General features: G+C 33.2%; 2 protein-coding genes, 1 long non-coding RNA gene and 1 other non-coding gene across 5 annotated transcripts; 2 read left to right on the top strand and 2 right to left on the bottom strand.

The window, feature by feature from the left end:
• Positions 1 to 20,569: 20,569 nt before the first annotated feature.
• Positions 20,570 to 21,010, bottom strand: LOC120253912. Its single transcript, XR_005534457.1, has 4 exons — positions 20,989 to 21,010; positions 20,856 to 20,918; positions 20,696 to 20,773; positions 20,570 to 20,624 (listed from the first exon to the last, which is right to left on the bottom strand). It is a non-coding gene; the product is annotated as an uncharacterized LOC120253912 (long non-coding RNA).
• Positions 21,011 to 28,911: 7,901 nt separating this feature from the next.
• LOC120253910 lies at positions 28,912 to 30,590 on the top strand. Of its 2 annotated transcripts, none has more exons than XM_039262112.1 (2): positions 28,912 to 29,319; positions 29,512 to 30,590. In XM_039262112.1, exon 2 carries the CDS (start codon positions 29,575 to 29,577, stop codon positions 30,442 to 30,444), a length of 870 nt encoding a protein of 289 aa, XP_039118046.1. In that variant the 5' UTR covers positions 28,912 to 29,319; positions 29,512 to 29,574; the 3' UTR covers positions 30,445 to 30,590. The 2 variants fall into 2 exon arrangements, with proteins under 2 accessions (XP_039118046.1, XP_039118047.1); XM_039262113.1 differs by having other exon boundaries at positions 29,504 to 30,590.
• Positions 30,591 to 34,277: 3,687 nt separating this feature from the next.
• Positions 34,278 to 34,477, top strand: LOC120253913. The gene has a single exon (XR_005534458.1). It is a non-coding gene; the product is annotated as a U2 spliceosomal RNA (small nuclear RNA).
• Positions 34,478 to 44,470: 9,993 nt separating this feature from the next.
• On the bottom strand, positions 44,471 to 48,611 carry LOC120253911. Its single transcript, XM_039262114.1, has 4 exons — positions 47,807 to 48,611; positions 46,975 to 47,421; positions 46,708 to 46,881; positions 44,471 to 44,565 (listed from the first exon to the last, which is right to left on the bottom strand). The coding sequence occupies exons 1-4, from the start codon at positions 48,609 to 48,611 to the stop codon at positions 44,471 to 44,473; spliced, it is 1,521 nt and encodes a 506-aa protein (XP_039118048.1).
• Positions 48,612 to 72,089: the final 23,478 nt, after the last annotated feature.

The raw sequence follows: 72,089 nt of genomic DNA, 5'->3' as shown, positions 1-72,089 counted from the left end.
CATATTCCTAGAATATATGAAGGACATCTGACTCCTCACCATAATCCTATAAATTTAAAACAATAATAATCACCAACAAGATAAATAATGATGAAATAATACATACAAGAAGAAGGATCATACTAATATCCCAAGTTACTGGTATAGTAATAACGGCAAGAAAAGAGACCAAAACTTAAATAATAATGTTACTATATATCATTTAAATTCAAGAAAAAATATTAGTTACACTTACTAATTATATGTAAAAAAAATCTTTAAGAACTAAATCCACCAATGCTTACATCATTAGTCTCCAACGATTCTAACAAAAGAACAAGTGAAATAAATAAACAAATTAATTGGTAAGGAAAATATTGTAAATAAATTAAAATGATACAATACCCATGGTGTCTAGATCTTTAGGATTGTCCAAATTATAGTTTGGATCATCGAGAATTCCAACTCCTATAATAATAGCTAAATATTAACTACAAGATCAACAATAATTTATATACAAATGAAATAATAAATAATATACATGGCGTATATCCTAATAACCAACTTTGCGTACACATCAATCCTTCAATGGTATTTGGCTGAAGACGACTTCGATGAGGGGTCAACATTTTTCCACTCATGCTAAAAGCGGACTCTGAAACAACTGTGGATATAGGAATGGCAAGAATATCTCTCGCAATAGCCTGCAGGGTCGGAAACTTCATTCCATTTACCTTCCACTATACCAAAACATCAAAGTCTGTTTTTAAATCAATCACCACATCATCTTCAAGATAATGATCTAACTTTGTCATCACCATTACTTTAACCTTTTCCCTTTTTTGCCTGAATGCTAAAAACTCTTCCTCATCAAGATTAGCATTAGCTTCTTTTGAAGAAACATTACTCTCTGCAATACTCGTATCTTTAGAAGTATCATAAGCTTTCAACAACTCAAGTAGAATATCTCAAATTTTCTCAACTTTCTCATCATATTCTGATCCAAATATTTTGGAGAAATAAAATTCAATTGTATCAAACTTGTGGCAAGGATCTAAAACTGAAGCAATTGTCATCATTTCATGTACTGCACCCCAATACTTGTCATACTTCTCCATCATCAACATAGGCATTTTACTAATCATAACATCAACATCATCCAAGCACCATTGGTTCAAAGCTATCTTTATTTGACAAACTTTTCTAAAGAACAAATTTGCAGTAGGATATTTTGTGCCAAAAAAGATTTCAGTGGTTGTGTATAACATTTTAAGCTTCTCACATATTTTCTTAGCAAACTCACAATCAGTCTCATTTGGCAAATATTTGTATTGAGATTCACGTTGCCTTAAATAGAAAAAAAACATCCTTATAGACAATAGTAGTTTCTAATATCATATATGTGGAGTTCCATCTCGTTGGGCAATCTAAAATCAAATTTTTGATATTTGAGAACTTCAACTGTTTCACCATTTCTTCTAATTTCTCAACCCTTTTAGGTGTAGCAGACAAATAGAGAACACTATCTCTAATCTTCTCAATCCCATCCTTAATAACATCAAGCCCATGTTTAACAATTATATTCAGAATGTACGCACAACAACACATATGCAAGAAACAACCAGACAACATCAAATGATTTTCTTCCAACTTATTTTTAACCTCAACAATCATAGCATCATTAGTAGAACAATTGTCAACCGTAATAGAAGATAATTTTCGGTCAATATTCCAATCCAACATACATTCAACCAACGCTTGAGCTAACACTTGACTAGTATGAGGACATGGAACATACATAAACCTATTTACAAAAGCAAGTAGCTATATGTGGACATGCCACATAAATTTAACATATTTACAAAATCAAGTAACATTGTAAGTAAAATTGACTCGATAATTAATTAAATAATTAGCAAGTCATACCTCAAAAGTTGACTTTGTAAAATCCACGAGTTATCAATGAAATGTGCGGTAACCACCATGAACCCTTTGTTTTGGTTGCTTGAAGTCTACATGTCAGTTGTTACTGCAATTCTACTCTCATTTTTTTTTCCAAGGAATTTGATTGCCTTTGCTCTTTCAAGCTTATATAGCTTCAAAATGTCACTTTTGATGGAATTGCGCGATGGACACTTGAACAACGTTGTAGAGAACAATAAAACTCTTGAAAAGCATGATGATCAACCATAGAGAGAGGATAATCATAAATTGTGATCATTGAAGCCAACCTATTTCTTGCCATATCTTAATCAAAGGCTTGACTTTTGAGATCTTTAGTCATAACATCTTTTGTCAACATCCTTTGTCTTATGTCCATATTGTGTCTCCTAGTACATGTTCTTGAATGGCGGCGTAAATGATTTGTTCCCATCTTTGCACCGGCCACCAACAACTTCTTACAATGCTTACATCCAGCCTTAATAATCCCATTCACTGTCTTTTTGGAAAAAGTTTACCAAACGTCACTGACTTTTCGAGTCTAGTTTCCATCATTGGTAGTTTGAATGTCAGATTCCTCAATAGGCGCTGCAACTGCACTATGTCTGTGTGGGTTTTCAGCCTCCAATGGTGTATGAGTTGATTCTTGCGATTCAAACTCTACTAGAGCAAGAGGAATATCTTCACTTGTTGACATATTGACAAACTGTACAAAATTTAGGCAAATCAAAATTTTCCTTCTGAATCTCATCAAGACATTAAAAACACTGGTACGAAAACCAAAACATAAACATCTAAACTTTTTCAACCAGTACTAATTCACACATAAGCAAAGCATTCCAAACAAAAATTCTAAAAGAATAGTACGGACACTATGAAGGAAATGAAGTAGAAAAGAGGGCTAAATAGTTACATGATTTGAAAGGGGTAGAGAGGGCTGCACAAATATGGGCGGCGGCGAGGATGAGCGCGGCAGAGAGGGTCGCCTGAGGGGACTCACGGGAGTGAGGGCCGAGAGCGGCGAGAGGTTAGGTATTTCAGATTTTCCATTTTGGGTTGATGTCGGGTCGGAGGACTTAGTTTGTTAGTTTGTTTTTTTGTTTTTGTTTTTTTCTCGTATTTTTGTTTTTTTCTTTTTTTAATTCAAATATTAACTAATTTCAAAAATTTTATTTTAAAAAGATTTTTTTAATTATCAAAAAAATCTAAACAAAAAGATTTTTGATCAAATATTTTTTTACTAATTATTTAATATTCTCTTTAAAATTTAATTTAAAATTAAAATAAGAAATAATTTTTTTCCAGTTAAATTTAAATAATTTTACTATTAAATTTTTTTAAACAAAAGATTTGTTTTTAATCAAATCATTGTTATCAGTTAAATTTAAATAAGAAATAATTTTTCACAACAATTTTTATTAATTTATTTTTTTAACTGATCTCCATTTAAAAAGAAATAAAATAAATTAAATATTGGATAAAAATATTAACATATATTCAATTTTTTTAATGCTAATAGTCAATACTAATGTTTAAAAAAATATTTTCATACATAATTGTTTATTTTAAATTATATAATCACTCAAAAATTATATGTAACAAATTGATTTATATAAGATAACAAGTTGATTGATTTTCATTGCCATCTATTTAAAATTATATATACTAAGACCTGAAAAAACAAATTATAATTTCAAAAATATTTATAAATAAAAAATATTTATAACTTCAAAAATTGATATAAAAATATTGTAGAAATATAAAATTCAATTAATTAATTGTAGATTATTAAAGGGATTTTATTAATTACAAATTATTTAAGAGACGTCTTGCTAAATTACAAATTATTAAACAACATAAAAATATTTGTAATTTAGTTCTAAATTAATTACAAATTATTAAAAAAAAATTCTTGCTAAACTACGAAGGTATTTATAATTTAATGCTAAATTAATTATGATTTATTGAAAAGAGTAATTTATAAATAATATGTAATATGAATCATTTATTATAGTGTTTTTTTAATTAATTTACGAAGGATAAATATTGTTTATGTGTTGTTTTTAATTTATAATAATGAGAGAATTTATAAATAACTTTTAAAAGTTATATTCAATATGTTGTTTTTAAAAGTTTAAGTAACAATATACTTGGTTAACTAACTTAACTTTCAATTTTCAAACATTATTATCAAAATCATCACAATTATATCAGTGCGAATATTATTTTTAACATATGTTAATCTCTCATGTCCCGTGCATAGCTCAGGCATAACTCTAGTAAATTATTATGACATTATTTTTTTCATATTTGTTTTATAATGTTTAATTTTTTAATTTAATTATAATTCTTAATATAATCCAAAATTTAATTTTGACAATATTATGCACTACCAAATATAATGAGAGAATCATCATAATAATGAGAGAATTTATAATAGATTGTTGTTTTGAAAAGTTTGAGTAACAAACTAACACTAAACTTGGTTAAGTTTCAATTTTCAAACATATTATCAAAATCATCACAATTATACCGGTGCGAATATTAATTTTAACATAAGTATATCTCTCTCAGACATAACACTAGTAAATTATTATGATATTATTTTTTTATATTTGTTTTTTTATATTTGTTTTATGATGTTTAATTTTTTTTATTTAATTGTGATTTTTAATACAAATCCAAAATTTAATTTTGATAATATTATGCTCTATTAAATATAAATATAAAAATTAAATAAAAACCAAAACAACATACTAAGAGAAAATTTAAGATATTATTTTAAAATTAATCACCATTGAAAATAGATGTTAGGTAAATTATTAGGTAAATGATTAGCTTGGGCATAACACTAGTAAACTATTATGAAATTATTTTTTATATTTATATTATAATATTTAATTTTTTTTTAATTTAATTACGATTCTTAATATAAATCAAAAAATTAGTTTTGATAATATTAACGAGAAAATCATCATAACGAGCGAATTTATAAATAATTTTTAAAATTTAGATTCAATCTGTTGTTTTTAAAAGTTTTAGTAACAAACTAACAATATACTTAAATAAGTTTTAATCTTCAAAGATATCATCAAAATCATTGCCGGTGCGAATATTATTTTTAACATAAGTTATCTTTCTCAGACATAACACTAGTAAATTATTATGATATTATTTTTATATTTGTTTTATAATGTTTAATTTTTTTTAATTTAATTGTGATTCTTAATATAAATCCAAAATTTAATTTTGATAATATTATGCTCTATTGAGTATAAATATAAAAAATAAATAAAATCCAAAATAATATATTAAAAGAAAATTTAATGTATTATTTTCAAATTAATTACCATGAAAATAAATGTTAGGTAAATTGTTGAGGAAATGCTTAGCTTAATATATATATATATATATATATGAGGGTCATAGGATACGAATACTGGTATTGGTACGGGTACGGGTTTTACCCGTACTCTCTTCACCGAGTAAAGGTATGGGTACGGGTACTGGTACGGGTTTTATCTGTACCCTCTTCAGTGGGTAAAGGTACGGGTAAGGGTACGAGTTAGGTAGAGGCATACCCTTTCCTGTACCCGTTCTCGGTCAAAGAAGGTAATACGGTCAAAGAGGGTGTTACCCGTCGGGTAGGGTACAGATTGCCATCTCTATTCATGGCTTGGTTCTAACCCTGATGTTGTGGTTAGCACCCTTGCTAACCCTGACATCGGGGGTTTAGAAAGCCCTAATGTTGATCAATTTTTTGTGTGATAATTCCCAAATCAAATTTAATAAAGTGTCATCCTTATCACTTTGTTCAACCCAACTACCCCAACAATATGGTTATTTGGGGTTTGTAACCCCAATGTCAAGGTTAGCACCCTAACTCTGATGTTGGGGTTAATAATATTTTTATCATGTAATATATATCAATCATGGTTTTAATTAATATATAATAATATCATGTTTATAAGAATTTTTTTACAAATAAAATAAAAATATATGATTTTTTTCATAAAAATGTATTTTACAAATACTCTTAATAAAATTTAAATAATTAAGTTTTATATAATATTATAAATAAATTTTTCCATAAGATATTCATCAATGAAGAAGGGCAAATTCAAAAAAAAAATAGAGATTAAGAAAAAGAGGAAATGGGGGAAGATGGGAGCATTGAAAGGTATCCGAGAGTTTGAGATTGCTCAGGAAGAAAAAGATACACAATGTCGTGATAAAGAAGTGGGGCAGATTAGGAAGAGAATAGAAGGTGCCCACTTACAAGTGAGCAGCGAAGGAAACCAAACAAAATGATGTAAATCTTATTAAATCAAGAATATATATATATAACTTTTTTTAAAAAAAAAAATTTGTTATGATTATATTTAAATATAATTTTTTTAAATTAAGGACATTAAATATAATTTATTTTTGTTATTGGGGATTTCCCACGGGGAGTGGTGCCAATAGAGTATTCCCTACCCCTCCCTTCCCCGCTAGGCGGGGAAGCCATTCCCAGCCCCTTGGGGAGGCTATTTCAGGGAATCCCCGCCTCATCAGGACAGGCCCCCCGTGGGAAGCAGGGATTCCCAATCCCACTTGCATCCTTAGTTAAAACCGATGGACCTTATCGTGTTGTCAATTTCACATAGCCAACCTCGCAGATGCAACTTCAGATGAGTAGATTTCACCATACTCTGAAAGCCACACTCTATCAATCCTCGAATCCTAAATTATAATTGTCATATATCTTCACTAGATATAATTTTAAAGCCATTGAGATTCTTAAATCAAGCTCCAAATCAATCGATCTTGTGTTTTTACTTGTCAATTCAGCATATCTATTGATTAATATTGATTTACTGAGGTTTGATTCGAGCTATTTTGGTACGGTTTTCATATGCTTAAGATTTAATCATTTCTGCTAGTTTGAATTGCATTTGCATTGTTAAAGATTTTGATTTCTAATATTTGATTTAGAGTCTCATATTTATATTTGAGTATACTATGCTTAGCCAGTATTGCTTTTTCTTAGTTATGGTGCTCTCTTGTACTTCCATCTGACTTTGGTTTTCATGATTTTCTTTTCTTATTTGGAGTTTTAGATGTGCTGCCCATAGGATGCAACTCCATTCATTAAGACATAGATGATGTGATTATTCTACTATGCATAAAGGTTTGAGTTTTCATCTTGACGCCTTTATACTCTTAAGATCTTTTATGCAATTAGTGTCATAGGAATTATTAGTTGATTTCATTTGATAAGTTTCAGATTTTTGTTATTAAAATAGCAGAAATTTCTCTTCAATTTCAGGTCTTATATGTAGAATTTAGAGTAGAGTAAAAAAAGAAATTTGTGGAGTTTAACGTTAGCGAAGTACCTACAAAATTTCATATTTTATACATCTGTAGTTTGTGAGATATTTCCCTATTAGTGTAGCTGTGTCAAATGGTGTTTTAGTGCAGAACTTGAAGATTGATTGGCATTTTCCATGGTCTTAGAGATTGAACCTGGCAAAGTGTAAAATAAGAAAATGTCTCATTATCAAATTACCTAATATTTAGTTAAATATCATTACTTTTGGAGATGTACATTGAGAGATATGCATGTATAAAAGGGATATGTTTGAATTACAAGTCTGCAAAAATAGCTTGAGATTCAGATAAATGCTATACATTCTATAGTACTCTAAACATTGTAAAATTTGGATATGTTATAGCCTTAAATTTCTACTATTCTTAGAAGCTTGAATTTTGTGATTTGGGAAAGAATAAACAAAGTTATATTAGGTTAAATCCTCAACGGGTCATAAGGGTTAATGACTCTTACTTGAGTTATACATATGTTATATATATATATATATATATATATATATATTCTAGTGAGTTTCCTCTGATAATGCACAGAGTGCTTGATTGTCTAAGTAGGGAGAATTTATCAATATAGTTTAGGTGTTTAAGAATCTAGTGTTATGCACAACGTTATGATACTATTGCACCTATGGTGTTGGGTTCTTTATGTACTATTGCACTTCACTGTCTATTTGTTCTAATTCACCATTTAGTCATGAGACTATTGCAAGCTTTAGAAGTTAAGTTAGGTTAGTTTAGCACATCCTTTCAATTTTCTTGCTTATGTTGAAGAGTTACTTGATATACTTGCAATTTTACTCTATGTTATAGGTTATTCCAAGTTTGACTTGTCTCTTCGAGCATCCTTGGATATAAGTTAGGTAAGTAATACCGCATATAAATTATGGTATGCATATACATATAAACTTTAGATTTTTTACAGTTTCAAATTATTTATCTGATTATTTTACTTAAATATTTATTTCAATAAATTATGTATTGGTTCTTTATTCATTTAATCATTTTTAAAATTTTCAGTCTTGTAAAAAAATTATTTATTTATTCAATGAATTGTTAAGCCTATTAGTTATTTTGGAATAATTGGATTATTTTTACTAAAAAATGGGATAATACAAAATCATTTTAGTATTCTTGATTTGATGAAGACTTGGAAAATTTTGGTTCATATTTTGAAATATATCTATGACTTTTGATACATTTGACTTATGAAATTTAAATACATAGCTATTTTTTATACAATCGGTGTCAAACAAGAATTATGTCATGGGGGATCAACACTAACCATGTTAACATGCATCTCTGTAAAATTTGAAACTATAGTTTCACACCGTTCTATTAGTGAACAATAATGGCTGCTGATCATTTAGCTTGGGTCACTGAGGATAAACAAATTACCTCTGAAATTCTGACTTAGTTCGCCAAGTATAAAAAAATGATTTCTAATTGTTAGTGCAACCGCACTATTTATTGGCATGATTTGACACCTAGACCAAGTGACGTGGTAACTAAGGTGACAAAGCATAATTGATAATGTGGCAAGCATTGTGACATGGCAAGGAGACTTGAAGTGCAAGGCAAACATCTTGAAGATCTTGGTGGAGCTATTTTTAGTATGTCTACAACATGGGGCCAAATATCTTGAAGATCATGGTGAAGCTATCTTAAAGATCTTGGTGGAGTTATTTTTGACAATGCATTACAACTTGAAGACAAGATCATATCAAGACCATATTTAGGTGATTTGATTGAAGACTAAATATGGTGGAGCTTAATTAAAGAAAGATCTATTCATGGTGTGAATGAAGGAGATATGATTTAAAGAATCCTTGATGATTGAATTGATTGATTGAAGATCTATTGAAGGCAAGATTTGAGGACCAAACTTGGGTGAATTGAAGATCAAGTTTGGAGAATCTTTGAAGACCAAATTTAGGTGGATTGAAGACCAAGTTTGGCAAGTTTCATTGAAGACGCACAAGGACGTGCGCCCCTTGCGAGGGGACTGCGTGATGAGGAACTGAGGAGGTAGGCTAGTTGCCGAGAGTCGGGATCGGGAGATTTGGGTCGCATCGACTCGGACTAAGCATGACCGGGAGGTTGATGGGTCTTGAGGTCGTCCGCAACGTAACGTAACTCGATCAAGTCGATAGCAGTGGGCCATGTTGCAACTTATGTTACAACAGGAGTTGCAACAGCTAATTTCAGAAGGTTTTTAAATTAGTAGCTGCAGAGATTCTAAAAGAGGTATGTGCTATATTTGGGACGTTTAGGCGTGTCACGCCCCGACCCGCGGGCCCACGGGACGCGACAATCGCCGCAGCAATCCCGAGGAGGGATACCCCGCCACTCAACCCTCAGGATGCCGCAAGGCTAATCAACACACCTAGAATTCAACAATATACATATCGCAGATATAGAACAGAAAGAAACAATGTTACACAACGACAGTAACAACAACAACAACAACAACAACAACAACAACAACAATAGGATACAGAAAATATAGAGGTTCACAAAATACACAGGGAAACAACCCTAACAACGAGAGGGAAATGGTAATACAGTAAGTTTAAGAGTATTTAAATACTAAACCATGCAACAAGTTTTTCTACACACTAGTGGATCCATAGGTCTTATAACATGTTCCATGACAACAACAACATACATGAACCCGAAGGAAATACAACGAGATGATAGAATAGTAGTAAATGCCCAGTACGCTGCCACACGGTCACACCTACTACCTGCAACGGTCTGGGAGGAAGAAAGAGGGATGAGTAACTCAAGTTACTCAGTGAGGGGAGGTTAGCACAACCTTAGCAGAAAAAAATACACCAACAGCAAAAAATAATAATAATGAATCATCAAAATAAATGCTTTACCAAAGTGATACAAGTTTAGAAACATTATTACATATAATAGAAGCCTTCAAGAGAATTAAAAAAACATAATAATACCAAGAAAACTCTTTTTTTACCCCAACTAGGGTTTACAACACAAAAAAATCATAAAGCATGGTTTTTAAATACAAGTAAAACAACAAAAATATCATGGGTTTTGAAATAAATAAACACAATACCCAACACTCACCCAACATAACATGGTCTAGAAAAACTCTCTAAACCTTCGCTGTGGCCATGGCTAGAGTTCGAGCCGCCAAGGTACTCATGCCCTTGACGTTGACCCATCAGTTCACCGGTTGGTGACTCGGCTACCCGATGAATATCCGATCCGGGGCTCTACACTCCCACCCTGAACCGGCCCTCGAGTAATCAGCCGGTCGACACGCCACCTCAAAAGGTCGGGCCGTGAAGACCGCCTACTACAGTAGGATATCACCAAAACAATCACCACAATAAAATACAACTCCACTCGGAGTACAATATCCATCCATGATCATAAATCAAGAATACCTCGGCCATTTGCACGAGGACAAGATAAACACATAAGCAAAGCCCAAACTTTTAACACAAAAAATAATTTGCAAGTCCCAACGCAAGCAACAACATGGAAATCCTTTTCCTTTCAACAATCCAAAAATTTGCTTTCAAGCCTAGGATTTCACCAAATCAAAGATTTCCATAACAAAACTCAAGTTTCAAACAAAAATAAAGATTTCACAAACTCATGGATACATATATCAATCACAATTTCCACGATAACAAAAACAAAAAGCCAAAAGAGACATCCAAGATTTGCCTCAACAATAATTATCATTCACCAAATTACCATACAAGTATAAATCAATAAAACTTACTTAAAACATGAAATGCATATATATATATATATATATATATATATATATATATAGCTATTGGCATTCTTCTAATAAAGCTATGCTAAATAATTCCACTCACAGGATCGGCAATTTATCTTCCTCGCAAGCTACTCCTCGGCTAAGTCTTTGCCTCGAGCCAAGACTTCTTCTCCTTGCCAAAGCATAACAAAACACCACAAAAATTAGCAAAAACAAACAAACAAGAAAAACCCTAAGTTTTCTAACAAACCACCCTAATTCGATCCTAAGATTAGCTCAAAACTAGGTTTAAAGGTTACCAATGAATTCCTAGGGGTTTTAGCTTCAATCTAATCCAAAGAAATCAAAGAAACAACTAAATATTCCCGGTGCTACAGTAAATTCGAACTTGCTACAGTAAAACCGAGCCCTATACTATGGTTTTCTCCCAATTTACAACTCTAAATCACAAATTTTCTTCTACAACATTCTCACACAAGATCAACAATTCAATGGCTTCAATTTAAACCTATAAACATGCAAATCCATGGAGAAATTCTAGGTTTTGAAAAAAACTAAAAACAAGGAAAAATACAAGACTAAATACGGTATAAAAACCATAAATCTATGCTTACCAAGCTCAATGGTGAAGGAGGAAGAGATAGGATGCTTGGTTCGCGGAAAAACTTCGCCGGAAAAAAAATAAGAAAATGGGAAGGTTCGGCCAAGACAAGGAAAGAGAAGAGAAGAAGAAAAGAAGAAGAAGAAATGTTTTAAGGGAAAATTTTCGGGCTGCTACTGATAGAACGGGCTCTACGATGTACCGAGCCTCTATCAAACCAGAGCTTCTACAGGGAACAAGTCGCAATGGAACCCGGTTGCTACGAGGATCAGTGCCTACATGAATGGGCTGAAAATCTATAGAAATGGGCTATAGTAATCTACAGTAAACACTGAGTATAACAAGGCGTCTATATAAGCTACCTTGCTCGTAGATTGTAGGTGTGACTCTTGGGTGACTCTTTGAGGAGAGTGTGTGAGCACTAGACAATCTAGAGAGGGTAGTGATCTTTATTGTTGAGAGTGTGAGTGACAAGTGTTTGTACTCATTTATTTTTACCTCTTTTAGTGGATTGTTTATCTCCGGGCTTGGCCCCCCAGACGTAGGCGAGTGGACGCCGAACTGGGTTACCAACGTTGTGTGTCTCCTTGTGTTTGTTTGTGTGCTCTTTCTTTATTGGTTTGTGTGAAACTTCTATGAGTGCTTAAGTGTTACTTAATACCCACAAACCACACCGGAGGAACTAACACTAATATCTTGCTAAGTTTTGGTTCGTTTTCTTTGTTAAGCTTCTGGGTTTAAAATACTGTATTTCTTTTATAAATTTTATACTTTGGTTTATTATATATAATTTAGTGACCAAAATCCTGTAACATGGTATAATCCCAACTATTTTTAGTGGTTTGCATACTGAGTTGTAGAGCTTATTAAATATTTTTCCCTCTCACATCAAGAGCAAGGTTGTTTGAAGGGTAGCTCAACAACGAATGTAAAGTTTTAGAATTCTTAGTTTAGTTTGATTAAGTTATTACCTTTTGCTCTTTTGTAAACTGTGAATTTCATTCTATTTTGCTTGAATGATTTGTAATTTTGAGTCTAGTTATTTTGTTATTAAGATATGTTATTTTTGTCAATATTGTGTGAATTAAAATAGGTTCTTGCATGTCTACTGGATTTTCCACTCCTAAATATGCGGCCATTTGTTAGCCCGCCAGGTTCGAGGCATGACACCTACTCACAAATAGGCTAGTTTAGGACCTCACTACCTATCTTAGCTTGTTTTTACTCCCCAAATTCAGAATATTCCTCTACCCTCCCTCTTGTCTTATCACTTCTCAATACCATGTTCTCTCTCCCTAGTTCCAACCCTTACACGGCCTTCTTGTTAATTAATTACCTCAAAATTTATCTATTTATATACCAATTACTCACTTTGGTGATGAACACTAGAGAGGGGCACGGGCCGACTTTTGGCCCGGCCCTGCGAAACTCGCCGGGTCGGCAACTCATAACTGGCCCGTACTGTAGCGGGTCCGGTTACGGGTTGGGTTTTTCCAACCCGGCGACCCACCGGGTTGACCGGCCGAGTCACCCAGGTCCAACCCGGTGGGTTGACAATTTTTTTTTTATTTTTTTAGCAAAAATTTTATTAAAATTCCCAATCTTTAGAGGATTCGAACCGGCAGCCTTTCCTTGAGAAAGATATGCTTTAACCAACTCATCCAAGATTTGATGTTGACTTGTTATAATCATATATATATAACTAGTGAACATTAATTAATTAAAAAATATTTTTTGTATTTTGTCCATGCAATAAAGTAAATATAACTTAAAATCTTATAATTGATATCAGTAAATATTGAGCATCATCATGTTATTATATTATTATCTTTGTAATGTTATCTCTAAAATCTTCAACTATAATCCTATTTGGTTTCTATAATTAGGTGGTTAAACCATAATTATGTATAATTCCTTCTACTACAATTTTATGTATTTCTTTTAATATAACCTCCAAAATCCTAAACATATTATTAAGTTAAAATCATAATACTCAATCTTGATTAATAAATAATTAAATTAAAATTTTAACATATCAATAAAATTTTTTTCCTACAACATAGTTTATAAAAATAAAATTTTTAACTATAAATTTTTATTAATCTTCATATTAAAAATATATTTTAATAAAAAAATTTACATTAGGATAAAAATATTAATTATAAGATTATATTAACAATTGTCATATTATAACATAATCATTAATATTTTAAATTTTGTTAGATTTATCATTTCTATATTTAGCTATTTTATAATATTAAAAACAAAATTAATGATTATCTAAGATATTTAAATTTAATCCCCCCATCAACTAATATCCTGTTTTAAAAACATTATTAAAAGACTATATAATAAGTTTTTAATAAAATAAATTAATAACTACAAAAGGTTTTAATTATTTTAATTTATTTGAAATTATGATAAGTATTTTAAAAATTTTAAAACTTTAATTTAATTTATGGCAAAAACATATATATACATAAATATAATAGTTGGCAAGGTTTGAACCCATGGCCTCATAACACCAACACACTTATATCAACATCACTCTACAATCCATCAATTTATCTTGAGTTGATATTATTTCTTTACTAAAAGATATAAATAATAGATATATTTTATACTACTTACAATTAGTCCCACATCGGCTAGGATAAGAAAATGACCATATGAATTGCCTATAAAAACAATGGCAACTATCTCAAATGTTTTTGTGAATTTTGTCACATATTTTTTATTTTAAATATTATTTTACAATTTTATTTAAACAAATAAAATAATTAATTAATTAATTAAGAACCCGTGGTCGGCCCGTAAATCGCCGTGAGTTCGGTCCCAAGACGCCGATTTTTGAGGGCGACGATAAGTGCTTGAGTGAGACATATTTTTTTATATATGTTTTTACATGCATTGAGCATCATTTTCTTGTGGTTTATGTCTCATATTGTGTATTTGGTGTTCTTTTTATGCATATAGGTTGTGAATGCTTGAAGAGTAAAAAGGAAGCAAAGATAGAGTTTATAAAAGACACAATGTTGGGGAGTTCTTGTTCAATTCGAGGATCAAGACACGAGAGCGGTTCATAAAGCGTGGAGATGTGTGCCAACTCAAGAAGATTCAAGTCGATTCATTATTTGGAAGGGCACACAGGCGACTACATCTTCATATTCCTTCTCTTTGTGAAGATTGCAAGACCTCTCAAAGATACGTCGATGAAGAAAAGTTTTATAGCCTACTGCATGGAGCGTGTCCTGGGACATGTGGCCTTAAGAGAAGAGTGTTCGGATCGCGTTTTGTGAAAAATCTTGTAGCAATTTCACACGTAAAAATTACTCGTCGGGTGCGTGAGCTGTAGCAAAATTCATTGCTCACGCGACGGGTATGGAAATTCCGCGGCCCGCGTGGAAATTCTTGCGACCGCAGCGGCGTGGAAAATCCACACGCGGCGTGAGGGGCACGTGACGAGCGCGATCTAAGGCCTATAAATAGCCGTTTTGCCCTATTCTTTCTCATCTTTTGTGCGGCTCTTGAGGGGTGAGGGCGAGCTAGGGGTTTGGAGAGGGTGCAGGTCACCTCCAGGTGACCCGTAACCCGCCGAGGTTAGGGCTGGGTCAACCCGGCCGGTGAGTCGGACTAAAATGACCGAGCGCCGATTCTGGGTCGGCCAAAGGTTGACATGGACCCGCTGGGTTGGGCCCGACGGACCTGGTTAAACGGCCCATGCCCCCCTCTAGTGAACACTAATAGTTGTGGTGCTACTAACTACTCAAGGCAACTTCTTCGAGAATAATTGTCTAGGGAGATCTTTACACCATCCTCATGGTGATGGTGCCATTTTATGAAGCCATGATCTAGGTCTACAGCTCTATCCGATGGTGGTGTGTTCTTCTTGTGATGCACATGGGTTAGTAGGTGATACAAATGTTGGTGCCAGGAGAAGTAACCGCAAGAGTCAAGGTGTCAAGGGAGCCAATTCATAGATTTCGTGATGGATTATGATTTCAGTATTAAGTAATTCGCAAGTAATGTAGTGAATTAATAGTTATGTAATTGGTTGTAATTACTGGAGAGAAAGAAGGGTCCATTAGAGGGTTGTTATGGATTATATGAATGTCCTGGCATATAAGATGTTTGTGAAAATGCCAGCACAACAAGTTGTTACAATCATGATGGTGATTCGCTATATAAACTGAATCATTGAGTAAATGAAATCAAGGAATATTTGCTCATTCTTGTCCCCTCCTTTCCTCTTCTTCTTCTTCTCCTTCTTCTTCTTCTCCTTCTTCTTCTTCTTTTCTTCTTCTCTTCTCTTCTTGAACCTCTCTTCCCTTGGTACTGCATCATCTTGCATGACAAATACTCCAACATCAACCTCTTTGTCACCATCTTCATTGTTCCTTCTCTCCTTCAATTTCATCTCCACCAATAACCCTTACACCCATAAATCTTCACTTTGTCACAGCCGATAGCTTTCAAAAGCTCATTGTCCTCACCATCCTGGCCATCTGAGCTAGTCTTGCAACCTCTCTCAACATTGATTGAGCCATCACCATCTTCTCCCTCTCCACTCTTCTCAACACTCTTGTTATGGAAACCCCTCTCCTGATCGCCATGTATGGCAGCTTTTTCAGCTTCCTCATGGTCCAAGTTATCATCCACTAGTGCATCATCTAATATATTATGCTTGAATTGAGAGCTTGGACTTAGAAGTTCAAGCTTTAATCATGCTCGTGCCTGCAACTAATTCTGATTGAGTCAAGCTGAAACACTTCAAAGCTTCACTCGATTCGGTTCGATTACTCCCCTAATGGCAGTATCACAAATTCACAAATCCAAGCCCATTTAAAAATCTCTACCCCAAACCATTATCATAAACCCGCTAAACTTATAAATTAATCATATGACTTTATAAACTTGGTGCTGATTTACGACACATAATTAGAATCATAAGCTTGGCAAATTTTAATATATTGATCCTCAAAATGTTTTAAAATATTATAAATTACTTAATATTTGCAATTATATAAACAAAATTACATCCTCCATTATATTTATATAATTCAAATTATCAAATATAATAAATATGAACTTGTAAAATGTACTAGTCATGACCACAAAACAAAATCATCAGCACATCACTTCATGGCATTTAGAAAGTAATAAATATTATTTACTAATTAATTCAACCATGATATCAAAACAAATATTGCAAAAAGATAAACTAAATTCAGAAAATTATAAAAAAAAAAATTGAGAGATTAAAAATATATGAAATTTAAAGACTTCAAAATTCATGAAACCATAAGATGAGAAAAGAAAGAGAATTTTTTTCTCGAGTTGAATATAAGAAATCTTCATAAGATTTGAATATATGAAATGATAATATAAATTAATAAAAGACAAGTGCTTAAATTAAGATAACGTAGCAAAAGAAACATTCAAATGATAATATTAGTTAATTAAATATTCCCTATATATATAGTTGTATATATAAACACACACAGATAGATGTGTATAAATGGTTCAGATTTGGAGGCTTAAGGGTCAAATTCCAATCTATCCCAAATCAGCTCAGATTTTAGGGCTGGTTTGAGTTGATTTTAAAAAAAAGTATTTTTTTTTTAAATTTATAGAAGCATTTTTTTTTAAAAATGCTTTTTAGAGTAAGTTAATCGTTTTTCAATATTTTATTTTTGGATAAGCTAATGCGGAAGTACTTTTATATGTGAAGTTGTTTGGATGTGAATGATTAAAAGGGCTTTTATAAATGACAAATTACTAAAATGAGCATGTATTGAGTATTGATTGAGTTACTATTATACTTTGTTATTAATAATGATAATGAAAACACTAATGATAATCTATACATCTATACATATATTTAAAGTAGATGTATAATATGGCTTGAGAGCATTTCAAAGAATAATTATGATTTTTTTAAATAGTATTGCACTTAAATATTTGTTTTGCGATAATTATAAAAATAAGTAATATAAAGGTTTAATTACTTTCATTAATTTTACATTAAATACTCCATAAAACCTTTTTAAAACCAATTATAGTGATTGAAAAAAATATTTTGTTTTTGTGATAAATGTATGCCTATAGGGAGTTATCAAATCATAATTTTTTTAGTCAATTTGCAAGTCATATATAATTGAAAACGACCATTTATCTTATATTATATCTAAGCAAATTAGATAAAGATATCAAAAATATAGACTATTACATAATGAAAAATATTGAAATTCTAGAAACTAAATATATTTCTTCCCGAAACTAGATGTATTTCTAAAATATGATCCTTAATTTTATTGTTTTTTTAATGAGCTCTAAAAAGAGGTTGTGATATCTATTATTGTGCAATTAATTTTTACCCTTTAATTTATATTCTATAATACTTCTTCTCACGGGTATTGTTCCATTTTGGATTTGCTTTTTATTTATTTTCTCTTAAAAAACTTTTGTGTATGATGTTATAATTTGATTAATTAAAATATTTTTATTTCAAATTATATCTATATGTAATATTGCCTTTACAACCATCAAAATTGTTACTAAAAAGCTGAAGCAAGGGAATTGTTAAAAAAACTAATGTAGATGTATAATCAGCTCCCAAGTGTTGCAAGGAGGAAATTTAAACAATTTTTTTATTACATTTAAGTTTTTATTTATATTATTTATGATATTAATAATTGAAAAAATTTAATTGTATTTTTTTATTTATGTATTAAATTTCTATAAGACTTTTTGAAATCCAAAGGTATACTGAGAGTTTTCATTGCGAAATTGTTTAATTATATCAATTATATATATATATATATATATATATATATATATATATATATATATGATAATACCTCAAAAACCCTTCACAAAATTTTAAAAACTCCAACGCAAAGCGGGGAAGAATGCCTAGTAATAATAATAGGGTAATTTTCTCAGTTGAGTACTAACGTTTATTCTTATTTCAATTTGAGCACTAACATTCAGTTTGTATCTAAATGGGCACTAACTTTCAATTTGATTGCACCGATGAGCCATTTGGGGTTTTCCGATGAAGGTTAGCTGATGTGGCCGCCGGACTGCTTGCGTGACCACTAATAATCCACGTCATTTGCACCCGTGGAAGATGCCATGTCAGCAAGGTCAACAGCTGGTCTTTAATATGGCCACGTAGGATGCCACGTAGGATAGTTTTCTTTTTTCCCCTTTTCTTCTCCCCTTTCTCCCCCGATCGCCGTTGCCCTAGAATCCAATTTTCTCTCTTCGGGTCGAGCTTGAGATTGAGAACTCACATCTGGTCTTGATGATTTTTTACCATGGAGGTCCTGGAAGAAATGTCAGATGGCCTTGTTGATGTTTTTTTTCGTCTCTAGTTTTTTTCTTTTTGGTGTTTGGGGAGGGGGGTTTCTTAAGAAAGTATACGTCAATTTATTTTTCTTTCTTCTTTGTTTCATTTGTGCTTTGCTGATAAAGGTGATTGATTATTTGATAGTAGAATATGGAGGCTTTTGTAAATCAGAAAGAAGGTATACTGCATATGAATATGAATACTTTTTCCAGTGATTTCATCTTTAATACCTTTTCTATCAATCCAATATGCCCTGGTAATCAAACATAATTATCCAATGTGCCCAGATAATCAAACAGAATTTAATATTTATTTAAATGATCATAATACAAAAACACTTGGTTGAATTTTAGACATAATTATACATTAATACAAAAATACTGCAATCAACCACATTTGTTGAATTATACACAGAATTAAGCCACATTTGTTGAATTATACACACAAAAATCATCAAACTTGGGGAATTTTGCACACAATTATGCATTAATACAAAATACAGCAAAATGAAAATGATACAAGAATACACTTTGAGGTGTTTAATATAGCTAAAAAATACAATCTTGCATCAGCCACACCATACAATATAGCAAAGCTACAGACACAAGTTTGTTGAATTATACACACAAAAATCATCAAACTTGGCAAATTTTGCACACAATTGTTCATTAATACAAAATACAGCAAAATGAAATGGTACAAGAATACACTTTGAGGTGTTTAATATAGTTAAAAAATATAATCCTGCATCAGCCACACCATACAATATAGCAAAGCTACAGACATATCCCATTAACAAAACTCATGCAATGCATTCATTTTTTCCTGTTCATTGATACAAAGTAGCATATATATTTTAACTGCTGTACATAACACATACATCCATAATTGGTTAAAACCCACAGTTGTTTTTTTTTATCAACATTATCTTCTACTCTTTCCAGAATACAAAAAGAAAAGAGAGAAAACCCCAAAATGGTTAACAACATCACTCAAGATATCTTGCCAGGTGCAGATGCAGTAGAAGCTCCCAGACCAGGAGGTTTCCATATTCTCCTTTTTTTTCCCACTTCCCCTTCTTTCTCTCTGGCCTCCAAGGGCTTATCATTCATTCTTGGCCTCAACATAGGGCTTCTAAAGGGTGTAGGGGCCTTCCTTGCTGTAATTTTATTTTTAGCTATTCCCACAACCCTTTTCTCTTGTTCTTTGTCCTTGTCAACTGATTTTTGGCTAACTCCAGTTGGGATTTGTTTTTTCCCTCCTCTTATCACAAGTTTTTCTCTGTCCCCCCTCCTTTCTAGTAATGAGCTGTGCAGCTCTTGGTAAGATGTGTTAGTAACCTGCAAGGATGACAAAGTTATTTTCATAACTGGGATAGATTAATGCCTATGAATGCCATGCCTTATTTTACTAAACAAAATTAATTTAACCTGTGATGAGTTGTGCATACTCTGTTGAGATGTCTCAATCACCTGCTGTGTTATAAAAACTTGTTTTGATGAGCAAGTGATACATATATGTGAAAGTTAAAAGTTGTTGAATATAATGAATCTCACCTGTGATGAGCTATGTACACCTTGCTGAGATGTGCTAGACAAACCTTCATGAGATACATTAAGCACCTGTAATGATTCAAACAAATTGTTTACAAAATTCCATACCTGTAAAAAATTCTAAATATAATTAAACTCACCTGTGATGGAATATCTGCTTCAGGTTGCTGATATGCTCCATGTTCTGTATTAACTTGGAATGACCTTAATTGATCAACCTTGCATTATGAATTAATATCTAATTTAGGTTATAAGTTGGAACAAATTAAATAAACCAAAAACCTATAACTAAATGCACACCTGTTGATAATGTTCCTCTAGGACAAGAGGGTCAATTACATCCATAGGGTTATTTTCAGCATCCTGCGAAATTAGGGCATTAATCCAGGAATGTTCTAATATTAATTCCTGGATTATAAACTAATGCATTTACCTCAATGTTTTTAGCTGTCCCACGAGGGTCAGATGTACTCACTGGTCTTTCATTCCCCCTGTTACCCTGTCATACATCCATGGTTGAGTATCATGCTTTCTAAATATTAAATTCAAAGTTGCCAATATACACACAAATACATACCTTTGATCCATGAAACCTCTTGTTGTGGCCTGTAGCACCACATATGCTGCAAGTAATTTTAAAACCCTTTCTAGAGACTTTCCCTTTCTTGAATCCAACTTCTTCATCTACATCTCTTCTCCTGAGCATTGTTCTCCTTCCTTTGTGTTTGTGGACAGGCTCAGGGGGGTTCATAGAGGCAACCATCACTACTAGGCCAGCATTCCCTGCCTTGTGTAGGGTACAAAATGTGTTTGTATGTCTCTAAAAATGTGGTGACTCTATAACACTCATCTACATAATTCTTAGGTCTGTCTTGGTTATAGTATATGGCTGAAATTGAGTGACAACATGGCAGCCCAGTTAATTGCCACTTTCTGCATGTGCATGTTCTGTCATTGATGTCAACCACAAATTGCCCATTAGGGCCAGTAACCTGATATTGGCTTCCCCCCGACCATGTTGTATAATATGACTAGCTTATTACTTTTGCTTTCTCTAATTTTTTTATGATCTTGTGGCAGTGCAATATTTCACATTTTGACATAGCATCTCTCTTTTTTTGTATCTTAGTCATTAACATTGTTCTAATGATTTCATTCATTGTGATTATCCCTTTTGTCCTGGCTGTAAGTATTATACTGTTGAAGCATTCACACAAATTATTCAAGAGCATGTCACACTTAAACTGGGTTTTGAAGTGTGACCTTGTCCAATGGTGAGGGTCTATTTTTTTAAGGTATTCACATGATTCTACAGATATGATGTTGAGGACATCTAACTCATTCTTAAAAGCAGGTATGTAAGAAGCTCTAACACACTTCCACAGTTGGTCTTTAAGGGTTTTTCCTTTGAAATTTTTTCTAAAATTGGTGAGTATATGTCTAACACAAAATCTGTGCTCACTATCGGGGAATAATTCTTCTATTGCAGGTAATAAACCCTAAAAGCCCATATGATGGATATAAAAAACATAAAAAAAATAAAAATAAAAGATAAACAACAACAAAAACAAAGAAGATAAGAAACAAAGAATTAGCAATGCATCTTAATAATTAAAGCACTATACAAACATATGATTTGCATTTACCTTTTGCCTGTCATTCATAAAGGCCCAAGATTGACTGTTGTTGATTTCTAAATCTCCACCAAGCAGCTCCAAGAACCAACTCCAGTTCTCACGGTTCTCTTTTTCCACTCTTGCCCATGCTATGGGATAGATGCAATCATTTGCATCTATCCCTACATCAGATAGGAGTTGCCCTCCAAATAATCCTTTGAGAAAGCATCCATCTAAGGAGATGATTTGTCGGCAGCCAGCCAAGAACCCTGCCTTCAAGAGCCAAACATACATACATACCTTGAAATGTACCTTCAGTGCACTTGAACTTTATAGTTAATCCTGGATGTGTGCGCAATAGTTCAAGTCTGTAGTCATACAAGCTTTTTATCTGACTTATTTCATCACCATCTAGCAAACTATAAGAATTAGAAAGAAGGAAATACAATAAGTATAAGTTAAAACATAATATTGGCAGTACATTTAAACAAAGCATTATACTAATTATACCCTTACCTTCTTGCAATACCCCTGGCCCTCCAAGCCTTGAGTCTGCTAATGTCTACCTCTTCATTAGTTTTTACTGCTTGAATTATCCCAGCAATAGACCAAGAAGGATCAGCCCTGAATTGCTCTATGTAGTTATGTGCAATCCATTTTGCGTTAACATGCCTTATCTTATGATCCCTAGCACATTCATGTTTGAATATTCCTGATTTGATTTGAATTGTGTTTTTGTCTTTAATCATAGGTGCAGCCCATATACAGAAGGGACAACCTTTCTTGCATATTGTCTTGCACCTCTTACTATTACTTGGCTTAAAATTCATAACAACCCTGTGTTTAATGGCATAGTTTCGGACAGCCTCCCTGAATTGCTTGAAACTTCTAAACTTCATGCCAACCTCGAAATGAGGATCTCTCATGTCATATTCCTCAATAAATTCTGCATATTTAGGTCTACTTAGAACAACCATTTCATCATCAGTGGAAGAACATGAATGTAGCTCACCTGAAGAATCATAATCACTCTCAATTTCATCCCCATCTCTACCATTGACTTCTACCCTACTATCTACTTCCCTTTTTTTTTCTACTGGCCTCATGTGCATCACCACCGCCCTCAACTTCTTCATCATATTCACTGCTAAAATTATATTCTGAATCATATAGCCCACTGTCTTGATCCATTTCTTCTTGGTCTTGCTCTTGGTTTTGAACATCATTCTGTGTAGCTCCCTTTTCTTCTACAACAGCATCATCACCCTCAAAACCATGACACTTTTCCAATAAGTTTAGCTTTGTATCTTCTCCTAAGGATCCATCACTGTCCACATTGTTGTTCTGTATATGTTCTTCTAAGCCACCATCCTTGCCAGGTAAATTGTTCTGTGTATCTTCATGTACATGTCCATCAGTTTCCAGCATGTTGTTCTGCCCATCTTCATTTAAGGAACCATCTTTTGCTAAAGTTGAATTCAACACCCTGGTAACCTTAGCATAAACATTTATCTCTCTACAAAGATTAGCAGTTTGGGCCATTGCCAAAGCATTTGCGTCGTCTTTTATTTCTCTCATCCCCATCCTTTCACTCATAACATCTAGCCACCAGAATGTACAGCCTTGCACAACTAAATTTAGTTCCTTTGCCATGGCCATGATTTCCAACCTAGACATCTTGTTGGCACAACAATAGTCAACATATCCACTCGAATCTCACGTCACTCCACTTCATTACATCACCAAGTGTGTAGTGGAGCGATGTTAGAAGTAGTCAGACTTGGGTGCTTGGATCAAATTAACACACTCAATTTTAGGTAACTCGATTAAACATGATACAACTATAACTAGAAATTCTAAACTTAAACAGAGATGATGCTCAATATGCTTACATAAAGGAACTAACTGTTCCTTGTCGCAATTAAATTTGGTCCATGTTGCATTGTTCTTTCATAATAAAATGTAACTAGATTATATTAATACATTGGATTAACTAAAATCATATGTTATTTCAGATTACCATGTAACTAAATCATATGCCATTTCAAATAAACATGTAACTTCATCTCCATTTTTACATTGATTTAATTCTCACAGACATCATTTAACTGCAAACACTAACCAACCATACCAAACAAATTGTAACATTCATAATGTCTAGATAAAATTTTTCTTTCATACATGAAAAGAACAAAAAGAACAACAAGATGAGAACAAGATAACATATTAAATTAAATTTATCTTCATACATTGTTGAGGCCCATATACATGTTATTTACTCAAAATAAATCTTTACACTTGCATGTCATTTCAGATTAAAATGCAACTAGATCAAATTTTTGAATTGATTTCATTTTTAACACATCATTTGACTGCAAAAACTACCAAACATAACAAACAAATCCTCACTTCCATCATGTGGCTATAAAATGTAGCCAAACACACAACATTTTCTCACATGCACCATCTTCAATAAAAAAATTCCCCAAATTAAAATAAAACATATTGACATACATGAAAAACAAATGAAGTAGCATGACAGAGAAAAGGTAACAAATTCATAGCCAATCACACCCACATATATCAAAAAAATTAATCACAGAATGATATGGTGGACAAGAATTGTTCTTGTAAATCATATTCCATATACTCGAGACAACATCAAACACACAAAGCATTGACACTCACATTGAAACCCAATAATGGTTTTTACAATTGAAAGTTTGAAAAAAAGTAAATAAAAATAGCTTACGATAGGTCGGGTCGCTCTGCATCCAGGGGGTCTTATGGCCCAATCAACATCCATGCTCTATTTCTCTCCCACTTGGACCGGTAACCACGATTCTATCTCCCAATCTAGAGGTGCAGGACAACTGAAATGTCTTTTCTGGAGTGGAGAACTCCAAAGGAAGCAAGATTTGAAGAATTTCTCCCTGTGTTCTCAGTCTTGACCAAGAGAAAAATTGGATTCTAGGGCAACGGCAATCGGGGGAGAAAGGGGAGAAGAAAAGGGCAAAAAAGAAAACTATCCTACGTGGCCATATTAAAGGGCAGCTGTTGACCTTGCTGACATGGCATCTTCCACGGGTGCAAATGACGTGGATTATTAGTGGCCACGCAAGCAGTCCGGCGGCCACATCAGCTAACCTTCATCAGAAAACCCCAAATGGCTCATCGGTGCAATCAAATTGAAAGTTAGTGCCCATTTAGATACAAATTGAATGTTAGTGCTCAAATTGAAATAAGAGTAAATGTTAGTACTCAACTGAGAAAATTACCCAATAATAATAACTTATGTAACAAGATAATAGTAATAATAATAATAATAATAATAATAATAATAATAATAATAATAATAATAATTTATTTTAAATATTTATTTTGTAATATAATTGTTTAAAATATATTATTTAATTATTTTATTAATAACAACCACTTTTTTTAATTTAATTTAATAAACTATTTATTAAATATAAAATATTTATTTTTTAAAAATATTTTTTGACACATAAAAAAATCAAAAAATAAAAAGAAAATCTAAGTGAGGGGTTATTGTTGTAACCTCGGCATCAGGGTTAGTAACTCAGATGGCGGGGTTACTATCTTCCATAAAAATGTATTATTTAATTATTTTATTAATTAGAATGTAATAATGTAATAATAATAATAATAATTAATAATACTAATAATAATAATAATAATAATAACAATAACAATAATAATAATACTAATACTAAACTCATAATAATAATTAACAATAATTAATACTAATACTAATACTAATTAATTTAAAAAATAATAATAATAATAATAACAATCCAAAAAAGCCCTAAAAGGAAGCTGTTTTTCAATTTCTGCTTTTATAGAAACCAATCCAAACATGTTTTTTTTTGTTCATAAAAATGTTTATCTTATAAAAAAAACACTTTGATCTTAAAAAAAAATCAATCCAAACACTCACTTAGTTTTAAATTCCAAATCAGTAGCAAACTCTAATAGGGCTTTGTAAACATGTCATATCAAAGTTTGGGTAGACTGCTACCAATTGAAAGCAAAAATTCGAGACTCTTAGAGAAAGAACTATTTCTACAGTAAAATTTTTGGTTTTTTTTACTCTTGGTAGAGTTTTGGTTTCAGTTTCAATTCCCAATCTCCTCCCGTGAAGATGTTATGTCCAGAGTGTGATATCTTGAGGATATGCTATTGTTATATATAAATCATCACACCAAAGAGAATGGAATAAAAAGGTGCCAAAATGGACCATGGCAGTAGGGGACAATGAAAATCAAAGTTGGCACAAAAGTTCCCCAAATGCTATGGAGCTATTTGCGGGAAGCTTTCCTTTTGATTTTTGAACTTTTGGAAATAGATAGCATTAGATTTGAGCAGGAAGATTTTATGCTTTATTTGAGGGAATCTTTACTTCAGATTCGTCATTTGGACAAGGACTTCAGACACTTAAAATGGTGTTAAGCTTTTCAGAACTTTTTTCATTAAGAAGGAAATAGAAAAAGGGATAAAGGTTTTTAAAAAAAAAAGGAGCAAGATTGGGTTGCCCACTCAAGGTAATATATCACTTTTTAATTTGAGTCACAATTGATTTGATGAATTTATTAAAATTTAACTCTTTAGGTAATGATGAAACAGTTAAAAGATTTAAGTGGGTTAGAGACTGTCATTGATTATAACTAAATCTTCATATGGGTTATTGAATCCATGTTATTTTTATTTTTTTATTTTTGATAAATGTGAATGAGCCACAAATTCAAATTTTAATTTTTAAATTGGAAAGGATATAAAATATTAATGCTTTTTCTTATCAAGTGATTTTATTTTTAGTTGTTGAATTAGATGAAAATATTTGTTTCATTATTTTATTTCATATTATTTTAGGTGATAATTAATTTTTATAGAAATAAAGTTAATCCCCAAGTCTGAATTTGTTAGTTTAAATTGAATTAACTTATGGAAACAAATGGTTCTAAAATTAATTTTATTTAACCATGTTTTTAAATTCAATATTTTAAATTGGCGATGGTACACACCTAATGCTCTTGATTTTTCACATGTTATTAAAAATAATTATAAATTTTATATGAGTATATACAAAATATACTAACTTATCATTACCAAACAAAGATTTTAAGATTAATGCATATCTTAACAAATGTTATTTATTGCTTTAAAACAGCTGCAGCTTATGAGATTGTCAACAATGGATACTTTTTAGTGGATGAAGTCATTAGAGCAAACATTTAAAATTCAAAAAAGAAAAAAGAAAGGAATAAATATTAAAAGACAATTAAAGATTAAATCAACATGATCATGGTGATGTCTATTGTCCTCTCTAACATTCAACTTGTAATATCTATTTAAATTATTAAAAAAATAAATATAAATAACATATCTGTAAACATAGCAAAATTTTAATAATATTATTATTTCCATTTGTGTTTGTCTGCTTTATCTTTTCTTAGCTAATATTGAAAGAATTAAAATTGTTTTGATTCTTACTTTCCTACTTCCCAATCAACATAGTGAAATATATGGTGTTGTCTGTAAAATATTAAATGCAATATGTTTTTATCTTAACAAATGTGATAAACCCAAGCCAAAAATTGCTCCCCTCTGTAAAACACAATATTAAGCTAGAATTAAACCTAGGGATGGCAACGGGTTGGGTCAGGTCGAATATGGGTTTTACCATACCCATATCCGTACCCATTACCCTGTTAGTATACCTGAAGCCGAATCTGAATCCGATAGGTTTTAAAAACTCCAACCCTACACCCGCACCCGACGAGTAATCGGATACCCGCGGGTATACCCCGTCTTGACCCCATATTAAAAAAATTAATAAAAAATATATTTTTTATAAAAAATAACTTAAAAGTAATTATAATATTTTTATAAAATAAAATAAATTTATTATAAAATTACAAGACTAAGAGGAAAAATAAAAAACCCTAAATTGTTAAGTTGTAGAACTTATTAGTATATATATATTATATAAATATTTTAGTAATTTTAATTTCGTACCCACACCGCACCCGTTTCATACAAGTCGGGTTTTACCGGAACCCGACCTGAAACCCGGTCAAATCAGGTTTTATTTGTCAAACTCGGATCGGGTAAGATCAGATTTGGGTATTATTGCTATCCCTAGTTAAACCGTCTTAAATAAATCAAGATGCCAAATAATATTATGGTATAATACCTTAGTTGGTCCCTGTACTTTTCTCTCTCTTCCCTTTTGGTCCCTCTACTCAGAAATGCTCCCGATTAGTCCCTTTACTTTTGAAAATATGCTCACTTAGTTAAAAATGCTCCCAACTAGTCCCTCTACTTTTAGAAATGTGCCCACTTAGTCCCTCTAAGTGGGCACATTTTTTAAAATATAGGGACTGGTTGGGAGCATTTTTAACTAAGTGGGCACATTTTCAAAAGTAGAGAAACTAGTCGGGAGTATTTTTGAGTAGAAGGACCAAAAAAGAAAATAGAAAAAAATACATGGACTATTTTGGTAATTATATCTAATATTATTGATTGTTTGATCCATTCTAAATCAACAGCAGCTTGCCAGTTGGTGGGTGCAGTTAGCCCAACCCACAAATACATTCTTTCCGATTCATCCCACATGATTGATTGAGTAGGTGCCCCCACTCCCAATTACCATGTTGTCATCTATATAGATGTAGGGCTCCCTCCCAAGCTCCATTTTCAGTAAAAGAAAACCCTAATCTATCTCTTTTCACCACGGAAGTGTTTGAACCTCTTTGTGAAAAAAGAATAATAATAATTAAAAAAAATGTTTTTCTTGGAGCAGGCCTCCCTTTGTATGCTAAAAAACTGTAGAGAGAAGTTTTAGATGAGATTCCATCTTGCCTTCTCTTTATGCACATCATCAATTTTCTCATCTTTTCTTCCTCCAACAATTTTATAGTGTGACAGTGAGAATTGTGCCATTTCTTTTTTGTCTTTCTTTCACTTTTTTTTTCTCACTATCTACAACAAACAACATTCCCCTAGCACATTGTTTTGTTGGGCACACCAAACTGGTCCCAGAATTCATTTCCTAGGCCACCAAAGTTGTTGTGTGTTGAATTTGGGAGGATGGGAAGTGGTTTCAGAGTTCTTGTTGCAATCAGGTACTAAAGATTCATCTTATTTAGATGTGTTTGTATTGTTTATCTTTGTTTAGATTTGTGTTTTTGTTTGATTCTTTCTTTTCTATGTTTTGATTTTAATGGTTCTTGCTTTTCCGCTTCCTTTTGATTGGGAAAATAAAGAAGTGTTGTTTTCTTGCTCCATTTTGAGATGTATTGGATTTAGTTTTGCAGGTTGAGTGTGGTGATGATGATGGTTGTTGTGTAGATAAGGAATGAAAAGATTCAATCTTTTTGATGAAAATGAGGGACTTCCCTTCTTGTTTTGGTGAGAGTGGTGTTCAAATCGCCGATTCTTCGTCCAGCTCTAGCAGAGCTTCTCAGAATCTAGTGACATGCCTTTACAGGACTAAGGTCCATGGTTGTTCTTGCACCATTACTGTCACATGGAGCAGGAGTTTGATGGGTCAGGGCTTGAGCATTTCCATTGATGATGATGCTAACCAGTCTCTTTGCAGGGTGGACATTAAACCATGGCTTTTTTCTAAAATGAAAGGCTCCAAGGGTTTGGAGGCTGACAAGAGCAAGGTATACATTGTCTGGGATATCTCTGCTGCAAAGTTCGGCTCTGGCCCAGAGCCATTGGAAGGTTTCTTTGTAGCTGTGGTCATTGATCATGAGATGGTTCTTCTTCTTGGTGATTTGTCTAAAGAAGCATACAGAAAGACAAATGCTGTCCCTTCTACCTCGAATACCATGTTCATATCAAAGAGAGAGCACATCTATGGCAAGAAAGTGTATTGCGCAAAGGCTCAGTTCTGTGACAACGGCCATGTTCATGACATCGTGATTGAGTGTGATGCTGTGGGGCTCAAAGATCCTTCATTGGAAATTCGTATTGACAGGAAGAGGGTGATGCAAGTGAAACATCTGGCCTGGAAGTTTAGGGGTAATCAGACCATTCTTGTTGACGGGCTTCCTGTGGAGGTATTTTGGGATGTTCACAATTGGCTCTTTGGATCACCAGTCGGGAATGCTGTCTTCATGTTTCAGACTTGTCTCATGCCTGAGAAGTCTTTGCCATGGACCTGCCCTCAGGTATCAAGGGATTCCCAACTGTCCGGAATTGGTTTCTCATTAATTTTGTATGCTTGGAGGAATGAATAAATGTATTCCTAGGGAAAACTTTTAGCCTTTTATGTTCTCTTTCAAGTGCTAACAGTAATATTTTAGTAAGTTATGCGATTTCAAGTTCAAATTTGTTATTTGACTCCCATATTTTTAATTCAATAGATTGAGAACAAGTTGAGGTCTTTTAGTGTTGTTTTTTTATATTCAGTTTTCATGTTGTTTGTTTAATCTTAGGTCAGAGATGCTGTATTGTGATCAGCACTTATACACTGAAAAACTGGTTGCAGGTTTGCATAAAGCTTCCTGGTAAATAATTATATGTTGTTAATTAAATCAGATGGGTTTGGATGGCATTATGTAAATGATTATGATTGCCTGTTACTGATTATGTTCATCCATATTTTATCAACTACACCTTGATTTGGATTCTTCTTGATCTTTTGTCTTATTATTCATGTTTTGTTTCGACGGGAATTTGAAACCACTTACAAGGAGATCGTTGAGTATATAATACTTGGGAAAAAAAATTATTAGATTGTATTATCTCATTCTTGAAATGATCGAGCTAGCTTTTATATTTGATGTATGTTTGGCAAAATCTTTCAAATGGGAACAGTTGGTGGAATGAGAGCATCTGTTGTTACTTATTAGCGTTAATCGAGGGCTTTTGCTGATTATTTGCATTGTTTGATCTTTCCTTTATTTCATTCTGAACATGAAGGTCTAATTATTTGAGCATATAGTTTACCTTAATGTAAAGCTTTTCTTTTTCTCAACTGATGTCTTTCAGCACAAGAACTAAGATACTATTTAGCATTATCTGTTGAACTCATCTATGTTCAATGGTGCATTGGTGCATAGGATGTTACTAAGGCTATTACTGCATTTTTACAGCTCCTGCTCTGCATCTAAAAAACAGTGGTCTGTGCTATTTGATAGTGAAAATGGTTGAGGATCTCAAAGATTTAGTTTTCCTCTTGTAAGTAGAAAAATGAGAAACAAGTTTTGAGCCTTTGGTGTTGGTGAGGCATGTTGTGCTTATAGTTAAAGTTTTAAACCACATAAGGTGCTTCTGTAAGGTTTGCATTGTTCCTTCTTTTATGTGAAAATAGATTATCAGCAGCATCCAAATGCACAATGCAGCGAATCAATTCAATTACAGAGAACGGAAGGCACCTCTGTTAATGAACAGCATCGATCAAATCTGTTGAAGAACAAACTGAAAAAGCAACAGTTGAACTCAACAGGAACTGACTGCCACTGCAAACAATAGAAGTGAACAGAGATGCTGTCTTCTGTGGAGCGAGTCCTGAGCAATTCACTCACTGTGTTCACCAAGGAAGAAGCATGCAGGTAAGAAACAGCACTCATAACTTAAAAATTCATCTTTGCCATTATTGTGTTGAAGCAATTCGCTAACTGTTCACCAAGTTGACGAGACTTAGGTAGAACCAAGATGATATTGAAAAATGCAGGAAAATTTTCTTGTTTGGTAAAATATAATTCAGTCAATATGAATAATAATATGCTTGCCAACGACCTACGGATCTATTGGTACACGGGTCGCCGATAGAGCTCTCACCGAGTGGTGAGAGTTCGATTCTCACCGAGCGACATTTCCTGGGAGTTGTGAATAGTGGTATGTGCACGAGTGGTTCTAGCTCACGTGAGACGGCCTCGTCCCCCACTGCTCCACCGAGTCTCAGTGCACGCTTCCCGGGGATCTCAGTGGGTTCGCCCCGCTTCTCTTCCCAAAAATAATATGCTTATGTTTGGGTAATCTTATTGTGTTACTCTGTAATGCCAAAAGCCATGAGTAATACAGTTAATGGAGTTCCCTTAGTTGCTAAATTATCTTAAGATCGCAAAGTATTTCTAAAACAAGTTAAATTACACAGGCTTCAGCTTACTCAGTTTCAACTTCCACCAAGGATGAAGCAAATAAGCGGCATTTAGAAACAGATCAGATTAATGTGATTCTGCTGTCCTTCAAACTGACTCCAAAAAGTGTAATGTCATTATCCTCTTTTTGGTTGATATATATATTTTTTTATCAAAATGCATGATTATTTACCAAGTTTGAAGCCATTAGACAAGGGGTGTGAATGAGTCTGAATCATTGGTTCTTTGTGATTTATACAATGCTCCTAGTTAAACAAAATTAGGCACTCTCTTAGTGTCATGTGAGCTTCAAGTAAAAGTTAAGTTCTCTCCGAATCTTGTTACTAGATTTCATGATTGCAGGTTTTTGTATAAATGCTCTTTAGGGAATGTTTGGTTTAGACATTTTCAGATATTTCATTGAACAATATAGTTAATATTCATAAGCTTCACATTAATCAATTCGGTTTTCTATTTATAGTTGCCATTATAATTTTATGTGCATGATACTTTCTATGATTATCTCAGTTTGAATCATTAGTTATTCATAAGTCTCAATCTTGCCAGGTATGAACTGTGTTGATCACTTGCGAGTATGTAGCTGGCATTCCAATAAGTTGATTAGATTACTTAACAAATAAAATCATGGCAGACATTGAGTTTACACAATAATTTTGATGCTTGAGTTTAACATCATGATGCTTCTTTGCCTTACGAGCTGTTCTTCGGACGTCTTTGGGCTTCAGTGGTGTGCACCACTGTTTTACATTTTTACAGAACCACAAATGAGCAGAAGCTAGGCACATACGTGATAAAATTCTCAGTCTGCACTTTATTGTCATTTTAAATATCCACTTGTGACAGTTTCTATCAAGACTCTATTGAGTAAAATTTAATGATTTTTTATCTGAATGCAACTTGTTGATGTTCTAATTTTGTATCTGCTAAATAAGATCATTCAATAACATAAAAACTACATTGTCTCCAAATTGGTAATCGGAATAACACAAAATCAAGATTTGTCTGTGTTAAAAAATTTCAGTATATGTTTCTCAGTTATTCATTATTTTGATGCCTTCATCATGTTCCACCTGTTACTATGTTTTGATAATTTAGAGCTGTATATGTGGAAGTTCATATCTATACTGAATTTTGCTAATTGCTGTATGTTAATTGAATTTCTGCAGATATTCATTTTATGTGTTGTATGTGTTACATGTCTTGATCATAACATATATAAATATATTTAAATCAATTGTGAAATAAAATAAGATATTTATAAATCAACCATCATAAATAAATGTCTTTTTCAACTACTTTAAGCAATAGGAAATATGAGCCGTAGATTTGAAAGATGTTGGATCCACTGAACGTTAGGTATTTTGTGAGGTCAGTGTTGAAGAGCTGGGTTTTTGTCTTGCCTTCCTTTGGTTGAATCTCTCATGAGTGCCATTCAAAGGAAGGTTGTACCTATAGATATATATATATATATATATATATGCCTTTCTTTGGAGTTTTTTTTTTGGTGTAAATATATAATAATAAATACCTTAATAATATATCCATTGTTGTTCCTCCATTGTTACCACAACCTTGCTCTTTTGCATTTGATTAAACACTCATTAGTTATTTTTACTTCACTGTAATTACTGTATTACACAATGAACAACTATAATTTGTTTTTTTTAATTTGTTGAAAAATTCACTTAAGATATACCTCAATAATAAATATTTGATGATTAAAATTACACTAAATTTAAATTAATATTAACATACTTGAAAATACTAACCAATAAATTTAATTATATTATTACTAAAATTTGAATATATATATATATATATATTGGGCTGACTGGCCCATGGATCATCCTAATTCCTACAAGCCCAAATCTAAAACCTGCTTTCATTATAGTCCCACATCGGTTACTGACAACGAACAATGAGAGAATGACCACTATAAAACCATGGCCTTGATTACATTACAACTCATACCTTTCTCGGCCTTTTGGCTAAGATCAAGTGTAGTATCTGTTCTTATCAGTTTAATATCTGATACGTGGGCCATCGGCCCACTATGATATTAAATTAATTTCTTGTTTCGGGGAGGGCCCACGTACACTAGCTTGCTAGTGGGGCTCTCACGCGTCGCCCATGTGTTGCACTACCGCACGGGCCCGGCGCACCCCTTACCAAATTTAAGTAAAATGTTTGTATGTGTTTTTAGCGTTGAGTTATTTCATATTATTATTTGGATGATAAAAAAAAAAATGAAAATTTTGTCTAGCTGGACTTAGATGGCATCAAACGGGAATCGGCTGCAACCAACCCGGAACACAATAAAGCCATTTTATGATTTCGATTCTATTTTAATTGTTCTAATAAAAATACAATGATATATATATATTATTTTTTTGATATGTTTTAGATTAATCAGAACTGAATTAATTAAGATTAAACTGAACCGTATTGAAACCGAACCTTGGGGGGAAGATGGGCGGATGAAGGGTTTAAAATAATTTCTGTTTTGTTCAATGGAGTGGTGAGGAGAGTAGTATGTTTACAGATTTTTATTTTTATATTATTGTATATTATTATTATTAAATTAGAAATTGTTCATATAATCTATTATCTCTTCAACTTTCTCACTTGATTAAAAATATCCTTAGACCATATTCTCAAAAAAGTCATTTATCTTTCTGGACACCTTCTGACAGTTTACTTTCTAGTATTTTTGAATGAAATGTTTTTTAGCAATTTAAACAAAAATACAAAATAATAAATAAGAAATCAAGATATTAAACATCAAAAACACATTAAAAAAATGTTACATAAACTTATGTAGTTACACATAAATACATAAATGTTAAATAAACACAAACACATATTTCGTAAGCGGGGTAAAATTAGATTTTTAAATTAAAAATATGATAGCATGAGTTGTAGGTACTGAAAATAAACAAATTAAAAAAAGATGGAATGCCTTGAAAATTGAAATATCAAAGGACTCTAGAAGATATTTGAAAAGTTACAAGAACTAAAAAATAATTTTACTTTAAAAAATAAATACCATGATTGTTCATTTTTTGTATTTATGTATTTTTATATTTTTGCATAATAATAATAATAATAATAATAATAATAATAATAAGGCAAAATTACTTTTTACCCTCTAGAAATTTCAAAACTTCACAAATAGTCTTTGTAAGTTATGAATACCCGGGAGAGTCCTTTCGTTATTGTTTGACTTTTTTTTTGCCCATGTAGGTCACTCGAACTGGGTCCATGTTGTGAATTTCCATCGTTGCCCTTGAAAATGATGGGAAAAAAACCCACCCAATCACATCATGTCCATCCTTTCTGCATTTATTTTTTTCTTAAACAAACTTTGGAAAATTTCTATCACCTTGGAGCTTGGAGTTTTTCAATTCATCCAAATTTTGTGTGTTGAAGTTCTGCCGGTTGCCCGATAAGGTGACAATATCTTCCTTGTCCCTCACCTTGATCACTCTACGAGGGAGAGTAATAATTTATTTTTATGTAGGTTTACTATAGAGAGTTTTTGTGCTATTACTAGATACAAAGGAAAAGGACGAGTGCTAGTGTTCACGGCGCTGACTTCTTAGGGAGTCAGTGTTAGCGGAGATAAGTAAGTGATGGGTATTGATGTTTCCCGTGTTAGGGTGAAGTTTATCACACCCGATGCACATAAAACGATTTGTCCAATAGAAAATGAGGTTGACTTCCAACGCATGTGTCATGTGTATGCCAACTTCAAATGCGCTGTAGTCTATCCCGTAGTTGAGACTTCTTCTATTGGCAATGATTTCTTCTCGTTGTAATGTTTTTCTCCTTTATGATTACATAGTTGTATAAAGTCAATTATTGATTAATTATCCCAGTTTTTGCTTAAAATTATATTTTTTTTCGCTTAATTATTCTAGTTTCTGATTAAAGCTTATGTTTTTGTTTAATTATCCATGTCCCTGTTTCCTCTTAAATTTATAACATTTTAAAACTTATAACTTCAAATGCGCTTAAATTTAAAATGTTTCCGTTTAAATTTATAAAGTCTATATTTAAAATGTTATGTTTCGGCTTAAAATTATTGAGTTTCCACTTAAAATTTATTCTCATTGTAAAGTTTTTTTGATTTTAGCAGGTATTCAGATTCTGCGAGCGTATCCGTTCCACCTTAGGGTAACCCTGATGGTGTAGCAGGCCTTCCTTCTTCGTTAGATTAGTCTAAAGTTTTAGCGTTGGATATCAGACAACGGTTTCAAGGGCCTGACAATTTCAGGGACACATTTCGAAATTTTGCAATCAAGTGAAATTTTGACTTCAAATTCATAAAAGAATGAAAAACACCGGGGTGACTGTAAAATACGCTGCCATTGGTTGTCAATGACACCTCATGCATTAAAAGAATATAATAAAAATACTTTCAGAATCAAAACAATGCACCTGTACAGGGCCATCGAAATTCAGAAAGACATGTTATGGGAACATGGCGTCCACATTCCATACAAGAAAGCTTGTTTTGGTAAAGTGTATGCCCGGGTGAGCCTCAATGGCAGCGAGGTCTCCAGCTATGATTTGTTGCTTTGGTACGTAGATAAGGTAGTTGAGACAAACCCTAGCAGCATTGCGATCGTAGAAAGAGACGGTGAGCTTTTTAAATGTGCATTCTTTTCTTTCCGTGCCTGTATCATGGGATTCAATAGGAGTTGCAGACCGCTGTTGTTTCTCAATGGTACCCACCTTCTTGAAAATATCGGGCTACTCTGTTGCATGGGTGGCACAGACAATAATTGAAACAATGGTTTTTCCCACGTGGCTTTCGGTATTGTCGACAACGAGACTGATGACAATTGGATGTGGTTCATCTCCATATTAGGTGATGCTTTATATGATGACGGAGATTATGAAGAAATTATAACATTTATGTCGGACAGGTCTAAGGGCCTTGTGAACGCCATTGCAAGGGTCTTCTCTTCTTCCCCACATGCATACTGCTTTCGACAGTTGGATGTCAATTTCATGAAAGATAATGTTAGACTTAAGAAGGCATTGAAGGAGGAGTGTTGGTCCATATACTTTCGTATTGTATATGCATCCACGGCTAAAGAATTTGATAATTTCGATGAATAAACTGTAGGCCACATCACCCGATGCCTATCACTATTGCTTCATAAATCAGATATGTCACATTAGTCAAATTATTTGTTCAAAGGTGATCTTTAGGGTGAGATATATTCAAATGTCGCAGAGTTATTCAATGAGTAGATCAAAGAAGCTTGGCATTTACCAGTAACTAAAATGGTTAAATCCATACGATATTTGAATGTTGATTTTCATTTAACGCTTAAGTGTGTTTTGTTATCATTTAAACTTAATTGATTCTGTTTAAATTTTAGGGATCTTTGCTTAAGTGTGTTTTGTTATCATTTAAAATTGTCTGTTTTCCATTTAAATTTTGGTGTCTTAGCTTAACAATGACTTATAATGTTTAATTATACGTGTTCTACGCTATCCAGGTTCAAGCTGATGCGCATGTTATACACTCACCGTGAATAAGTGAACAAATGGAAGACCTACTTATGCCCTGACATACATAAGAAGATAGAGGAACTTGTTGCATAAATCTGGAATCTTCATGTTGGTCATTATGTCGATGACTGTTATGAAGTGATTGACCAGTGCAGCAAATATGTGGGTCTATCAGGTAAAATTTGTTCATGTCGCAGGTGGCAAGTTTATAATATCCCGTGCAAACATGCTTGCGCTGTAATAATGCAGACAGACACAAACATTCATCGATTTATTAGTGGCTACTTCACTGTCGACAATTACAAGTTGACGTATCAGGAAGCTATTTTCCCCATACCCAACCATGACAAACGTATGGATGACAATCGAGAACTACGTTTGGGCAGCCGTGAATAAGTGAACAAATTGAAGACCTACTTATGTCCCTAACATACATAAGAAGGCAGAGGAGCTTGTTGCGGAAATCTGGAATCTTCATGTTGGTCATTATATCGATGACTGTTATGAAGTGATTGACCAAGTGTAGCAACTCCATGGATCTATCGGGTAAAACTTTGTTCATGTCTCAGGTGGCAAGTTTATAATATCCCGTGCAAACACGCTTGCGCCGCAATAATACAGACTAGACACAAACATTCATCGATTTATTAGCGGCTACTTCACTGTCAACAATTACAAGTTGGCGTATCAGGAAGCTATTTTCCCCACAACCAACCATGAAAAGCCTATGGATGACAATCGAGAACTACGTTTGCGTCAGCCTGTCACGAGAAGGTAACCTGGGTGTCCTAGATGGAAGAGGATCGAGTCACAAGTGCTCGAGGTCCGTGATATATGTTGCAGTCGCTGCCACGTATCCGGTCATAATTGCAGATCTTGCAATGATACTGTCGTCGACTAAGCATGGAGGACAACTTGTATTAGTTACACATGTTCGTTACAAACTATCGCATAATATTGTACGTTTTGCTTGTTATTTATGAAAATCATTTTTGTAAATAATCACAAATTTAAAAGGAAACGATGATATTTAAAGAGAAACACTGATACTTGAACAGAAATAATGATATTTAAACATTAACACTGAAAGTTAAACATAAACATTGATACTTAAACAGAAAAATCAATTAATAAAAAAGAAACAATGATATTTACATTACAAATTAAACTTGGCCGTCCTAGGCGGAAGTGGACCGAGTTGTAAGCGTATGAGATCAGTGATATTTAAAAAAAAATTTAAATAAACATACACCACAAGAAATCATACTTTTAGGGACGGTTTTGAAGGTAGTTAGCGGCGGTTATAACTGCCGCTAACTACAACTGGTGGCAGTTATAAACCCGCCGCCTATACCAGCATCGGCAGAGCAATTAACGGCCGTTTTAGTAAACGGCCGCAATAACCGCCGCTAAATGCATTTGTCATTTCTCGGGGTTAAATAAATGGCCGCCAAATCATAATGAAGACAGACAATGGAAATCGTGGCGGTTTTATAGAATGGCCTCGAAATGGAAATAGTTGAGGCAGTTTTATAACCGCCACCAAATGAATTAATATCAATTTATTTTGTATTGGCGGCGGTTAAATCCTAAACCGCCGTGAACTTTGATATTTTTTAGAAAAAAATTATATTTTTTTATTTAATTTTCTTTTTTTACAATTACATATATATGAATCTGTAAAGCATGTTGTACATTGAACTCATTCAATTAATATTTAGAAATAATAAACATTTATTGATAACTCATGAATAATTAAGTAAAAGTCAAATTTACAAATTTGTTCTCATCATCTAAACGGAAAATATATTAATTAGTATACATCCTTGTTTTACACCATATATATATATTCACCTCAGCATCACAGACATCCTCCTCCTCAATGTCTAATGGGATATCACCATGACCATATGGATAGGAATTTGTCAACTACATATCAACATTTCTTGAGTCTGTGTCTGCATTCACATCTCCTGAAATAGTAGACAAAAGAATGATCATCATGGTAAGAAAGTACAGAAAGACCAAAAACAATTGAAGCTTTCATGAAGTGTGCACTAACCACAGGGAAGCTCAGGCCTTTCATTTTGGGTTGATGAGCCAGAAGCAGACGCAAGGACGCTCGTGAGAACTATGACCTGTGTTGGCATGGAGAATCATAAGTAAAACTCGTAGGCAAACATTAAATAATGTAAACCAACACATGGAGCATGCCAAATGATAAAAGAAGCAATACAACAAAGCATCTTTGTCATGGATAGAGTTAAGATGTCTGGCCATTTCAGTAAACTCCTCATGCACAAACTTTTATTTGACATGGGTGAAATAACTTTGGTCAGATTAGCAGTGTCCTAACAAAACTAAATTCTTAATTATAATGACAAGCACCTCGTTGCATGTGATACTCATAATTATTCTCAGAACCGAGTGGGGGAATTCTCTAGAACTTGGTGCATACCCACTAGAATTGGTTCTAGAGCCTTGTAGAAAAGTCGGAGCCATAGAAAAAAATAAGAAAAATCAGAAGAAACAGATCACAGTAAATTTCATAACACAGAATGCAATCAATGGTTGCAAACCATGGTTATTCACAAAAATCTTATCAAAGCACCAAAATCATGTAATGTCCAAACCACGGTTATTCACAAAAATCTAATCATCATAGATAGATTTTGGCTTGTTTGCACCACCGAGCCATAAAATAAAAAGATGGACTCACTTGGGAACAATTTCCACGTTTCAGGTCCAAGCCACGGTTTTCCAATCTTGATGATAAAAATTGAACACATTCATGATCAAAAATAAATAAATAAATAAATAAATAAATAAGGAACACAACTTGTTCTGGAATTCAGTAAAACATAAGATGCTTACTTTTGACTTGGGAAATTGATGGGTTCCGGAACTTTCCCTAAAACAGTGAATTTTCCTCGTACAATACCATATCCGAAAAAAATCGAAAGAAAAGTTTGCATTTTAGCAGTTGGAATTGGTTTGTCACTAGTCGTGGTTGAGTCAAATTAATTTTCCTCATACAGTGTACAGACATGCACAATAATATATAATAGTAGGAGGACAAGTAGTAATAATAAATAACATCAACAAACAAACAACAACAACAACATCAAAGAAAAAAGAAAATGGTGATGCAAGAGTCAAAACCTTCGGTCTCCTGTCAATATACTTGAAGCCATAATCTTAATGATGTCAAACAGAGAGTTCCCAGTGATCCCAAATAGCTTCAATGCCATGAAGCCCAGACATCCAATAATTTCAAACATATAATCATTAGAAAAACTTGAACTTGATCAGAGATAAAGCAAAAGGTAATATTTAACATAAAAAAACAAGTCTATGCAGTCACTATCAGATAGAATTAGAAACATGAACAAGATTCACTAGAAAAAAAAATATATAATACAACATTTATTGAATGAATATGAGTAACTGTAAGACACTAGCATCTTAAATCACATGTAAAGGTATAGAGAGCTTTCAGTGGGCATATTTCTAATTCAAAATCATGGGCATTCACACTTCAAAAAATCGGAGATAGCAATAAATAATGATCATTAAAAATCAATAAATAAAACCCAATAGTTCAAATTCAACCACAAAAACTACATGAAAGCTTTCACTGGCATACAAAATTTATTGGCAAATAACCAAAAGCATGGTTAAATCAGTAAAAATTATCAAATTGTACAAATATAACCATTTCCTACATGAATTCAACTATATATATAAATTTAACACTCCACAGATGAATTGCTGCATTTTTGTTACTCATCTTCCATTGCATGAATAACAGATCCATTAAATCATTAGAAGAAAAGAAATAATACCTTTTTGTGAGAGAATAGTATCAGTACTAGGTTGAGCCTTGGATTTATAAACTAGGGGCAACATCTCGAGACAACAGAAAAATTAATTATCTTACAAACTGAAGCACCATTCAGTAACTAGATAACATCATAGCATTATGGTTTCCATACAATTACAAGGCTGAAAAGTTGTTGAATTGGCTTTGCATGGATGAATATCAAAAGGGGCTGGTTATCATGTTTTTGTTCAGCAACACCATCTAATTTAGATAGCACACCAATTACAACATCTTCAAAAATTGCAACAACAATTAGCAACTATATATGCACATAGCATTAAAAATCTAACTAGTATTATCTATACCTTTGCATGTCTTGAAAGTATTTGTTTCTATAGTGAATCGATGAGTTTGCAAAGCTTGCTCCTCCTTTGCTTTTGATAATAAATTTTTGTTGATAATTGCAACCTGTTCGGACATACTTATTGTTATCAGGGATTAACTAGACTGTCTAGACAAGGCACAACAATGTTTAACAAGCAGTAGTATGTTTCTTCAGTTTAGACAACATGCAGAATTATATACCAAAAAAGAATTAAGTTAATAATGCAAATGAATTATATATACCTGATTCCTGTATTCCTGCCAAAAGTTAGGGCTTCATACCCAAGCACCATAAGAAGAAAGGATTGCAAATGTAATTCTTACCAACATTTAACCTAAATACTAGTTTCACTTCTCACAATAATAGAAAAGAAAAAAAGAATGAAGGAAAAAAAATATCAAATGCAAACAAAAACTTTTTAAGCCGCAAAATGTGAAACCAAGTTTGTTTTGCCAAATGCATTGGCCGGCCTTAAAATGTTGTAACAAAATTCATAAAAGTACCATATGACTCCTCATGTTAAGGCACTAATCATGCCTAGACTTAACCATAACAACAAAGAACCTAACCAACTTTTTTGATAGGCGATAATATTGTCTCCTGATGGTAGCCTGCAAAATTCAATGATGGTTATAGTTAACTAACTGCAAACTTCAACAAAACACCAATAAGAATTGGGTTTTCAGATTCAATTTCCCTTCAATCCAAACAAAAGCAAATGAAAGACAATATGAACAAGAAGAACCACGCGAAGATATAAACAATGGAGCTAAGGGTCAATCAAGAACTCACCGAATTGTAAGCAAGATCAAATCTCTCTTCGGTGGAGCCAAAACTGAATTCATATGATGGATTATTAAAACTATGAACTAAATTTACACCAAAAAGTGTGTAATTTTATTCTAAGTACAAACAGTTAATTAGATCAATTTTATACTTCAAATTGAAAAATAGAGTATCAAGGACTTGGTTAACTTACCCTGCGATGAACGTACAATCACATCTGTCTTATATAGAATCATCTAAATTTTGTATGCCATTAGCCGTGTGACTACCCTGCGATGAACGTCTTCCAATAATTGGCAACCCCACATTTTCATATTGCAAAGCAATTTCAATATCAAATATGAAGAATAGACTAAATTCCTATAATTGTAACCATCAACACTAACCTAATCAACACAATTGTACCCAACAATAACTATAACAACAAAAATTCAAACAAAACCTGATTAGTTGCTATGTTTTGATTTTGGTTTGCCAATTGTTGGGTAAGAATTGATATTTGTTGCTGAAATCGTTGTTCGTTTTCTTGCACTTGTTGCCTTAATAGATTCACAGTTTCCTTGAGCTCAATGATTTCAGCTTGTGAGCCCCCACTAACATCATTTCTCCTACTCGAGCTAGAAGATGATCCATACACTTGAGTTGGGACAACCCCAAGTCCCATACCTCAAACATACCCTGGGTGTTCTTTCCTAAAAACACTAGTAAATGCTTCATTTTCAGTTGATCCTTGAGTCTAAGTAATGAGATCTTCCTATAAATAAAATAATAGAGTTTTTCATAAACACACGTCATAAAATCATGAAACACATCATACGTATCAGTAATAAACTTACATGACTATGCCTTGCTTCTTCATTTACAAAAGACCCATCGGATGTTGTATGGCTTGCCTGAAATAATTCAGCTCTGGTAATAGACCGACCCAGTTGCTTTTCCTACCAAAAATTAAATTTTTTTAAAATGTAAGTAATGTTGTGACATGATTAATAAACATAATTAAAACTAATCAAAAGAAGAAAGTAATAACCATCTCGTTTTCCAGTCGGGCAATTGACTTAGAACCTAATGTGTGAGGCATTGTTTGGTGGGTACGATTTATAGTATTTTGTTCTGCTTTTGCCTGTAAAGTGTAATTTCACAATTAAAAGTGAAACAATAATGCAACTACCAATTTTTTTTAATTGGATATCACCTTCATGTCAGGCCGAGCTCTATAATCCATAAAAGCAACCCATTGCTCCAAAGGGATCTCTGGAGGTTTCCTTGCTATGTTGGCTTCATGCGGAACATTGGGATCACATTTCATCAAGTTATATAAGTTGTATCGATTGTCTCGCCATTTTTTGGCTAAGCTTTTGAAAATGTATCGCGTATGTCCATCATCATTGACCTCCAATTTTATCTACATATAAATAAATACATTAATACAAAACTATCAAATGTAGCAAAAAATATAACCATAACATGGCAATCATAAATAACACTAGATACCTTTATAATATTGTTCCACACTTGATCTTTATAGCACTCTGGAATCTTTTGCCACTTTTCATATCCGATAGTAAAATTCTGACAATTGCTTGCAATGTGGCCTAGAAATTGCGCGAGCATACCCCCGATAAATCAACAGGTTGATTTCAAGAATTCCATTCCACAACAACTTTTTCTCTTGGAGGAAGAGAGTATATGCCAATTGCTCGCATTTTTTGACGCTTCACTTCCCCATTGCTATCTGCCATTTACAGAAAATGAAACCACATCTTATATATGTGATTATTGTTTATAGCATTTAAAAACCTATAACTTTGATAACATTCAATATATAAGAATCAAATAAATTATATATATACATGTATATAGATTAATCACCTTTAATTTTCACATCCCATGTTCTTGTACTCCCTTTATAAGCCCTCACAAGTTGAGGTTCATCTCTTTCAATTGTTGTTTGGTGCACAGGACCATCTTCTTGAATTTGTGCATTAATCTGAGGACCATCTTGTTCAACTTGTGCATTAATCTATGGTGTTGACATAGATGTACATGGGCCTATAGAATGATTTCGGTCCACTGTTGAATGACTTGTCGTAATGTGTCTTTTTGTCCTCGGCATACTGCAAATAACTAACATAATCAATTAGTGTCAAATAATGAGTTACATAACATGTAAGAGGAAAATAAAATATAAGAATAAGTACAGAGACAAGCTAATAATTACCAATTAGTGTCAAAAAATTATTTAAATATTGTTTTCAGCTTCATAATGTTATCCAATATTTGAGGATTGCAAATTCTGAAGATCATCTACATCATCTCGACTCAAAGCTAAATGTATATCTTCATCAGGAAATAAGTTTTCAAGATTTTGTGACGGATAAGCTTCAATATTGGCCATGGTGTCTAAATCATCCTCGCCCATATCGTACAAATCTCTAGGTTTCAGATGTATTGGTATGCACCACCCTTTTTCCCTTTTGATCATCAACATAGAATACCATATGTGCCTCAGAAGCTTTAATGTACGGCTCATCATCTTCATTCACCCCAGTATGTATAGGTATTGCAAAATTGATTGAGGTAAAACCTAATGTATCAGTTTTTAAACCTCTAGGGTGAGTTGTGTTGGCCCCCTCACACTTGAAAAAAGTCATCATAAACATTCCATTGTAATTAAGATCAATGATGTCAACTAATTTTCCATAATATGGCACACCTCCATACCGCATGTTAACATCACTATAGCTTGAGTAACTCCTTGTTCCAAATCTGCCGAAAACACCACTATTCTGTGTGTTTAATCCTCTATCACATTCCAAAGTACGAAATTTGTACCCATTGACATTGAATGCTGTGTTTTCTTTTGCTTGTTTAATTGGCCCCTACGCAAGAGCTATGAGCAAACTCTCGTCTGTATCTAGGAGCACCTCACGATCTCGATTGATTTAAAGACAAATGTGCATTAATTTAGACAAATTTGCATTAATTTTATGTATATATAGAGATAATACTTACTTGATTTGCAAACCATTGATTAAACTCCCTATGAACCATCTTATCTACCTCGATAGGATTTCTACTTCGGCTTCATAATTGTCGTCTTGCAACAGTCCTGAATTGTCTATCATGTTCAAAGTAGTATTTTAATAACAATGTCCACTTCACTAATTCACACATGCACAAGTAATAATACTCACTGAACGTAAGAATCAATTGCGGGGCAATTTATTAACACATGCCAATGCGCTTGTAGCTGCTCAATGGATGATAATGTAAACCACGTAAAACCACCAATTGATTTCCCAACATATGGAAATAATTCCGCAATTCGAGCATTTGGGTACTGGGGAATGACAGGTTCATCATCAACTCGCCTGAGTCATTTCCATATTGTCTCAATATTATCTATATATCGCGAACAAAATGTAATAATTTCTTCTGCAATATAACACTCTGCAATAGATCCCTCTGGACGTGCTTTGTTGCGCACATATGACTTTAAACGTCCCAAGTACCTAAGACATCATGTGACTTATAGTTATATAACACAGATTTCTTGTTATTATTAATTATAAATAAAGTTATTAATAATTAGGTTACCTTTCTATCGGATACATCCAACGGTAATAGTCCGGCCCTCCAAGTTTTGCTTCATCAACCAAATGAACAATCAGATGTATCATCAATGTGAAAAATGAGGGAGGAAGAGGGAGGGGACTTTTCAACATGCCAACAATTTTTAAATTATGGGGACTTTTCAACATGCCAACAATTTTTAAATTATTAATATCAATGCACCGAGGAATGTTGCTTGCATAGCCATCTGGCACACTAATATTCTTTAGAGTGCTTAAAAATAGCTTCTGCCCTTGCTTACTCATTGTATAGACAGTTGGAGCAAACTTCAGATTTTCATCTGGCCATAAGTCATGTTTGCAGCCAATATCTTTTAGATCCTTGCGAGCATTGAGATGATCTTTTGAGCGAGAACTGTCATTCAACAATGTAAAAAGAACATTATCACACACATTCTTCTCTATATGCATGACATCTAAATTGTGACTCAATAAATTTCATTCACAATATGGAAGCTCAAAGAAAATGCTTTTCTTCCTCCATTGTTGTTGCTCATCTGTAGAGGTACTTGCACCACGTCTTCTTTTCCCCCTTACAAGACTACCCATTGGCCGGCCGAATGTGACATCAATGTCCTTAACTTGCTCAAAAATTTCTTCACCTGATAATAACTTAGGAGGAGTGCGTAACTCTTGTTCTCCATTAAATCTGATCCTGTTTAGTCTAAATTTATGACCACCATCAAGAAAGCGTCGATGGCCCATGAAACACCATTTCCTGCTATGAGGCAAGTGACAAGGATCAGATGCATAATTGCAATGTATAAAAGCACGTCTAGTATAGACATTCCACCCAGATAAATTGCCCAAACTAGGGTAGTTACTAATTGCCCACATCAAAGCAGCATGCATTTTGAACATTTCATGTGCATATGAATCGTATGTATCAACACCATTGTACCACAACTCTTTTAACTCCCGTATTAGAGGTTGTAAGTAGACATCTATATCATTTCCTGCCATATGTTTACCAAGAATTATTGTTGAAATGATAAAAGATGATTTTTTCATACACACCCACGGTGGCATATTTTATGGAATGAGAACAACCGGCCAAATGCTATAACTTTGACTAATATCTCCATGGGGATTAAATCAATCCGTAGCTAATGCAAGATGCACATTCCGAGGGTCTGCTGTGAATAAACTATTTGTTGAATCAAATCTTTTCCATGCTTCAAAATCTCTTGGATGTCTCAGTAGCCCATCATTATTGCCATCCAAACTGTGCCATCTCATATCCTTCGCTTTTTTTTGAAGACAAGAATAATCATTGTAAACGAGGTCTTAGTGGAAAATATCTGACAACTTTTGCAGGAATCTTCCTTCTATCTCTATTACCTTTGGATAACACATCTGAGCCATCCTTCCTTTCCTTCCACCTAGAAGTATTAGAAATTTTGCAATTTTGTCTCCCTTCATCTTCTGTGTTACCCCAATAAAGCATGCAATTATTTGGGCATGCATGTATTTTATCATAGTTCAATCCAAGCTTTGTGATGGTTTTCTTTGCATCATAAAAAGAGCTTAGAATTTTTATATGGGGAAATGTATCACGTAGCAACTCTAATATCATTGTCATGGCCTTATCACTCATCCCACATAGACACTTGATGTGGTACAATTTCAATATGAATGATAGCTTTGAATAATTTTCACACCCTTCATAAAGAGGTTGTTGACCATCATTTGATAACTCATAAAACTCATCTGTTGCATTCCTAGTTTGGTTCACATTTAGTATTTCTTCATATATTTGTCTGACCCCTTCATTTACTGTGTGGAAGCCTTCATCTGAAATAGGTTCATGTACTCCAAAAGCATCATTTACCATATCCCTGATTGGGTCTTCAGCAAAAGCATTTCTTTGTGAATCAACTGCGATGTTGCTTGGAACACTAGTTGTTTCTTGAGGGTGGGACTCTCCGTGAAGATACCAAATTGTATACCCTTTTGGAAATTGCTTGCAAATTAGATGATCGTATATCTCGGCACGATTTTGACCTTTACTAAATCTACACTTAGGACATGGACATAGTATCATATCATTAACTGAACCATGATAGAAAGCAAATTCAATTAAGTTCTTAACACCTTGGTCATACGCGAGTGAGTTTCGTGACATTGTATTCCAAGATTTGTCCATGCTTATTAATAACTGTGTCTAAAAATAAACCACAAAATATTCATTTATTAATATAAACTACTCATACCTCGACAAATGTATTAATAAATACAATAAATTAACACTTACCAATATTTCTAGTGTTATATTATTAAATATTGCTATTCTTCAAGGTTAATTTTTATTGTTTGTGTTTAGGATTTGTATGTCTATTCATGTTTAAATTTAATTTCATATGTTTTAAATTGCTAAAATCTTTCAATTATTGGGATTAGAGCATAGCATTCTATTGGAAAATTCATTCCCAAGTGAATATTTTATTCCTATTAATTGAATGATTCTATAAATCTAAATTTTAGTCCTCACATAAAACTAAATTAAAGTTGGTTGTTCTTCTATATATATATATATATATTATAGTGCTAACACTATACAGTTTTTCATTCTTACCTAGATATTGCAATAAGAACTGAGAGCTTGTTTTTTTTGTTTCAAGAATTTGCAGGCAAACTAGTGAAATATTGTAACTTGTCAATCAAGAATCTAAAGATGTCATGTAACATAAAAACCCAACATTATGATTAAACATCACAGTTATTAAATAAGCACTATAGTTTGGAAACATAGATGTTCATCTAGTGTGATTTAAAAACTTTGAGCAAGCTGTATATTAAACAAAAACACATTATATAATATCTAATCTAAAGTAACCTTATTGTTCCACTTGTTAAGACCATGGAAGGTAACTTATTGTTTATTGTTTAAGTTAAATCCACACCATTCACCTACAACCACAACATATTCCTTATGCTTACTATTACCATGCTTCTAATGTTTACTCTAAGCCAATCAAAGCATCAAAGACACTAATCCATCTACTCAACACGGCAAAACAAGCTTGTCTTTTTAATAATGGTTAAATAAATCACAAGATTATTTCAAATATCATGTTATGTCACACATTGTTAAGTATCATTAACTGAAAACTATGAAGCTACTGAATAACTAGGGATACTGGTCACTTTTGGAGTAAAACATTCACTGACTTTTTTCAAGTATCCTGATATATATATATATATATATATACGTATGTATATATATATTGTTGTTTAGAATCATTCATATATAACAGAATACCCAAAACGTTATCCAAATGTACTAGAAGAGCTCAAGGTACTACACTACTCTCATCTTATGTTTAATCTATGGTTTGCTAAGACAAACAACCATTGACATAGAATTGGAAGGCATATATATATATATATATATATATCTGAATGTTTGTAGAAAATCATTGTTAAGTTTGATCTAAAATGCTTAAATTGTTTATATTAACCAGGTTTTACAATTTCGAAAGAATGGAAAATCCACTAATGGAGATGGCTGGTGAGTATCATGATATAAAAACATGAAACAAAGTCAAACTTTTTAGTAATCAAGATGTGATTTATCACAAATGCAAGATAGAAATCTTGAGCTTAATCAGTACTTTGGTTTTGGTGGCAATGCTTGGTTATATATAGGATAAATTATTCTTACAAGCATCTAATATAACAACAAACATTCAAAGCGAGTATTGCATCGAGAAGGAGAATTCTTTCAAGAGATTGAGAAGAAGCGAGCGACTTACTTGGGGATTGAGGTGCTTGCTCCGTCGAAGGGGGGATGGATTTGGACAGGCAGGTGATGAAGGCTAGTGGTCCAATCCCCAGTCATCGTTAACTACCATAAAAAGAACAATTTGAATCAAACCATTAAAAAAAAATACTAAAAGAACAATTGAATCAAGTAATCAGAACAACTTATCGTGGAGATGAGATGAAAGCCGAGAAAGATGAAACAAGAGGCTTCACACCACCGTGGAGATGAGAGAAAGGCCGAGATGGGAGAAAAGCTCAGATTGATGGTTCATACAATGGATCAATGGCGTCAAGGGATTGATGGCAACAACGGAGAGAAAAGGGAAGGTGCTCGATCGATGGCAGCAACGAATCGATGGCAGCAACAGAAAGAAAAGGGAAAAGGGTCGGGGTTCAGTGGAGAAAAACCTAACACCTGGATAAATAAAAAGAGATGCTTGATCTGTTTAGAGAAAAGCATTCACGCCATTTGGTACACAACTGCCGCCAATTGCATAGCCGTCTCGCCTATTTGCGTACAACTACCACCAATACTACAAAAAAAATGCCACAATGTGTAACCATCGGGGCCGTTTATTGAACTACCATATAAACCGCCACAATGTGTAACCATGGTGGCCGTTTTGATAAAACCACCGGGAAATGAGTGCCACAAAAAGACTATTTTCTTGTAGTGATAAATTTAAATAGAAACGACTATATTTACGTGCTAATCGTAAATCTTCAAGCAAAGACAACGATGTTTAAGCATTATTTTAAATTTCAAAGTCATATGTTCAACCAAAATATTGATAGTTAAACAAAGACATCCAAGCATAAAGACAAGCATAATGTATTAAACGGAGACTATGATATTTACATTACAAATGAAATAAATTAGTGGAAAAAGAATAAATTAGCATGAGAGTACATTACAAACAGGCTTAATGTTTTTGCCCCCAGTTGATGTATCGGCTTTCTCACTAATACCGGCTATGCTTCCTTCCATAAGTATGCGTGCGGCATACTTTAGTCTTAAATAAGGGACGTCAGTATGTGGTAGCCGTAGCTTTTCATTGTCAAGTATTTGTTCAATAAACTGCATGACATGTACAGTACAATCGACACTTCCTCATTTTTGTCTTGGAGTGTCAATATGGTAAATTAGGAGTATGAGGTCATCTCCGTCTTGCAGAATTCCATCTCGACACAATTGTCCAATAGTTTCTGCTGTCAAGAAATACAAATTGAAGTTAGAATTCTAATTAAGAAACTACGATGTGTGTGCTCTATTTAGCATGTAATTTACCATGTCGATGGTGTCTCTATTATACTTCTCACTCTCGCATGAACAATAATGCCGATACTCTTGCTTTTCGTTGTCTAGAACAAGAACATGGAAGTGGACATTAAGGATTATTAGTAGAACAATGATATCAACATCATGCAATTTACGAGCGTCATCTCGGATTATAGTGAGAGTCATCTCAGATGCGTCTTCTTGTTTGGACATAAATAGAGCCAGCGGCCACATGATGGAAGCACACTTCTTATATGGATATGATACTTTCTTTAGTGACTTCTGAATTATGCACACAAATGCGTCCATGACATCGTCTATGACCATATCCTTCCCTTCCAGCATCGTGAATAGGCTGGCTTGTGTTGTGTTAACACAATCATTCTTCCAGACGACAGTCCTGATGTTAAATAGTAACACATATATTTAAATGACAATATAAATACTTAATTGAAAACTACATATATTTAAATGAAAACGTAGATATTTAAATGGAAACTAATACTGTTAAATAGGAACACATATATATAAATGATTACATAAATATTTAAGCGGAAACTACTTCTCTTAAATCGTAACACATATATTTAAATTATAACATAAATACTTCATACTTTATGAGTTTATCCAGGAATTCAGGAAGATCCTTATTATCTCCTACTCGAAATTTGTCAAAAGCGCGTGTATCTTGCGTATCTTTTCTTCTTAGGGAAGTAAATTTTTCCGTATATAGTCATACTGTTGGTTGGCAAGGACTGTACTTTCCATGTTAGTAATCGTTGTTTCTTCTTTGACTTTTCCTTGCCCTTCGTTAGCAGCATCCTTTGGTTTTGAGTTATCACCAGAGAGTTCATCACCAGGAATAGCTGAGACGTCTTCGACTTTCGATAACGGTCCTTTAGGTGATGTTGTTGATGGTTGTTGGTGTTATGTGCCTAGTGCATAAGTTGTTTCCTGTTGGTCCAACAATGGTTTACCGGTAATAGTTGCTGCTTCGTGTTATTGTGGGATTGTCTTCCTTCGATGCGGCACTGTCGTCTACCAAATCCACTGAGATAGGGATTTCATTGGCAAAAGATTCAATGATCTTGTCAACATCGGCCGTGATGACATCATCATCCACTGTAGGTGGAGCTACTATTGGGGCAATTTCCTCAGACGCTGCCCTTGTATCTGGATGATCAACCGTGGGTGGTGCTATTGTTGTTTCAACATCAGCCGGTGGAGGAAGAGATATTATCGATTTTGTTCTCGTCGCCTGCCTCTTCCAATGAGGGCGTCTTCGGATGGCCATCCCAATTACGTTGTCGTCTGCAAACACCGAGGCTACGTTGATAGCATCAGGGCTATACCTAGTAGTGTCGGTGCTGGGTAGTTCTTTTGTTTGTAGGGACGTGGTATGCGACTGTGAACATCATTTCAACACCTCGACACAAGCAACAAGCCGGGGGAACTCTTTTGTCAGTATTTTACATGCCTGAAACAGCCGTGCGGTGACATTGTCGGCTGTAGCCCTCGGGGGGTAGGGGGCTTGTCTGACGCCAAGAAGTGCATGTGTGGGTTGCGCTCGGAGAAGGGGATCGGCGTCGAACACGCCTTGAAGAGGTTAGCCTCTCATCTTTCGTTTGAGGCAGTGGTTCGGGAGCAATATCAACTCCATGGCGGGTGGCCTGAACAAAGACTTCTTTATCCGTATTCACGGCGATCAGTTCAGGAAACTAACATTTGTAAATATCACAATCTCAGTAAAACCGCTCAATTTAAACAATAACCAATGTTGTTAAACACTAAAAGAATATTTTTAAACTGTAACCAGTAAACTTAAACAATAACCAACATTATTAAACACTAAACAATTTTTTAAAAAGAAAATACTACTATTAAACAATAACAAATTGACTTATAAAGAAACAAAGTTTTCTACACAAAAATATCATTCCAGACAATTGTTAATGTAAAATGTGAAATTGTAACACATATTGTTAATTATTTATTACCTCCTTTCCTTCTATAGATGATAACATGGGTCTTATCAATGCTTGCTTCTGATAACTAGTTTCACTATAACACAGTATCCTTGGGTCTTGCAAAAACGTAGCTTCTTGACGGTGCAGGTGAGCTCATAAAACCATGTGTTCAGTGAGACCGCACAACCTTTAAGGTACCCTATGTTGGTCTTTTTCCCAAGGCATCTTGCTTGCACTTGAGCTGCCGTTTGTGGAACGTCCTCCATAAGCCACATGTGCATCGCTTGCACCCATGCATATCGTCCCATGCCAGGTAGGTCATCTACGTAATCAGCGAGCCAATTTGTAACCAAGCATAAGATGTTTAGGAAAAGGATAGTACTCATAAGGTACATCATAAGGAGTTTTACAAATTTTCTTCTTCTCGCCTCTGCCAAACAATTTGGTCAAGTGTTTTCTTGATGGAGTCTTTGTGTCTTTCGTAGGTTTTTGACAAATACTTGTCTTCAAAAGATAAGTGTGTTTTCTTCTTCTAAAATACGACTGTGTCTCCATCACATTGTAGACCATCAATGAGAGCCACATCTTCAGGCCTGAAACTTAGTAGGCTTGCCCCGATCCTGAATTTATTGGTGTAGTCATCATACCTTTGCAATAGAGAATCAAGAAGGGACCTATCTTGGAATACATGTTTCCAGTTTCAGTGAGTGCTGTAAACGGTGTCCTTCGGATGATCTCCCAGTGTCGTCTACTCATGTGAACTTTTAATTCACCCATAGTTTCCACTACCGGTGTCAATTAGCATCGTCTCATTAACTAGGTTGACTGCCATAATCACATGCCTACGACAATAGCAATACATTAAGCAGTATTCAAAACTCTTAAATGGAAAGCTATGCTTTAAATAGAAAATTGACAACTTAAATGTAAAACTCATTTCTTAAACTTATACTATAAAACACTCCATAATGCAACCATATCAAATTAAAGAGGAAAACATATATTATAAACACTACACACCATAATGAAAAATACACACATGTGAGATTGCATAACAATAGAAAAATCTATTCAGAATTCTTAAACGTAAAGCTATGTTTTTAAATGGAAAACTCAATTCTTAAATGGAAACCTCATTTTTTACACTGATACTATTAAAGAGTACATTAATGCAACCATATCAAATTAAAGGGGGAATATACATTATAAATATTACACAACGCAATGAGATTGCAAAACAATCAAAAAAATCTCCTTCAGCAAAATATTCTCGCTTTTTATCGTATACACAGACAAAAACGAAAAACAAAACAAAACCCTAGCCGAAAAATCTATTGGCAAACTACAAGATCATCCAATAATCACACCATAAAACAAAAAAATCTCTCTTTCTAACTGAATACTTTACAAATCAAACTGGGAAAAAACCTGTAGAATGCAAAAACAAAAGTAAACTGCACAACATCTTCAACGACGTCCACCTCGCCTCAATATCTTAGAGCACAAACTAATAAAATACCAAAGAGATGAGCTGGAGTTCTCCTTCGAGACAGTGGTCCGGTTTTATAGAAGATGTCCAGTAATGACAACTTTGGAAAGGAAAAAGCTAAAGAGGTGAAGAAAAAAATAACCGGCGCCAGTAATGGTGTTCTCTCGGGGAATACCCAAGAAAAAAGAAACCGCTTTATCTCATAGCGGAAAAATCATTGCAGCCAAGGGTGTTATGGTCAAACCATGTCTCACTTGCCACAACTTCCCATGCAAACAACAATATTTTCATCCAAAAAATTCAAAAATAACTTTATCAATCATCGTTACATGCTTGGGGGGTTTTAAAATTATTGTATTAAAAATGGTCTTTTTATGGATACTCAAATTTAGGGTGCATATTGCAAACTTAGGGGGTGTTTTTGGTAATTTTTTATTATCATAATAATAATAATAATAATAATAATAATTATTATTATTATTATTATTATTATTAATTTTAAACCAATATGTAAATTAAAAGTAAAAGACTACAAAGTAAACATATGAATTAAAATTAGTTTTATATTTTAAAATATAAAATTAAATAAAAAAATTAAAAATGTTGATTTGGCCAAAACTTCATTCTATCAAAAGCATTTTTTATCAAAAAAAAAAAAATTTCATTCTTCAAAAGACCCAGTCTGGAGGAATGGGACATGAGGGGTTTGAAGGGGTGTTCCACCCGCTCCAAACTTATAACTCCCCAACCAAATACACTTCATCTCCAAAAACTCCCAACCAAACAAAGGGTGAGACTATGGTTTTGCTCTTGTTCTATAATTTATAAAATCATTACTACCGGTTTTGAATAGAAATCGAACCTTAGTCAAGTCTAATTTTACATCATCAAATATAAGTTTAATTTGAATAGTTTTGGTTGTTTAAAAGAAATTTTTTTTAATGTATAATTTAATATAAAATTAATCTAAAATAATTTTCTTTTTCTGCATATGAATTGTTGGGTAAGATGCAAAGAAAAATATATAAAACAAAAGGTTGATGTTAATATAATAACTAATACTTTTAAGAGTATTCAACAAAATCTTATTGTCTAATAAAATTACTCGTTTTTTTTACATAAAACTAATTTTAAAAATTTAACAATTACTCCCTAACATAGTTGAATTATATACATTTTAATGAATTTAATTTTAGGCTAGAAATCACTAACCCTCAATTTGGTTTCCGAAATGGGGATTGGAAATGGGGGATGAGAGATGGGGATGGAGATGGGAATCAAAATTGTGTTTGGTAAGAGATAATAGGAGTGAGATGTGGAAAGAGTAAAGAAATCTTTTTTTGTAAAATTACTTTTATACCCCTAAATTTAAACAAGTGGAATTATATAAGTGTGTGCAATGTTAATGATAAATTTATTCACTTATAAAATAATTTTGGAAAGATTATTAATTAAAAAACTTTGATTAATTAATGAGCAATAATGATAATTAACTACTAATGATAATTAAATTTAAATGATAACTATGCGGTTTAATTATTATAATTAAATCAATTGGGTAATGTGGCTATGATTATATTTTCTGTTAAAAGTTTATTTTAACTACTATACAATTTTGATCAATGTAATTAAATTATATATTTTAGAGAATATTTCTACTCATTAAATAACCTATGCTTGAAAATTATCAAGCAATAGATAAAGTAAACAAGTTGTTTTACAAAACACAATATAATAAGTAAATAAGCAATATCACACGAACCAACATAACTAGTTTTTTTTTTCCAAAAACTCAATACATAAAGTCTGATAAGGCATCACAAGATAACACATGACACATGGCACATGACACATTAGAGCATACATATATAATTCATAACAAGTTCTTAAAAATCATGACTTAGAAAAAAGAAAAAAGATCTTACACCATACATATAGGTTGTAGAAATTCCAACATTGAACTTGGCATGAAATCTTCATGAATATAAATCACATGGTAGGTGGACTATATCCCAATCTTGCTAGAAGTACATGACAAAAAGATAGCTTCATATTGCTAGGTAACTCCATAAAAGTTTTAAGTCCATCTTCATATTTTGGTAAAACCTGCAAAATAAACAAAACTTCATGAATGGGAGCCCTTCAACCATAGGAAGTATTTGATGTAGCCTTCATGAGAAGTTGTTTTGATAGCAGCTACTTCATCCATGAACTAAAATCCCGGTCCTACCATTTCTATAAGATTTATGAAATTTTCAAAAATTGAATCATTAGCCCCTTGAGGTTACAGGTTCAAATCCTGTCTCCGCAATATTTTTTTTTTGTTTGGATGGGAGGAAAAGAGGGGGAAGATAGAACTACGATACTATCGTAGTCAACTATACCTAATTTTTTATTTTATTTTTTTATTAGAGTACATTACTTCACTATGGGCGGATAGCTATCACACATACAGTCATACTCAATTCGATGGAATTGTTTGATCTTAAAGGAGATCTTCTATAATTTCGCACGTGAGGGGTTATTTCTTGGTTTCGCCCAGTCATTAATAACTTGATTATTTTTAGATAATAGTAGATAGAAACAACGCTCGTAAGGAGTCCTATTGAAACCAAGAAATATAGGCCCGCCTGCCATCCACACCAGAATAGATGGAGTTTTCCGAAAAAACCTGCTAGTGGAGGAAGACCTCCTAGGGATAAGAGACATAGGGCTGAAGAGAGGGCCAAAAAAGGATCTTTCGTGTATAATCCTGCATAATCTCGAATGTTATCAGTTCTTCTCAATGCTTTTCCTTTTTTTGACGTGTTTTTGAGGTACTAATCTCTAATGGCATAGGTGAAGGATTTGCAGTAGGTTCCTCTATGAGCATGGTAAATTGATCATCTCGTTTTTGAGAAAAATCAATGTTCTCATCCAAATTAATATTTTCATGTGCATATTGGTCTTCATCATCACCAATATCTCTCCTTGCATTGCCATGTGTTCGATCCTTGGTGAATACCAGAGCCAAGTCATTAAAAAAAGGAAAAGATTTTTTGTAGTGACCCACGTCTTCCTTATGGTTCCGTATAGCAATTATAAAAGTGAATAATATCCATTGCATATCTTTCAAATTATTACATAATTACTAATTGCAATAAATATACCTTAACAAATTCATCACATGCAATCTTCTTGCACTTAATAGTGCCTTTTTCATAGTTACAGACCAAGCCACTTATTTGTAGGATATTAGTGATTGCAGTAGTTTGCTTCCTCAATGGCTTCACATGAGACTCAATAATGGGCGAGGCTTTTAAAGTGCTTTGTGGAAGCTTTTCCTTTATCATTCTCTCTATTTGAACAAGATAACCATTGTGAAGCCCATTATTGACTTGCCACAAAGGATTTGTTGATAGTTATACTAAGGCTTCAATGAGACCTTGTTTTCGTCCGTTTGCCAATAATGTTTATTTTTCCCCTGGCATCCTACTTGAGAACAATACAATAGTTGAATTCATACATTTCTATAATATAAGATTGTTCATATGTTACTAACCATATAAACAACTCAAGCATATATTGCTATCATAGACTGAACTCATATAACTATTAAGAAATGGGCCATGCTCTATATCTCTGATTTCACAAATAAATGCCAATGATCCATAAATCTACATATACATTTATTCAAATAGGAAAATAAGATTCTACTATATAATAAAAGAAATTGAATTTTTAACTTGTCTTGAAAATTTTTTTCATCCAAATTTAATCCAAATAATGTTCATCCAAACATATTTTCTCATTGCATTTTTTTTAATTAATTTACAAATCAATAGATATTCCAATTTACATAAACACAACCAAATCTAATCAAAACAATTTAAACATTATAGAATGGTTACATAACCAAAAACAACAATGTTCACAAAGCACATTTCTCATATCAAAACATTCTTGTATGGTTACATGCATGGAAGCAACACACACATTTCATAGTATCAAGCAACAAAATTAACTTGACCACCACGTGTTAAACATATTTATAGCCATGTCATGGATAAACTAAGTCCACTCATCTATTGGATCAATAACAGTAATATTGTCAGTCTCATTCTGCATGCTCTCATCTAAAGTTAGATTGCCAAGTTCATTTTTTATAGGGTCTTCAGCCATCTTCCTTCTAATTAAATTTTGTAATAAGCAACACGCATTAATAATACATCGTTGGGTGACTATATTATAAAAACTTGGGTTAGATAGAATTTTCCACATAATTTTTAGGAGATCAAATGTTCTCTCAATTACATTCCTAGTGCTAGCATGTTTCATATTATAAAACTCTTCAGGTGTAGGTGGCTGATGTCCATTAGCCCAAGAACTCAAGTGGTATCTCTGTTCTCAAGAAGTGTAAGAAAAACAGGGTAATTTGCATATCTAGAATCCACCAAGTAGTAAAACCTTTTCCAAGCAAAGATTTTTTGTTAGCCAATGGTTTTGAAGTTAGTTTGTTGTTAAAATTTTAGAAAGAACTAGAGAATGATTTATTTACTGGTGGGAACCTTTAATCCATTGCTCTTTGTTGTAGCATCTCTAAGAACTCGGCCATTATGAGTTGAGCCCTCCCAACCAGATAGGATGTATTTAAATTGCATGTCTTGACTACAGATGGCGAGTACATTAGTAGCAATTATTAGGATCTTATCAACAAACAAGGGAATTATCATGCGAAAATATACATGCCGATACATGGTGGATAGCAAAATTTAACGGCAAGTAAACATAATAAAACCCTATTGTATGCCAGAACTAGGATTAAAAGTTTTTTACCTTTTTTCTGATGACAATTTTGAGCGTACCCTTGTCTCCCGAAATCGAAAAGGGTCTACGAATTGCGACTCCCGTCTAAAATAACATACACACGAACACCTCTAGGAATCAAGTAGGTATGCTAGTACCTCGAGAAACAACTCTTCCTTCTTGGTTCAAATAGCAAGCACCCGAGATCGATCAATGAGACTCAAGAGAAAACAATTTCTTTTTTGTCTCGAGATCCGATATATAAAGAAGAGAAAAAAGGGGCTGTAGGCACAGAGGTGGTGGTAGCCAAGGGATAAGAGGAGTGGGTAGCAGCTAGGGTTTCTCAAGAGACTACCTCTCAATCACTCTATTTTTTCTCTCTTTCAGTATTAGTGTTAGAAAATCTATTTATATCAAAAACCTAAAACTCTAATTTATGATAAAAACCTTCACTCCTAATCAAATTAAGAATCTTTTCTTTACTTGATTAATTAACCCATTTTAATTAACCAAATCGGTTAGATTGGATCACCACTTAATAAGACCCAACCTGAATAAGCTATTCGGTCTCACCTAATTAGGTTTTTTACTAAAACCCTAATTAGGTGGTCTAATAAGTAACAATTTCTGAACCTTGATCCCGGCATTCTTAGTGTACGATCTTGTAGGTCCATTTAACATTGGCAATGAGCTTAAAAAACTTTAACGTTCATAAATCATAATTATTCTCTAGCAAGATAATACGATTACCCAATATTAAATGAAGGTCAATTTTGAGAATTAACGGAACCTATCGCAACCTCATAAAATCCTTTGCCACTGAATATCTTAATTAGCTTAAGGCATGGAGTGAGTCACCCTTATTTTATTGCTAATTAATTTCTTGATCTCTTAGTGAACTGACTAGGTCAAGTAAATGATAACTCATATCATTTCTCTTGGGCGTGGCCAAGCACTACTCATTCTCATTAATCAAGTGGCCGGTGATATTTACTCTCTCTATAGAGAGGGGCAATCCCTTCACTTCACTTATATCTCTCAGCATGAACCGTGACATGCCCAAACATACCCGTACTTGCCACTGAATTATGAATGACGTTAGGTGTAAGTCAAAGCATGTAAGGATTCATTTGAGATCCATAGTGATTTCAGGTCGACGGATTCGAGTACAAGAATTGCTTGAGAAAAACACTTATGACTTTACAACCATGTAGTGTTCTCAAGAGCGGACCGACCCAGGTACATTGTTCCCTAACATGTATCTATGTACTTTGATTAATATCCCCTATCTTATGACCCGTAAAACAAGGCTATCTTACAAAAGACATACTAGTCTTATTTTATTTTCATTTCCATGAAAATAATCGACTAGGGACATTTAGAATATTGTTCCAGTTTATGCTCCAAGGTTTTACTATCCAAATCATGCATTTGATAACTTGAGCAAAACCAATATTCAAGGATGCTTTATCTTATTAACTATGCACAGAAATAATAATAGATAAAACGATGCCTCATAATAATTATTAAAATAATAAGAGTTCATACAATGTATTGGATCTAGGCTTACACTAATAGCAATGTTAGATTTTCTTGATCTATATCTCGGTCGATCAGCTTTAGGCACATTCACTCTGATATGAGTACCATCTAATGCTCCAAGATAATTCTACATTAAATAAAAATGAATCCTTATTTGTAAGATAGTCATATTGATTAGAAACTAAAAAAATTAAAAAAATATGTACTTGAATTATTTTTCATAAACCACTTCCATGTAAAGTCGGTTGACTTTTCTGGGATAGGTTCAGATTTCTTTAGTAGGACACCATGACATAGAATGATTGACCTCAAGATATCATGAAAATATCTACTAATTATTTATCTAACCTGATGAAATCAAATTAAATTATTTTGTTTTTCACATGATGTGCTATGATATTAAAAAACATTGTAGTAATCTCTTCAACCATAACATTTCTTGTGCCTCTTAGCCCACCAGTTGTAGTTAGTAGTTGGCATAGTCAATTAAAACTACGTCGATCCATGCATAGTTTATCATTGCATTTAACAACACTTTCATAAACTAAGCGATGAAGGCAATCATATTGTTTGAGACGCCTAATAGATGATGAATCAAGATCTTTTTCAATTATGCTATTCCTAAGAGTGCATTGCTTTACATGCAATGGTTACGATGTTTACTATGACAAAGAAGCACATATACATAGCATATAGCTGTAGTTCTTGAAACTCATCCAAATTGTCAATGTCCATATATAAAATAAAAAGAATGGCCTACAGTAAAATTCATAATTCAACAGAAAGAATTATGTGAAATATAAAAAAAGAATTAATATTTAATAATTCTATAGTCAAATAGAAAAATCAAGAAGACAAAAAGTATAACTCAAGTTGTGCGCACTAGTTCTAATTACGTGCTTAATTATTATAATGAGCTCTTCTTTTCTTTTTATAATTATAATATTTAGTTCTTGATTTTTTAATTGATATTATATTTAGTTTTGGTTTATTGTTCTTCTCCTTTTTTGGACTTATGAGGGCTTTCAGATAAAGCTCCATTTTCACCAAATTTTTTCTTTTTAATTTTTTAGATTGAGCTCTTTGAATCAAATGTGCTTCTCCTAAGGCTTCTCTTTGGTGAAATTTCTCACTTTTCCTTTCTGATTCATGTTTATTTTTCTTTTATGGTTGTTATTTTGGTTAAAAGTTGGTTTTTTAAAGGGGATTCTTGTGTTCTTCCTCTTTGTAGGGATTTTATGAGTGTTTTATGCTAGATTTTGTTATAATTTATCCACATTTTGGTTTTCTAATTTTATTTATGTGTTGGATCTTGCTTATTATCAATGACTTGATTGTTTGGAGTAACAAAGATTGAATTTTTCTTCAAAGGTTCAAGCTTTTTTTGTTTCCCTATTTAGTTTACTGCTTTTTATTCTCTATTTTCCTTAGTTTTTAGTTGAAATGCTATAAAGTTTCAATTGTACTTCAGTATTTTGTACTTTTCATTATATAGTAGATAACAACAAGAGTTTATGTATCTATTTGCATCTTTTCATTATAGATATTTTATTCTTTGGTTTTTTGTCAATAAATTAATTGAGGTGCTATAAATGGTAAAATAAACATAATTTTCTTCTGAAGATTTGAAAAACTTGAGGATACTTGAAGAAATAACAAACAACTTGCAAACGAAAGCAACAGATGCATGCAATGGCAAGCACGGATGCGACGGTGGAGTGGCAAGTGTGGCGGCAAGGAATGGATTCGATGGCGGGGTGACAAGTGCAGCGGCGAGCAACAGATACGACCACAGACCGGCAAGTGCAATAGCGGAGGTAGAGGTGGTTGCAGGCTATTCTGAAAGTGTGAGATGAAAATAAAACAATTGGGATTAGGGCTGAAAAAGGTGTCATTTTTTAAGGGGAAATTAGTACTTTTACCTACCATAATTAGCATTTCCCCCAAAATTGGAGGGCATACTGATTCCGGGTTCTGAGGGGATGAAAAGCCTCCCCAAACTTAGTCTCATAATTTATGGCGCATACCCAAATATTGGTCTGCACCAAAAGTGTTTCTTTATAAGTTAAGCACTTATGGGTTTAAAAAAAATTATTTGTATTGGCTTTTTTGCAAAAGCAGAAGTTGTAAAAAAGTTATGTTTTTAGCTTATTTTATATAGTTACTGCTTTTACATAAAAACTAATCTAAACACAACATACAAAAAAGTTTTAACTTACTCTGGAGAAGCACTTTTTTTCAAAAGCACTTCTACTAAACTGAAAAAAGCACTTTTTTGAGAAGCCAATCCAAACAAGGCCTTAGTAAAGACGTCTGACAATTGATTTTCACTAGCCAAATGAGGTGTAGAAATTTGGCTACTAAGAATAACATCTTTAACTAAGAAGAAAGTTGACAACTTGATTCTTGCCAAGTTGACAAGCTTCTCAATATAGGGACTCTATTTGCTGCAAAGAAGTAAGAACAACACATTTAACGGAAGAAAAAAGTTGACAAGTTGACAACCTCCACAATTTAAGGGACTTTATTTATTGCAAAGATGGAAATTGCCCACAAAGTATAGATAAGATCTTGTCGACAATAAAGTAGTAGTGACATATGCACCAGTATAAATAGAAGTTCCCAAAGATATTGTTGAAGTGGTGGAAACTATATTTTTATGTTCTCTATGAATGAAAAATCTCCCAAATAGAAGTTACAACCAAATAGGAATTAGGAAAGAAGAATAAACTCTTGGTTCATCTCCCCCTTATGACGGATGTTAAAAAAAGGTTAGACGATTATCCATTGTAAAGGGAGATAACACAAGACAAGCGCTTGGAGAAGATGGAAACTTTACACCAAGCAAATAGAGATGGTGAAAGACACCTTCAGAAGTGGTATGAGGGATGATGATGATAAGTAATGGTGCTACAAGAAGAGATGAGTGATAATGATCAATGATGGGTGGCATGACTGGTGATGGTGAGGAGCAAAGGCACCACAAGGGGTGAGACGGGAACAAGGACACCCCAGAGGGCACATGAAATGGCATTAATGCAAAGAGAAAAAAACTAAATTCCTATTGTACAAGTGCTAGATTTGGTACAATGTGAATGTAATAACTTGACTTTACATAAAGGTTAAGAATTATATGATATGAACACAAGTTGACACACCCCTTGCGTGTGTGTACCACAAGTGCATGGGTTGTCGAAGTAATAAAGTACCCTAGTGAGTGGGTAGTCGTATCCACATGGAAATAGTGATCAGAAACACAAGTATTGTTATTTAACTATGATGAAGATGATTCAAAAGTGGTGTGAACGATATCAATGCAAATAGAAATAAAAAGAATAAGAAGGAGCACAATAAAATGATAGGAGAGGCAATCGATAGAAAGTGGAGCACCCGAACATTGCTCACCCTAGGACTAGTGTTTCAAGTGTAGGACCAATCATTATGTCTCTTAATTGATGTTTAATGAGTTGTGAAAATCCTAAAATACACGGTCCCAAACCTAAGGTCAACCGTGACTAACCCTACACTATGCCCTAGCAAAAACGAGTACTCTCGACGCCTCACACTGTGCAAGGTTTTTTAAAGCTCTAAGGACTCAAAGTGATAACCCTATTCCCTAATATAGATCTAACCCTTTTGGTCCAGGCAAAAGACCCTTAGTCACAATTAAGCCCTAGCACTAATGATTACTTCAATGCTTTACTCTGATGCTTGCGCAACTAAGCCCAAGCGGAGTTCCTCCCTTAGCACTTCACTCTATTGTGATCACAAAGAACTCTTGGAACACGGAGGTAGGGATAAATCACACCGGAAGGGAAATGGGACGTTCTGCTACCTCTTGACTCACCCTCTCGACCCTCTCTAATCTAGCTTTGTCTGACCCTCATAGTGTGTTACTCATCCACAAGGATTACCAAGATGGATTCGCAACCCTAGTGTCACTCTAAGGGAAAGTCACTTCAATAAGAATTCAAGATTGGAACTCGATTAAAACATAAATTAAAGAAAACATAATAAAAGGTCAATGAAACAAAGTCATCCTAGGGTTTACAAGTCCAAGCACCCACTAGGGGTTTAGTTCTCCATGAAGCAAAATACAATCAATAATGAAATAGAATGTAAAAGCATGCAATCCATAAGTAAAACCCCCTCGTGTTCCAGTGTCAATGGTCTTGCGGAGTTGCCTCGTCTTGTCTAAGGGTTCATTCGTCAAGCCTAGGACACACCTCACCGAATGGATGCCAACGAAAACTCCCCCAATAACTATCTTCCGAAGGAACGCGGTGTTGAAGGCCGTAGAACCACTCCAAAAACATTGCCAAAGCCTCTCCAAACCCTAGCCCCGAGCACCCACAAAGTTGGGGAAAAGATGAGAAAAAGATCCATTAAAACGTCTGAAATCACGAGTTATATAGGGGCTGGAATCGGGCATCCACACGGGCACACGAATGGGCACACATCCATGTGGTAAATCACGCTGCATCTTCAATAAAGGTCACATTGATGAAGATCTTGCTAATAATGCACAAGTCGGAAAACATGAGTGTGATTGCCCTTATGCCCCTCCAAACTATATATTTGCTTAAGCACAATGGAGGTTGGACACACTCACATATCTTCGCGCACAACTTGTGTCTTCGCTTTTATTCACTCCAAGATTTCATCAACCGAATGCATCAATGATCTACTTTTGGTTACTTTCTTCCATTATTGTCTCCACAATCCTAAATGCACAGAAGAACACAAAAATACATGCATAAGCGATAAAATCTGAGAAAAGTAATGCTCAATGTAAGAAAAGAATACTTTATATTACTAATATACAAGCACTTATCACAAGTCATAAAGAAATTAAAATAGGAGAATTATAAATAAGGACACTAATAATAGGAGATTCTAATAGTCTACATGGCATGAGGGCCCTTTAATTCTCAAAATAGCTATCACATCACTTACCCAGGTAGTATTTAACTCTGCAAGTGATGTATAAATTTTTAATATTGCAATGCTGGTTGGGCATTTAAAACTTTGAATAACATTTTTTTGTCACACTCGATCCCATCTGTCGATCATATAACAATCGATATGTTATCCTCAAGTAGGCACACACGTGTCCATTTAATTCCAAGGCATTATTAGGCTATTGATACCTTACTTGTAGTTTACTTATTTAAAACCTTTCTAAAAGGAAAACACAATTGAATATATATTGACATGAAAGAGGTATTATGTGGAACTTGTACAAAATACATGTTCAAATACTAGTGATCCACCTTAAAACATCCATGGACATGGAATAACACTTGGACCAAAAAAATAAGATGGGTCTACACAAATTAGGGTGTCCACCACAACGGTTATAAGGATAACTATCTAGAAGACATATAGAATAGTGGAAGAGTACCATAATTACACTTTGAGGGGTTAAAATACTTTTGAAAGTGAGAAGAGATTTTTGTATGAAGATTTAAAATAAATTTCAAAACTATATGCATTGCATTAGCTACATTTCATGTAGCCATCAATAAATTTAAAATGAAACTTAGTAAAGAAGACCCAAGTACAAAATTGATTAATTCATCTTTAAAGATAAAATACATTAAACATAAATGCAGGTTTACAACCTAATAAGTAGTTCCCAAATGGAAAACTTAGTATACAATTGTCAAGTATAAACTTATTAAGCCATATAGACATATTTTGTAAACCTTATTCAAGAATATATATATATATATATATATATATATATATAGTAGATATAACTTAAGGCTTGAATTTTAAAAATTAGGATATTGTGCTAGCCAAGAAATCATAGTTATCAGACCCGGCCCGGACATCGACCCGGTCTAGGCTCCGGGTCTCGGGTCAATTGGTTCAACCGCCGGGTCATTTGGGTCAATGCTGGGTTAATAAAATTATTTTTATATATTATTTTTTAAATTATAAATTAGTTTTTAATTCTATAATAATATATAATATTCATTTATTATTTGTTATCAAATAAATAATATGAAGGGAAAAAATAAATTGTAAAAATACATGACAAACATAAAATCAATACATAACAAAATTTCAAAATTCAAGCTTCACATGACTGACTATTCCACAACACAAATTTAAATTTAACACCAAATCAATCTACAATACATGTTTAAACTTAACATCAAACCATTTTAATCCAATACATAACAAAACTAAAGGATGAAAGGGTCATTTTTACCCTCCAACATATAAAAAATATACAAAAACTAAAAAATAAAAAGGTTATTTTATAAACAAGCATTAACCCGCTCGGGTCATTGAAACCCGGCCGGGTCACCGGGTTTGGCCGGGTCACACCGGGTCACATCGGGTTACACCGGGTTGATTGCATGTCCGGTCTAATTAGAGACCCGAACCGGTTTAGTCACCGGGTCACCGGGTCGACCGGTCGAACCGCCGGGCCGGTCCGGGTTTGATAACAATGCAAGAAATCATCCTAAGCTAGCCATGGCTATAGATAAGTACTTGGTCTACCAAGGTTATGATATGAATATCAGAATAAAATCACGGTTGAATCTGCTGGTGTTGGCTTGAGATCATTCATATGATGATACACTATCTCTGTATTCATGGGGAGGGGGAACTTTCTCACTCCCATTAGGTTCTCTCTACAGTTCCCTAATGGGGTTAATCATAATCCTGATCAACCACGCCACTTCTCACTTATTGGTTTGTGGGGAAAGCTACAGTAGTAGCTGTCTTTGACATGCCCTCACTATTAAAAACAATAAACCAATGTGTCAAAATACCATGTGTAACATTGTTGACATGTAATCAAGTTTAATCTCATAATCTTAATAATATTTATATAGGTGTAAGGATTTTCCAACATTCTAATGATTATCATGCCATAGGAAAACTTCTTTGAAGGCTAAATCATTTAACAAACCCGTCAATGCCCTGTTGAAAATAAAAATTAATCTTTTTAATTTAGGGGATCACATTTATATACTTTAAAAGGGGAGTCATGTAAAATCACTTTCTAAAACAAATAATAGATAATTTGGCATCATTTAAATAACTAAACGATATGACATTTAATAATACATGGCATAAAATGTTCAATAGATCAAGTAAATAAACCTTTTGAAGCTAAGTTGTAAGACATTATCACTACAAGAAAAACATGCTTTTGTGACAAATTTTTTTGTGATGGCTTAAAATGGCCTCACAAAACAAGTTTTTTGCAACCATAAAAAATCTTTGTTGCAAAGCAATAATCTTTTGCAACTGACTCAAATATTTGTCGAAACAACTATAAGCTTTTGTGACCAACTCATACACCAATTGCAAAAACCATTATTATTTGTGACCAGAACAACTATCCATCGCAAAAATGTGACCAACACATATCTCGCCACAAAAACTATGGCCTTTTTCGACAACCATATGCACATGTTGCAAAAACTATTAGCTTATGCTATCAACCCAAATAACATCGCAAAAACTATGATTGCTTGTGACCAACACAAATACTCGCAGCAAACATTGTGAGTTTTTGTGACCAACATATACTCCTACTACAAAAACTATGTGTTTGCTACAAAAACAAATGTCGTTGAAAAAACTATGAGCTTGTGTGAAAAATTATCGGTGTTCATGACCAAACTATATTTTGTTTCAAGTACTTCATGCTTAAAATTATTAGTTTTTGGGTAATTTCCTTTTTCTGTGAATTATGATTTGTTTTTATTAATAAACATTATGAACAATAATTAAAAAAATATGAATTAATAATTTTTTATAATAAATGTTTAATATTTTTCAAAATAAGTATATGTTTGAATAATATTGGTATATCATATTTATAAAAAATTACATATATTAAGATTTTTATGGATAATTTATCAATACATGATGTAATAAAAATTATTATCAAAACTGATAACAACTTATATTTAGCTAATATGAACAGAAATATAAAATATTGAGAATTAAATTTTATCTTTAATTTAAAAAAAAATGCTTGCTTTAAAGATAAATCTCCACTTAAATATTTTAACTAATAATGGGAATAATTTCATAATGAATTAGTTTAATTTACTTTATAATTACCCTTGCAATAAAATGTTCATGACAAAATAAATAGTTGAATTGTTTAAAAAAAATAAGGAAAATTATTCCAATATTATTAAAAGAATGTTATATATTTTGAAAACATTAACAAACAATGCTTTTCTATAATATTCTAAAAATAAATTTTTTATGTAATTTATAAAAAATAAATTAAAATTAATTAATTACGGTGAAAAAGTATATGAGTCACCCGTTTAATTTTCAATTATACCTTTAATTATATAATTAAGTAGTTAATTATATATATATATATATATAACCATGTTAACGTAGTGAAGCCATCATAGCTAACCATTTTGTCTCGTGATTCGTTTCCTCATCATTGATCAAATATGAGGGTGACTAGCTTAGAAAACTTTATTTTGAATATCTAAATTGGCTGCTTCATAGCATTATTCCTCTCCACCCCGTCGTTGCAGTCGTCCACCATCGTCTAATCTCTCGTAGCTTGCTCATCTCCCTCGCCACATGATTACCCCCTTCCTTCTTTCCCTTGTTATCGCTGAAGTCACCCACCATCATCTAAGCTCTTGTGACTTGTCCCTAAACTTCAAAGTTCTAATCACTTGTGGCTTGCTCGTCTCCCTAGGCACACCATCTACTCCCTCACCACATCATCGCACCCTTGCTCTTCTCCCTCACCATTGCTGTAGCCGCCCAATACCCCACCGTTCTGATCATCCCAAACTTCATTGGCCCCTTTCTCCCCCCCTTAACCTTGTCCTGGCAGGTCATTTTGCATCCCATGATTTTATGATTTTGTTTCATAGAGGTAGTTTGTATTAACATCAATATTTTCATCACGGATTTGAAGAGGAACATTTAGGTTTTGGAGAAGTCTAGAGCGACGTCGCTCTGGACATGGGCTAGGAGTAAGATTGTCAAAGTTCTTGTTATCTTCTTTTCAATTTGTGTTGTTATTTATTTTTTTCAACCCTTTATAATAGTCTATGGAGGAAAATAAAGATTTCTAAGATTGATGAATCAATTGAATGTTGTATGAAATAGACATACAAGATTGTCAAAAAAGAAAAGGTAGTTTATACTTTGGGTTGTGAGAATACCTTCTTTTTTTTTCTTTTGGGGAAGCTTTAAGATTTGGCTTGTGAGCTTCGAGTTGAAGGTTTCTATTTGATCTGCTATTTATGGTGCATATTTGGGTGGAATTGTTTTCCAACATTAGTGTGGCTTGTGTCTTTTGATGATTGAATGATCTGGTGATCAAAATTTTTATTGAATTGTGGTTATATAACCATTTTATTTTAGGGTTTAGTTATTTTGATCTTTTTTTGTGGTTTGAAAAATAGATTTTGCATAAGTAATTAGTTTTGCATGATGCGTCCCCGTACATGTTTTAAATAAAAGTCAAGGAACTTCAAAGTTTTTGCTAACTCATGCATATTTAGACATTCCCACTATTATGTATTTCAATATTGGAGGTTGATATCCCAGCCAACATTCCAATATGATGGTTTAGTATGCTTCATCACAAGAGTGACGACAATGGCTTGGATATTTTGTAAGAGTGACAGCTTGAAAATTTTAAGATGGTCATATATATATATATATATATGTGTGTGTGTGTGTGTGTGTGTGTGTGTTTCTTTAAATATGTGAGTATATATATATATATATGTTTCTTTAAATATGTGAGTTTGATTATTATATTAAGTTTCTATGTATTCTTGGTTCTTGTTTTTGAAGTCATCCTTTTGGTTTTTTTCTTTTAATGAAAAATCACAATGAATGTATTACTTTCCAAGTAATATCTATAATCGTTTTGTCATTAGTATCTAACTCTCTATTACATACATATATTTTTATCGTAAGCTTTGGTGTTTGTCCATGGAACTTAGAATTACTATTTGAGTACATTTTGACACCATTCTTTTTTTATAAATTTTTTTTTATAATGATATACATCCATGTATATTCATGCTCGTTCTTTTGGACCCATTAACATTGTCAGCATGCGAAAACATTTGCATAGTGCTATAATATCATTGTGAGATATTTCTTTTTCATGATGAATTTGTTGTGATTTTCATCTTCGGATGAAAAGTTTTCCAATCTGTTGCTAGAATTTACTATAATTTTGAATATATGGTCTATTTGGTGATACACAAACTACATAATTATTTTACATATTTCAAATTGTAGTCATTTTGTTGTCATTATGTCTTTAACATTACAACCAATTTGAATATCCATACTTGTTTCTTTATTGCAGGATTCATCTCAATTGTTAACTGTTGATTGTTAAGCACTTTACTTGATTGAAAATTGCAGGGATTCATATCTTTAAAGTTAGCTTGTTTTATGTCTTCTTTAATTATCTCTTTGCTATGTATTCATTGCCTAGACTTCCAAATTATTATAATATTTGAATGATGTTATTATAACATTAACAAATTTGCTGTTTATATAGTAAAGATATAGATAGCATTAGCATTTCCACTTAGTGAATTTGAGGTAAGCCTTAGTCGGATGTTTAGTAAATATAGTAAGGAAGAGGATGTGGAATCACATAAGAGAAGAAAAACCTGGATAAATTATTAGCTTGTTTACTTTCAGTTTTTAGACCACCACTAGTTAATGTCAAGCTTATTTTAAATAATTGGTATTATTTAAAATGATTTTAGTCTAGAATTATTTTCTTATAATTTGCTTGCCATAGGT

This window comes from Dioscorea cayenensis, unplaced genomic scaffold, assembly GCF_009730915.1.
Source record: "Dioscorea cayenensis subsp. rotundata cultivar TDr96_F1 unplaced genomic scaffold, TDr96_F1_v2_PseudoChromosome.rev07_lg8_w22 25.fasta BLBR01000240.1, whole genome shotgun sequence".
NCBI classification, from domain to species: domain Eukaryota; kingdom Viridiplantae; phylum Streptophyta; class Magnoliopsida; order Dioscoreales; family Dioscoreaceae; genus Dioscorea; species Dioscorea cayenensis.
This window is presented reverse-complemented; position numbering and strand designations above follow the sequence as displayed.

Bases quoted from the DNA above. Each gene is read 5' to 3' on its own strand.
- LOC120253910 (XM_039262112.1), top strand. From the start codon at position 29,575: ATGAAAATGAGGGACTTCCCTTCTTGTTTTGGTGAGAGTGGTGTTCAA.
- LOC120253911 (XM_039262114.1), bottom strand. From the start codon at position 48,611: ATGGACAAATCTTGGAATACAATGTCACGAAACTCACTCGCGTATGAC. The intron at 47,422-47,806 runs GTAATAGAGATA...AACATATGGCAG, and splicing joins CTCAGATGTGTTATCCAAAG to GAAATGATATAGATGTCTAC. The intron at 46,882-46,974 runs GTACCTCTACAG...GTCACAATTTAG, and splicing joins GAAAAGAAGACGTGGTGCAA to ATGTCATGCATATAGAGAAG.